At 43.2% G+C, this 72089-nt stretch overlaps 1 protein-coding gene across 1 annotated transcript; it reads left to right on the top strand.

The window, feature by feature from the left end:
* Positions 1–16245: 16245 nt before the first annotated feature.
* ZIC3 (Zic family member 3) lies at positions 16246–22171 on the top strand. The gene is given in 4 exon segments (XM_033201614.1): positions 16246–17382; positions 17384–17858; positions 18980–19143; positions 19962–22171. Coding segments are annotated over 4 exon segments (1401 nt in total). The 5' UTR covers positions 16246–16800; the 3' UTR covers positions 20142–22171.
* The last annotated feature ends 49918 nt before the right edge of the window (positions 22172–72089 follow it).

Raw genomic sequence — 72089 nt, 5'->3', positions numbered from 1 at the left:
AAACACAGGGAAGATCAAAAAAAGGAGAGAGAGAAATAAAATGTGTTGCAAACACAATGTTTTAATTAGTTTATTCTACGCGTTGCTTTTATCTGTCGTATACATTGCGGGTTTTCCTTTAATTAAACAGTCCCTCTCGAGCGGTGGCAGGCGAAGAAGGCGAGGCGCTGCGCCCTTTCGTTCCCTTTTGGAAAAACAAGAAGGTTGGCTGGCCCCAGAGCCCAGCTTGCAGGCTCCTGTGCCCTCGCGGCCAGGATAGGCAGACTGAGGCGTTGGGGCTTCGGAAAGCGGCGGGACCTGAGCGCCCCACCGAGGCGGAGGAGGGGACGAGGAAGAAAGGAAGGGGAGGAGGTTCTCCCCCGGGGAAACGAATGGGACCAAGGCAGTGCGAGTAGCTCGGGCATGGCGCCAACCTCAAATCCCCTCCCCTCGAGCTCCAGCCAGCAGCCGGTGTCCCCCCCTGCCCCCGCCCCATCCAACCTGCACCACCTTCCCAAGCCCTCGCTGGTCGCCAGGGTGGTGGGGAGCGATAGGCACCAGGATGAGCCCTGCGGTTCTTGCCGTCTCCTCGGCTTTCGGGGTCCGATTTCCAGCTACTTAGCCCTCCTTGGATCCCAAAGTAGCGGATTCTCTGATTCCTGACCAACAGGAAGAAGAGACTACGCAAGCATCCGCTCGCTGAAAGCGCGGGCGCCGCAGGCGCTGTCAAAAGTGGCGCCTCAAGAAAGACGAGAGTTAAGCTAATGGTGGAATGTGTTGTGGACCTAAGCCTGTTCTTACGCACACACACACCCCCCACATTCTCACTCGTACTCACGACACGATTACTTCATGGAAACCTCTGCAGATTTCGGTTCTACCAATAACCACCCTCTCTGCTCCACACACCCCAGAGACCCGGCTTCATTCAGCCTTAACCCAGCGCTTGAGCCTGGCATAGAGTCAGCGCATGCAGTACTCTCTCAACAGTATTTACTGCTCAGGCCAGTAGATAGTGATGGTAGGCAGGCTGTGGCCTGAAAATCAGAGGGCATTGTTTTGTTAATTCTGCTGGTGAGATCTGAAGATAATATAAACCTACAGAGTCTGGTGAGAAGGTGGAGTGGAGGTGTAGATAAGAGATGCAGATGTGGCCTCCTAAATGAACCACAGAACACAACCCAGTAAATTCATGGACTGGACATAAGCCTTTCTCTCCTGTTCAAATGTATTTCTTCTACTAAAACTGGGAATGGAAGAGACTGAGTCAAGGTTTTTTGCTTAGTGTGTTTGGGGGGCGGCGGTGGGGGAGTAGGGAGGGAGATGAGGCAACCACCATGTGACTGGGGTGCCTCCTTTCCACCTTTTGCTCAGAGGAAAATTTTCTCCAGACGTCTTTCCTTTCAAGGCAATGACACAGAAAGCAGGTTGAGCCGTGGGCTGCCTCTATGGCCTGTTTGAATACCCGAAGAGGTCTGCAATGTTGCTTCTCCCACCAAATATTTTTTAACATTTTTGTTTAAACATTGAGATTTGTAGGCTGGGCGCGGTGGCTCACGCCTGTAATCCCAGCACTTTGGGAGGTTGAGGCAGGTGGATCACGAGGTCAAGAGATCGAGACCATCCTGGCTAACACGGTGAAACCTCGTCTCTACTAAAAATACAAAAAAAATTAGCCGGGCGTGGTGGCGGGCCCCTGTAGTCCCAGCTATTCGGGAGGCTGAGGCAGGAGAATGGTGTGAACCCGGGAGGCAGAGCTGGTAGTGAGCCAAGATCTGGCCACTGCACTGTAGCCTGGGCCACAGAATGAGACTTCACCTCAAAAAAAAAAAAAAAAAAGACATTGAGATTTGTGTAAATGTTTGAAATTTTGAAATTATGCTCCTCAGGGTAATGGTCTCGATTTTATTTATTTATTATTTATTTATTTATTTATTTATTTAATGTTTTAGAGACAGGGACTCACTCTGTTGCCCAGGCTGGAGTGCAATGGCGATATCTCAGCTCACTGCAACCTCTGCCTCCCAGGTTCAAGCAATTCTTCTGTGTCAGCCACCAAAGTAGCTGGGATTACAAGTGTGCGCCACCACATCTGGCTAATTTTTGGATTTTTAGTAGAGATGGAGTTTCATCATTTTGGCCAGGCTGGTCTTGAACTCCTGACCCCAAGTGAACAGACTCCATTTTATTTTATTTTTTATTTTTATTTTTGAGACGGAGACTCACTCTGTCACCCAGGCTGGAGTGCAGTGGCATGATTTCAGCTCACTGCAACCTCTGTCTACTGGTTTCAAGCGATTCTCCTGCCTCAGCCTCCTGAGTAGCTGGGATTTCAGGAGCACACCACCATACCCAGCTAATTTTTTATGTATTTTTGGTAGAGGCAGGGTTTCACCATGTTGGCCAGGCTTGTCTTGCACTCCTGACCGCAAGTGATCTGCATGCCTCGGCCTTCCGAACTGCTGGGATTACAGGCGTGAGCCACCATGCCCAGCCAGACTCCATTTTAAATCATATACACCCTCCCCATGTAATAGCAATAGCACACATAAGCAGCATATGATTATAACTGGATGGACCTTTAAAACAACTGCAAAGATCACTTGATAATAATCAAAATAAATCATTTAATATGTGGTTTCTATGAATCACAAAAGTCAATATACAGGGCATATGCACAATATAGGCTCTCCATTGTATTATCCTTGGAGGGACCTTTTTCTTTAAATTATTTGTGATGTATATATATTATAAAAGCAAACAAAAATTAAGTGACATGTGTGATGGCAAAGTAGTGCCAAGCCAACTCCCAGAGCAGTTTGCTTCCCAATTCATTTGAACATTACATTCAAAATAATGACTTAAACCCACCATGGCCACAGAATGAAACCATAGTTCAAGAAGTAAAGCTCGTGTATGGCACTGAGCTATAGAGTTCTTTTCCATAGCTAGCCTTCTCTCTCTCTCTCTCTCTCTCTGTGTGTGTGTGTGTTTGTGTGTGTTGTGGAGGAGTTATGGAATTGTGAAGTTAAAAATAATAATGAGCCTCAAATTTTTACCACATAATTTAAAAGTCTGTTTTAATGAGAAATATAAGGAATATTAAATGGACTTTCTGATCTTAAAGACTATACGTTGCAGCAGGAAAGGACACAAATAAAATATAAAAGAAGGCACTTCCCAAGATAATGAATTCAATTTATTTCTTTTTTCCTCATGAAAACATGGACTCTTTTGTTGTTGTTGTTGCCCTGGCTGGAGTACAGTGGCACAATCTTGGTTCACTGCAACCTTCACCTCCTGGGTTCAAGCGATTCTTATGCCTCAGCCTCCTGAGTAGCTGGGATTACAGGCATGTGCCACCACACCCGACTAATTTTGTTTTGTTTTGTTTTGCTTTGTTGTGTTTTTTTGAGATGGAGTTTTGCTCTTATTGCCCAGGCTGGAGTGCAATAGAGTGATCTTCGCTCACTGCAACATCCACCTCCTGGGTTCAAGCGATTCTCCTACCTCAGCCTCCCAAGTAGCATGTGCCACCACGCCCAGCTAATTTTGTATTTTTAGTAGAGATGGGGTTTCACTATGTTGGTCAGGCTACTCTCAAACTCCTGACCTCAGGTGATCCACCCACCTCGGCCTCCCAAAGTGCTGAGATTACAGGCATGAGCCACCACACCCGGGCTAACTTTTGTATTTTTTTTTTCTTTTTTTAGTAGAGATGGGGTTTCACCATGTTGGCCATGGTCTTGAACTCCTGTCCTAAAGTGATCCACCCGCCTCAGCCTCTCAAAGTGCTGGGATTATAGGCATGAGCCACTACACCCAACGGACTCTTTTTATAATAGTTCCATTTAGGTATTTGTCCCAGCAACACATCTGAGTAGGAAAAGGCATAACCAAGAGAGGCATGTTTGAATAAAAATAAAGAAGCTCTATGGCCAGGCACAGTGGCTCACACTTGTAATCCTAGCATTTTGGGAGGCTGAGGTGGGTGGATCGCTTGAGCCCAGGAGTTTGAGACCAACCTGGACAATATGGCAAAACTCTGTCTCTACAAAAAATACAAAAATTAGCCGGGCATGGTGGTGTGCGCCTGTAGTCTCCAGCTACTTGGAGGCTGAGGCAGGAAGATCTCCTGAGCCCAGAAGGTCGAGGCTGCAGTGTGCCATGATTGCACCACTACATTCCAAATGAGTGACGAGTGAGACCCTCCCTCAAAATAGAAAGAAGAAAGAAAGAAAAGAAAAGAAAGAACAAAAGAAGAAAGAAGAAAGAAAAGAAAAGAAAGAAAGAAAGAAGAAAGAAAGAAAGAAAGAAAGAAAGAAAGGGAGAGAAAGAGAAAAAGAGAAAGAAAAAGGCTGGGCGCAGTGGCTCACGCCTGTAATCCCAGCACTTTGGAAGGCCCAGGAGGGTGGATCACGAGGTCAGGAGATCGAGATCATCCTGGCTAACACGGTGAAATCCTGTCTCTACCTAACAATACAAAAAATTAGCCGGGCGTGGTGGCATGTGCCTGTAGTCTCAGCTACTTGGGAGGCTGAAGCAGGAGAATTGCTTGATCAGGGAGGCAGAGGTTGCAGTGAGCCGAAATGGCACCACTGCCTGGGCAACAGAGCAAGACTCTGTCGAAAACGAAGGAAGGAAGGAAGGAAGGAAGGAAGGAAGGAAGGAAGGAAGGAAGGAAGGAAGGAAGGAAGGAGGAAGGAGGAAGGAAGGAAAGAAAAGGAGGGAGGGGGAATGAAAAAGAAGAAGAGAGAGTGAGAAAGAGAAAAAAGAAAGAAAAAAGAAGAAAGAAAGAAAGAAAAAGAGAAAGAAAGAAAGAAAGAAAAAGAGAAAGAAAAAAGAAAGGAAAGAAAAAAGAAAGAAAAAAGGAAGGAAGGAAGGAAGGAAGGAAGGAAGGAAGGAAGGAAGGGAAAAGAAAAGAAAAGAAAAGAAAAGAAAAGAGAAAAGAGAAAAGAAAAGAAAAGAAAACCTCTGACAGTTACTCTAAAGTTTCAGGTAATCAGTATAGGATTATGAAACATTCATTCTAAAACTGCTATGATGTTTTGCTAGCCCAGGTGCAAGACAGAATCTTGATATCATTTACTCGTATCTTCCCCCACAGTACCCCCAGGATATCTTACATGTAGCAGGCAAGCTATAAACATTTTGAAGGGGAAGGCATGGTGGCTTGTACCTACAATTCTAGCACTTAGAGAGGTCAAGGTGGGGATCGCTAGAGCCCAGGAGTTCAGGACCAGCCTGGGCAACATAGGGAGATACTGTCTCCATAAAAAATTAAAAAAAAAAAAAAAAAGCCAGGCATAGTGGCATGCACCTGTGATCCCAGCTACTTGGGTGGCAGGAGGCAGGAGGATTGCTGGAGCCTGGTAGGTCAAGGCTGCAGTGAGATGTGATAATGCCACTGCACTCCAGCCTGGGACACAGAATGAGAACCCTGTCTCTAAAGATAAAATAAAATAATTTGAAGAGTGAAGCAGCTAATGTATTGCTTGTGTGAATAAAAAGTTTTTCCAAGGGAGAAAAAAGGGTTCAGTTTCAAGTCACTCTGCAACTTGCTTGCTCCCATCTCTCCCCACCTTCCACAACTTCTGGGAGCTGTCCTCAAAGCCTGAACCAAACTGCATGATACCTGGACAGTTCTGGTTTTTGCAATCATCTAGAAATTGAAAGGCATAAGGTTACCCTCACCAGTTCTTGGGATTCCATCTAGAGTAAGGGGAGAAACAGCAAAGGAAATATCACTGGGGAACAATTCTTAATGAGATGGCATGCTCTCCATACCCACCCCCCTTCTTTCTTCTAGAAGGAGGTCAGGAGTGGATCTGCTGAAATCGGGGAGAAGTAGAATTAGTACTTTTCATTAAGTAGCTTCATCCCTCACTGTCTTACAGGGGAAATTTCATTCTGCAACAGCAAAAGTATAGCCCTTTAGTTGAAATAAAATAAATGGTTCCAGGTCCACGAGCATATCATTTCTTTTTTTTTTTTTTTTTTTTTGAGGCGGAGTCTCGCTCGGTCGCCGGGCTGGAGTGCTGTGGCCGGATCTCAGCTCACTGCAAGCTCCGCCTCCCGGGTTCAGCCATTCTCCTGCCTCAGCCTCCCGAGTAGTGGGAGTACAGGCGCCTGCCACCTCGCCCGGCTAGTTTTTTTTTTGTATTTTTTAGTAGAGACGGGGTTTCACCGTGTTCGCCAGGATGGTCTCGATCTCCTGACCTCGTGATCCTCCCGTCTCGGCCTCCCAAAGTGCTGGGATTACAGGCTTGAGCCACCGCGCCCGGCCAAGCATATCATTTCTTTACCAGACCTTTATTTCTTCCACCTCATATCAGGACAAGGGTCATTTCTAAAAAGCAGGATGAATAACGTAGAAGTTGAAGGTGGGATCTTTCTTCATGGAAACATCTGATAGGCAAAAGAAACAGATAGAGATAGCAGTCTGGAGTGGGAACCCCAAGTTTATTCTTAGAGCACTTCTAGTTGAAGCATTTTTCAGACCTTAGTGGTATTGCCAGGGCCAAGAATGTAAGCCTGGGAAGGCTGCAGGGTAGGAGCAAAGAGGCTCTAGATATTAACTAACTTTAACACAGTGGCTCCCTCATTAGAATCACCTGGGGAGCTTCAAAAATAGGGCCATGGCACCCTTCCCCAGACCAAATAAGTCAGAAGCTCTGGGGTTGGTCTGGCCATCTGAATATTTCAAAGATTCCCAGGAAACTCCAATGTGGAGCTAGAGTTTCTGGTTCTACTCAATTGCTTCTGGAACAGGGGGAAGGCAACTTCTCCCCCCTCTCAAATCAAGGGAGGGGATGTGAAATTTAATAGCAGAAACTAAATATTGCAATATAACTCTCTAATTAAGAATCACAAAAACAAGATATCATGTGGTAGCTAGAGCTTTTAAGTGTGTGCATTAAGAAAATGGGTCCCCTTCTGCCAGGTGCCGTGGCTCACGCCTGTAATCCCAGCACGTTGGGAGGCCAAGGAAGGCAGATCACCTGAGGTCAGGAGTTTGAGACCAGCCTGGCAAACATGGTGAAACCCTGTCTCTACTAAAAATACAAAAAAAAAAAAAGCCAGAAGTGGTGGCGGACACCAGTAATCCCAGCTACTCTGGAGGCTGAGGCAGGAGAATCCTTTGAATCTGGGAGGCAGAGGTTGCAGTGAGTTGAGATTGCACCAAAGCACTGTAGCCTGGATGATGAGAGCAAAACTCCATCAAAACACACACACACAAACAAAACAAACAAACAAACAAAATAGAAAGAAAAGAAAATGGGCTCCCTTCCATATCCAGGGGCATATTAGAAACTCAGGAGAAGCTGGGAGTGGTGGCTCACACCTGTAATCCCAGCACTTTGGGAGGCTGAGGTGAGTGGATCACCTGAGGCTAGGAGTTCGAGACCAACCTGGCCAACATGGTGAAACCTCGTCTCTACTACAAATACAAAAATTAGCTGGGTGTGGTGGTGGGCGCCTATATTCCAAGCTACTTGGGAGGCTGAGGCAGGAGAATCGCTTCAACCCAAGAGGTGGAGGTTGCAGTGAGCCAAGATCGTGCCATTGCCATCCAGCCTGGGTGACAAGAGCAAAACTCTGTCAAAAAAAGAAAAGGAGAGGCAGGGGAAGGAATGAAAGGAAGGAAGGAAGGAAGGAAGGAAGGAAGGAAGGAAGGAAAACAGGCAAGTGTGTACAGATGTGCACTACGACTAGTGGTTATGGGCTACCAAAACTACCAAAAACTTCAGTTTGCATAAGTAGGCAGTGGAAGCTCCCTTGGCTCCAAACAAACTTAGAGCCTAAAACCACCTTAAAAAGGAGAAAGAGTTAAGAGGTAAGAACTAATGAGATTTTCTAAAGTGGGACAGGATTATTTAAGTGTGGGGAGAGGCGTCTCCTGGAATGATTTTGGGGCCACTGAGCTGCTGACAGGTTCAGCTCTTGGAACTTGTACTGATAGGAGTGAGGAAAAGGGCACTCTAGGCCATGTGTTTTCCTCTTTCATTTAATGGGTAGATAGATAAGAGCTTCCATGGAGGAATGTGTGATGAGGGTGGGGAACAGGGGAAGAGGAGAACCGGATGTCTGCTGATAAAACCTGCTAAACTCTGTCCTTGGTCCTCAGGAAAACTTGACCTTTAGCCCTAGATGGCTCGAGAGGGGTCTCTGCACAGCCCAGTGTGGACTGAAGTTTGTGCATGGAGGTTGGGAGGGCAGGGCTAAGCAGAGGGACCACAGGCTCTGGCTCTGAGGATTCCACCTGTTTATAGCCCTCAAGGGCCCATAGGAGCATTCTTGCTGAAATCAAGCTCTTCTGTCCTTGAAGACATCCCCATTAAAGTGAGAGAAAGAAGGACCAAGGGGCGGCAAGGCGAGGAGGATTTTTCAGGCTTGGTGAAACTTCAACCCTAGGGAGCAAAGGGAAGGGGGCCTCAGGCTCACACAATCTGAGCAAATAGAGGAAAGAATATGCAAGGCAAACACCCGTCTCAGGTCTTGCAGGGGTGGCAGGAGGATCAGGTCAATGAATGGAACTTTGAGGCCTGTAGTGTGTGGGATCTTAAGGTCCCTAGCACGCTAGTACTCAATGTCTGCAGTGTACCAGACCTCATGGTGAGTAGCGCAAGGGGCTTTCCTTCAGGGGATAGGACAGAAGCAGGCACAATTAGTCACTGTTTGGGACAGCACCCTGCTGCCAGTCCTGTGGTAACAATCTAGCCAGGGTAGCTCCTGGGCCTCTTGATGAGAAAGGACAGGCCCACTGAGCCAGAAAAGAAATTTCACCAGGGGCCTTTCTTGGGCCTTCAGGGCCACCCTGTCCCCAAGTTGATTTTCCCACAAATGGAGGCTTTGGAAAACCCTAGGTGGAGAAAGGAAAACTCTTGGCAAATGGCACAAGCTCAGGCTACACTTTGGTGAGAGCTCCATTGGGTATGACAATTTAGCCTGTCTAGACCATACTCCTGAAAGTAGGATTGCCAGATACAATACATGATGTCCTATAAAATCTGAATTGCCAATAAAGAATATTTTAGTATAAGTATCTCCCAGGCAATAACTGGGACATACTTAAACTAAGAAAAAATTGTTTATTTGAAATTCAAATGTAACTGAGTGTCATGAGTTTTTGATGTGCTAAATTTGGCAACATTACTTGTGTGAGTGGCTATTTGGGTCTGAAAGAATTGTTTGCCAGTCTGGACCAGGTTCAAAAAGTGAAATATAATCTACCAAAGCTGAGTCTGAGGGCAAGGGTTGAGAATTATGCAGCCTTAAAGAGAAATTTCTAATAGGGCTGGGGTGGGAGGAAGAAAAGGAAAGGGGAGACATACCTAAGGGGACGAGCTAAGATAGTAGCTAGTAAGCTGGGTTGTTGGGAGCACCCTGTAATCCCTTTCTTGTTTTGTTTTGTTTTGTTTTTTTAGAGGGAGTCTTGCTCTGTCGCCCCGGCTGGAGTGTAGTGGCACGATCTCAGCTCACTGCAACCTCTGTCTCCTGGGTTCAAGTGATTCTCCTGCCTCAGCCTCCCGAGTAGCTGGGATTACAGGTGCCTGCCACCATGCCCAGTTAATTTTTGTATTTTAGTAGAGATGGGGTTTCATCATGTTGGCCAGGCTGGTCTCGATCTCCTGACCTCAAGTGATCTACTCACCTCGGACTCCCAATGTGCTGGGATTACAGGCATGAGCCACCGTGCCTGGCCTACCCTGGAATCTTTATAATAACATATCTTTATAGTTTAAAGGGGAAGAGTGCAGAGAAGAGCATAAATGTTTTGCCCAAGCCTACAGGCTGATGGCATTATCCTGGGAAGAAAGGGAGGGAGTGTTTCTGGGTGAGAAGAGGAGCTGGGTGAACTCTAGGCCCTCACTGAGGAGGGGCAGTTGAGTTGGGAGGGAGTTGATCTCTCTGTTCCTCCAACCCCCTCAGGCCTAGGGAATTGGGGTCACTTCCCTCAGGCTTCCTGGCTTCACATGTGGCTGGTTTGGAGCTGTCGTTGCCCCTGAGGGCTCAGTCCGCAGAAAGGGTCAATAAACTATGTATCTCTAGCCAAAGAAGAAAGACAATAAAACCACCCTCAGGGTCAGAGGTCACCTAGTCACTGATTGAGATATTCACAACTCTTTTTCCTCTCTTCTCATCCACTCTTTCTCCTGATGACTCCTCCTCCCTTGACTACTTTTTCCCTTTCTCCAAAGTCAAAATTATCCCCCAAAATAACTGAGGTGTGGGGCTGGGGGAAAAAAAAAATCAAGCCATATGCAAAATGAAGCTGGAAATCTAGGAGGGTGATGGTGGATAAAATCTACTGATCAAGAATACCTAGCCTCTGCTGACACTACAGTCCAACCCCTAGTCAAGGGGTCAGTAATTTTTTTCTGTAAAGGGTCAGATATAAAATATTTCAGGCTTTTCAAACAACATTTAGTATTTGTAGCATAATTTCCTCTCCCACCTTCTTTTTTGTCTTTCTTCTTTTTCTACTTCTGCTCTCTAACCCTTTAAAGATGTTTTAAAAATAAAATAAAATAAAACCATTCTTGGCTCCTGGGGCCATACAAATACAACAGGCTCTGGGCCAGATTTGGCCTCCAGTTTGCAGACCATAGTCTGCCATTCACGTCCAAACCAGCATTTAGTCTAATTTACTCTATCTTGTTGGTGGGGAAAGAAAAAAGGGAGGAAACAGAGGCCCTATGCTTTGTTTTAATGTCAAAGCCCTTTCCTCCCATTCCCTCACTAGGAAAGGACTAGATGAATAACCACAAACCAAGTGCAAATTGTAACAGGCAATGATTTTACAAAATGCAATTCCTGAACTACACAAAGTTCTTTGGGAGTGGAGACAGCATTTTTCCTAGGGATCAGGAATTCTTCCTCTCAGCTTGGGCAAAAGAAAAGATAACTTAGGTAATGCGGCCTCTGCCCCTCAGCGAGGAAGGGAGAAAGAAGATGAAATGGTAGAATAGGTCTGGACTAAGGAAATGTAGCTTGGGGACAAATGGTTGGTGGGGACTCCAGATCTAGGCACTAAGGATGAGAGTTGCTGCCAGAAGCCATAATGTAGTCCAGAGAATATCTTCCTATCACGTTTGCAGAAGGATTCTTTCTCAAAGCAAAGAAATGAATGAACAAATATCTCAGAATAGTCTAAGGCTTCTCTCCACTTGCCTTGAAGCTAATTTACATTTTAGAACTAGTACAGCATTTTGCAGCTACAAGGAACTTGGGGGTCCTGGGTAAATGTGTGCTCCAAAATGTCAGGCAAACTTGGCTCTCCAAATTGATTCTCCTTCCCCCATCTCTTCAGATGTCTGGGGAAAGACCTGTAAACATAAATCAAATGTGTCATTGTGTATCTCGGCCTCTGCCTGCATCTCTCTCTCCTCTTGCCAGGGCACTCCCCACCTACAAGGTGTTCTGATTTAGAAGGAAGGAAGAAGTCTCTTTCAATGTGTCTTGCTCTCCTGGCACCTGGAGCCACTGCTAGTGCAGATGGGGACTAACACCTGCTCACCCCCAGAGCGATAAAGGTATTCCATGACAGCAGGACCCAGCAGGCCACAGCTCATCATAAGCCTTTCACTCAGATTTGCCTGAGGACCACTGCCTACCACCTGGGTGGGGCGGTTCACTGCATTTTCTATATTTCAGGGACTCCCTTTATAATTCCAAACTGGGTTCTGATAGTTCTAGTTCAACTCCCTGCCTGTCTTCTTCAAGTTCAGCCCTATTCACTTCAGCCTATGTCTCTGAAGTTCAAGTATATATATGTATATATATCTGTCTGCATAGCCCTGATTGACAAGTACAATGAAAATGTCTCATTCCTGTCTGGTTTGCATTTCATTACATTGGGCAACAATATGCCTTGGATTTCAGAGGACAAAGGCAAAAAAATGAAAAGGGGGGGGTTCATTAACAATATCTATTGTTTTATCAATTGAATTTTAAAGGTATTTAGGGCTTATAAAATATGTGTCAAATGATAGGACCATAGTGAAAATTCTGACGTGGCCAATAAAATCTGGAGCTGTGTGATTTTTTACACTCGCCAACCTGCGGACACACTCTGTTGGCGAGTGTGTCAGCAGGTCCTGGAAATCGATAGTTCAGCTTGGCCCCTGATGCCAATTAAGGGCTTTATCTTAGCATAAAAATAAAGAGAAGTTAAAAATGCATTCTTTTCCAGCTTTCTTTTCCTTCATTTTTTATTGCCACTTGCAGTTTCTTTTTAAAAAGATCTGGGACTCTGAAGAGAGGGTGGGGATTTATGTAAAGAAAGTGTCATTTACCAGGAAAAAAGGCGAATAATGGTGAGTTTCAAGGACATGTTGCAATGAGAAACACTTTGTGCTCCACTAGGGAGAGACAGGGGCACCAAATTCAGCGTCTTGGAATAATTCCCTTCCTGGATTCAAAGATTCATTTATTGAAATAAATCAGGAAGCCTTGGCAGAACGGAAATCCGCTTGCTGGGTTTAAAGGGTCTTTAAAATGTTGCGAGTGTAGATTGCAAGTCTTTTCTAAATACAAAACAGAAGAAAAGACCGCAGGGTTTCCCTTGGACTTAAGGAAATTACTAGTCACCGAATCAGGATAATTTCATGTCCACCACATAAAATGTGTTTAGAAAGAAATGCTTCATGATAAAACAATGTGTGTATATGTTCTGTTTTTTCGGAGGCTCGACGGAAGAGAAAAGTGCTGTGGAGCTGGGCTCTGGGTTGTACGAAGAACCCGGTACTACCCTACTGCCCCTCAGGACGTTCTGTTTCCCTACTGCTTCTTCAAGATGGATCCTAAAAATCGAGCTCAAAAGCTTTGCTGGTTTAGAAGTGATCAGTTTCTCTGATTTTATTTCCTACTTTAGATTTGGGCATAAAAATGAATCTTTTTCCTATTACCGTTTGAACGCAGTGTGAGGGAAAGGATCCCATTATATTTCCTATCCATGCAAACATGTGAATATTTAGACCGGACCACATACAACTGGGGGACACATAAAAGAGATTTATTGGTTAATTTACATTGCCTACTACACATGTAAACCCTAGTAAGCCAAAGCTGCTGAGGGAGCCTCAGTTATAGAACCACGACGCCTGAGTTAGAGTTGTCCTCCCTGACTAGAGCTGTGACTCCTGTCTCCACCTGAAAAACGAGAACACGAGAGTTGTCTCCATCTCCTCACCTCTGCCTGTGTGTTAGGAAAAACTTTCCTCCTCTTAGCTTTCCCTCTTCAGCCACCACTCTGTTCTCAGACTCAGCTCCCCAAAGCGCCCTGTTCCCCGAAGTTGTTCCCAGAGTCTCCTCTTGAAAATCAAGTTTGGGGAGGAGAGAAGCTCTAAGTTATAAGAAAAACTTCGCGCTCCCCCCTTGCCCCCAACAGCAGTGATTTGCTTTGTTGGGGGTGGGGGCTTCGTTTTCATGTGCAGTAACTAGCTTTATCTGGAGGGATTTTGCTTTCTACTCTCTTTAAGGGTCAGGGGTCCTCCTCCCCAAATAAGGAAACTCCCACTCAAACCAACTGAAACGAATTAGAAATGGCCTACCTCTGCCCTGCTGTTCACAAAGCCCCCAGCCTCGTCCTTCTGCGCGCATCTGGGACTCCTGCGTCCACACAGCCCGACACCCCCTCAGAACCGCATTCTCGGGATGGGCCCCGGCTGTCCCGGAAGGGCTCCATTGCCGGGATTTTGGCTGGCTGAATCGCCTCAGGTCTGCCCCTTAACAAGCATCCAACCCCCCGCCCCTACCTCCCCACTTCTCGGTTGATGATCTAATTGAATTATGCCTTTTGTTCCAGAGACTACAGAGCACGTGCTGGAGGCAATTAATTCGGAATGTGGCCGTATCAAAACGGACACTGGGCACCGGGTAGGTCAGCGGCAGCAACTTCCCCCTGCCCTGAGCTCGAGACCCCTTCCCAAATAGGGGCATGATGAGCTCCCTCGTCTGCCCACCTTCTGAGCCTTTCACCCAGTTGCAATCGCGCAAGGCCCTCGATTCTCGGGGTACCTGGCCGCACTCCCCGGAAACTCTCGCATCAGCGCTGGCTCGGCCAGAGCTCGACAGCCGCCCCTTCCCGGTCCCCCAGTCTCGAGAACCGCTGTCCGCGGGACTAGCTCAGTGAGGAAATCCAAACTTTTCCAAACCAACTACTTGGCCAAGGGCTGTTGGGGTTAGTGGGAGGTGGAGAGAGGTAGAGGGAAGAGAGGAAATAAAGGAGAAAGTGAAAAGAAAGGGAGGGGGGAAGAAAGGCAATCCTCCTTTTTTTGTAAACCTGACTCCAGGGGATTCATTTGCATGATTTCAGCATATTTGTTCTCTGAACACACCAGCGCCCCCCTACCCCCCAAAGAAACCCTCTGCTGAGAGGCACTGAAACCATTCTTGGAGAGCCTATGTTAGGCAGACGCAATAATTTAAGTCAGCAGTGAACTCACCTTCCAACCTGGGGAGAGAGCTCTGGATGTGGAGAGAGAATTGGGGCGAGTTTGATGGGAGGGGGTGAATACGGTAAGATGTGCTACCGGTAGGGTTTTCTCCCAGCAAACTGGCTAAGAAAGAAGGTGAAGTGTTGGCTGGGCCAGGCAGATTGGGGAGAAGGTAGTGAAAGGCTGCAGTTATAAAGCGCTGCTTGAGGCGGTCTCTCCTGGCGCCTCTGAACTTGATCAGATGTTCTGTTTCCTACAGAGAGATGGCGGCCAGGCTGTGAGACTGCCTCTAGGCGCAGACTTTGGGGCTTGGCCCGGCTAGGGATGTGACAATCACAGCCATCTTTCTCTCTGCCTTTTATTTCCACTCTCACTCTCCTGCATTCTTTGCAAATGCCTTGCAGGAAAAATGAGTGAATTTATAGCCTTGCCTGAACCTGGTCATTATGTCTAGAAAGACCTCGCACCAGACAGAAGGCGGGAGGACTTTCACACACACCCCTGGAAGTAAATCCTTAAGGGGTAAGCAGTCCCTGAGGTCACTACATGCTTTACCTTCTCCGGGTAGGAGTAGAAGAGAGTAAAGCCTTGGCTGTTCAGAGGAAAGAGAATTCCATGTCACAGTCCCCATTCAGCATCAGCACCCCCCAACACGACTTTTGCATTTGAAAATGTTGAGAATTCAAAGCTGATTAGCCTAGCGATTTGGAAACCACCCTGATACTGTGTGTCTAGTGTATTACGTGTTTAGTGCGTTGTGTGCATGCTTTGTGTACACAGGCTAAAAGTGCTCTTGGCATGTTTTGTATTTGTGGGTATGCTTGCTGTTATGTGTATTTGCTCTATTGTGTTTAGTTGTGTGCCTGTGTTTACTGTGTCGTGCGTAGTTTGTTACTGTGTTGTATGTGTTTACTTTCTTGTGTTGTGTGAGTATTTCATGTGTTGTGTTTGTTTCCTGTGGTGCGCTTGTGTTTACGGTGTTGTGTGCTTGTTTCTTGCTGTGTGCTTGTGTTTACTGCGTTGTATATGTTTGCTGTGTCGTGCCCGCTGTGTAATTCGGGAAGTGGGCAGCGGAAAGTACAGCCGCTGCTCACAAACTAAAGGGTCAACGTTTGGCGCAGACGGAAGTACGGGAGATCAGCTCTAATTGTAATTTCTTCTCCTTTGGGTCTCGGACAGTTGTCCACAGGTTGGGGGCACAAACGGCGAACTATCTGGGCCTGGGTCCGGGGTCTCGAGGCCATTAGAACTCGCAGTGATTGGGGGTGGACGCAGCGGCTGGGCGGGGAGAGCGAAAATGCTGGGTTCTCCCCAGGATCTGCGCCCTGAAGCTACAGAGGGGACATGTTCTCAAGGTGGTGAGGCAGCGGGGACCCAAGCGGGACTGGACGTTGGGCACCGCGTCTCCTCCGACGGCGCAACAGTGGGACCGATCCTGGCGGGGCAAAGAGTTTCTTTGGCCAAAGCGGGTAACGAGCGCGAGAGGTGGGGGGAGGCCCGCGAGAGGCCCGGCGGCGTCCCGCCGTTTGCCGGCTGGAGCCGGCCCCAGTTCCCCGCAGCCGCTCAAGCCCGGTGGAGCCCACTTGCGGCGGCCCGTCAGCCGCCGCCTCACCTGCCAGGCACCCGGCGGCTGCCCAATCAGCGGGGGTCGCTCGGCCACGGCTGCCATGTTCTCCGCTCCGCGCTGCCAATCAGCCTCGCGGCGGCCAATGGGCGGTCCGGCCGGGGGTCAGGTGACCGCGGGCCAGCTGGCTCCCCATTGGCGCGCGCCGCGCGGCCTCCCGCTCGGTTTATGTGCGAGGAGTGAGTGATTGACTTTATCAGTCCAAGGACATTACTCTGGAGGCGAAGAGGTTGGGACTTGCGCGGCGAGCGGCAAGCGGCGAGTACCGAGCCTGCCTACTGCCCGCTGCCCGCCAGCCGGCCGCTAGCCGGTTCCGCCACTAGGCGCAGCCCAGCCCAGAGGCCGGTACCCAGGGAGCCTCCTGGCCCTGCGGTTCTGTGCACTCGGGGAGAGGAGGGGTGCCCGGGACAGGATTGGCAAACTCCGCCCTCCACTTACTATTTTGCTTATTTTTCTTTGTGCGCGCCTGTTAGTTTGTTAAACCAGATCTAGTCCCAGAGTCTTTTCTCCTCCCTTCTCCTCCCTCCTCCCCCCCAACACCCCCTCCCTGCTCTTTCTTCCCCTCCTCCCTCCTACCCCTCTGCAGGAGACTCTCGCAGTGACGGAAAGTTGCAGCCCCTGGTAGCGCCTTGGGGGTCTCCCGGCAGTGTCCAACCGCCGCCACCCCTTTCCGACTACGGCACTTCGGAGATCTCCTCCTTCGTCGATACCCTCTCTCACTTCGGCCGGATCGCCTGTGCGCAGAACGTCCCACCCATGACGATGCTCCTGGACGGAGGCCCGCAGTTCCCTGGGCTGGGAGTGGGCAGCTTCGGCGCGCCGCGCCACCACGAGATGCCCAACCGTGAGCCGGCAGGCATGGGGCTGAATCCCTTCGGGGACACAACCCACGCCGCCGCCGCAGCCGCCGCCGCTGCCTTCAAGCTGAGCCCTGCCGCGGCGCACGATCTATCTTCAGGCCAGAGCTCGGCTTTCACGCCGCAGGGTTCGGGCTACGCCAACGCCCTGGGCCACCATCACCACCACCACCACCATCATCACCACGCCAGCCAGGTGCCCAGCTACGGCGGCGCTGCCTCTGCCGCCTTCAACTCAACGCGCGACTTTCTGTTCCGCCAGCGCAGCTCCGGGCTCAGTGAGGCGGCCTCGGGTGGCGGGCAGCACGGGCTCTTCGCCGGCTCGGCTAGCAGCCTGCATGCTCCACCTGGCATCCCCGAGCCCCCTGGTTACTTGCTTTTTCCCGGGCTGCATGAGCAGGGCGCTGGGCACCCGTCGCCCACAGGGCACGTGGACAACAACCAGGTCCACCTGGGGCTGCGTGGGGAGCTGTTCGGCCGTTGCTGACCCATACCGCCCAGTGGCCAGCCCGCGCACGGACCCCTACACGGCCGGAGCGCAGTTTCCTAACTACAGCCCCATGAACATGAACATGGGCGTGAACGTGGCGGCCCACCACGGGCCCGGCGCCTTCTTCCGTTATATGCGGCAGCCCATCAAGCAGGAGCTGTCGTGCAAGTGGATCGACGAGGCTCAGCTGAGCCGGCCCAAGAAAAGCTGCGACCGGACCTTCAGCACCATGCATGAGCTGGTGACACATGTCACCATGGAGCATGTGGGGGGCCCGGAGCAGAACAACCACGTCTGCTACTGGGAAGAGTGCCCCCGGGAGGGCAAGTCTTTCAAGGCGAAGTACAAACTGGTCAACCACATCCGAGTGCACACGGGCGAGAAGCCCTTCCCATGCCCCTTCCCGGGCTGCGGGAAGATCTTTGCCCGTTCTGAAAACCTCAAGATCCACAAGAGAACCCACACAGGTAAGGGAAAAAGCAGGCGGGCGTGGGTTCCACTGGCGATACCCCGTCACGCAGCGGACTTAACAGCGCGAGGGAGAGAGGTAGCGGCCAGGGAAAGGGGCGACGCCCCGCAACGGCCGCTCGAAAAAGAAGCGCTGTCAGTGACCCTCCACCCCTAGCCCTCCCTATCCCGTGGCGCCTTTGCCGAGTTCTAACTTCCCGGGCAGACTGCTCTGCGGTCTCAGGAACTAATTGGGACCTTCTCGCGCCCAGGAACAAACTGGCGCCGCCTCTTTTTGTCTCCCTTTCTGGGTTACGGTGAAGGGACTCCGAATGTGTTGAGAGCATATTGCTTACAAGCGACTTAGCTCTCGGCACACATTCGTGGAAGGCAACCATAGAAATGCTAATGAAAACTAACTTTCGGTTACTTCCGCTCCTTTTTACACTTGATTGGCACATCTCCTAATTAAATGACTGATACTTTTGTCAAACTATTTTTATTTGGAGTTCCAGGTTCAATTCAGTCCTCCGGGAGGAAAGCTAAAGCAGTTCCGTGGGTTGTTCATAACATCTTGTAAAACTGTCTGGAGCCCCCTGGATTTATATATATATATTTATATATATATATATTCCCCCCCCAAACATTAAGTACGACTACCCAGGCTTTTTAATACCGGGCTTAGCCAAACCGCTGCATTTGAAAGAGGCAAATTAAAAGGTACAAAGAGGCTGAACGGGATTGTCCTGTCCGGGGCCCATTGTCCCGCCGGGCTCGGTTACATCGCCGAGGTGGTGGCGGAACGTGGCCGCGCATTGGGAGCCCTGGGTCGGGTGGGGTGGAAACACAACTTAGGGGAAACTTCGGAGGAGCCAGGGGCTTTCCCTCCTTGCAAGAACAAAGACGTGGTGAGGTTCTGGGCCGGCCCTGCCCCACCCCCGCCCCGACCACCACTCCCAAACCTAGCGGGCTCAACCTACGCTCTTCGTTTCTCTCCAGGGAAAATAGATTCTCAACAGCAGCCCCCAGTCGGCGCTCCCTCTCCGGGAAGACCGCCGGGAGCTCAGTCTCCTGCTGCTTGCCTCTGGGAAACTCCGGCGCTGACCGTATTTTACCCTCTTTGGGTTTTTGCCTTTTGCAGGTGAGAAACCTTTCAAATGTGAATTTGAAGGCTGTGACAGACGCTTTGCCAACAGCAGCGACCGTAAGAAGCACATGCATGTGCATACCTCGGACAAGCCCTATATCTGCAAAGTGTGCGACAAGTCCTACACGCACCCGAGCTCCCTGCGCAAACACATGAAGGTAATTACCTCTTTATTAGCGGTCGGCGGTTTGTAAACACTCGGCCCGACGCCGGGCCGCGGAACGGAAGCGCCCGCGCTGCCCACCCTCTGTCCTCCACGTTAAATCCGATTTGCTCCAGCAGTGACACCTTGAACCCATTTTGGGGACCGGGCGGGGTGGGGGCGGGAGTGAACAAAGTTGGGAGGGGGAGGAAGCGGAGGGAACAATCGGTTGTTTACTGGGAAGCTCTAGCCGAGCTCGCCTAGGCTTGCGGGACTGCCGTGGCCGCCTCTTCCCGACTCTGCCCGCGGTGGGAACCGAGAGTAGCCGCGCCGAACCCGGGGGTGGGTGGTTCATTCGCTCTTTGGCTTCGGATAAAACAATAGGGCCGAGGAGCGCGATCTGATTCCCACACATTTGTCTGCGACTTCGCAGCGCTCAGGGCCCCTGTGCCACCTTCTCTGTACCTGCTTTCCCAAGCCGAAACGGGCTTGATGAAACCTGGGCCCGGATTTAGTATTTTATAGGACCTCACAGTGTAACTGCTTACCCCACTCCATCCGTGGAGAAAGCATTTTTGAAGTGGCATGACCAAAACGGAGTGCTTTATTCCTTTTCCATAATACCAGTCTTCGGAGCAAAACTGGTTTTTAGCGAACATCTCCGGGTTTTCTAGACATCGGTAATATGGATTTTTTGTTTTTTAAGCAGCATTTTTCTTTTAAGTGGGTCACTGGGCGGTCTTGTTGTTACAGTGCTCGAATTCTGCTCTTGTTTTTGCTTGCACATTGCCAGTTGGAATTATATTCATTATAATATATACATGTTAATTTTAGGTTCATGAATCTCAAGGGTCAGATTCCTCCCCTGCTGCCAGTTCAGGCTATGAATCTTCCACTCCACCCGCTATAGCTTCTGCAAACAGTAAAGATACCACTAAAACCCCTTCTGCAGTTCAAACTAGCACCAGCCACAACCCTGGACTTCCTCCTAATTTTAACGAATGGTACGTCTGAGGACAAACACAAACCCTGTTAACTATAGAATGGACCAAATGCATTTTTAAAAGAAAACTGAGACCAATCAGATGGAAATGGAGTTTTAAGGCAAGAGGCCATATATAGGGCTACATCTTGTTAATTGCAATTGTCCAGGAAGGTTTTGGGCAAGATCCAAAAGTAGCCATGCCCTTTTCTCAGGATTAGAAAATATGTTTTGGCATTTGAAGCATTTTTTACAAAATCTTTACACTGCTTTTTCTTCCCCTTCCTCTTGCTGTCTGCACACCCCATTCTTAAACTCCTGCAATTCATTTTAACACTTGTCCTGTTTCTCGAGAGGAAGTTATAGAAGGCTTGTTGGTGGTGGTGATGTTAAACTGATGGAAATTCTTTTTCGCCTTAGTGGTGATTGTTTAAACTCTCACAGTCTTAAACCATGCCAAAGTCCTGTTATGTCTTGAACTTTTCCTCAAAGCATTACACTTGTGAATGTATTTTTGTCTAATAGGGTCGAAACTGTTGTTCAGTATTTTTTTCAGGCTGAGGATGTGATGTTACTCTACACAGATTGTGACGTTTAGTATACAGTTGCCTTTTGTAATAACTTTTTTTTTGTAAATACATATCCATTGATGCCATATTTATCGTTTGTAATTTAATTATTGCTACAAGTGCCGGGAACTGAACAATATTTATGGATAAATGTTTTCTAACAAGTTCTGTACAGGTTTTGATTATAACTGCTTTAGCATTAAAATTTTATTGTTTTGAAAGAAGAACACAATTTACAATTTTGGAACCACTGACTCCTTTCTCTTGTTTTGTAACAGCCTTCTTCTACAAAGAGAAGATGTGAGCAAATTAAATCTTGTTTGTTGGTATTTATAACTCACTCAGATCCCTTTTTTAATTGTTAAATTATTTTTCTATTACAGTATAAATTCCTTACAGTGTCAGTTTCCATCTGGGAAGACTCTCCTTTCTTTATCTCTATCTCAGATGGTTGTTTAACTGCGAGTTTAAATGTGTTTGTCCTGGATTTTCGGCATGCAAATCAAATATTACTGATCAATTCAGTTAGTGGCCATGACATCTCAATCTTGTACTTCAAAGACTGAGAAGCTGGATTTAATCATCCCTGCCCTACATATATAAACATAAGGTAACCTAATGAATTTTATGTCCCTTAGTTCTTTATTACCTTACATAAAAATGAAAATTGTGGCAGGATGCATGTCTGTGTTTTCTATCTAGAGATCACCCATATACCTATATATGTTTGTATCTATGACTTATCTAATCTGCCTATCAACCTATCTAGTAGCTATCTATATATTTTCAAAAGATAGCTTATGTCTGAAACAGTGGTGATGAGTAAGGCCAGTTGAGCATTGCTTACTTATGGTTAAAGTGCTTCTTAAAAGAACCATAGTCCATCTACAATTTTGGAAGGCAAAGGCTGATTTGTTTGCTGTATATAGTTCATAATTATCACAATTATCCATAACATTTATATAGCGGTGTAATAACTGCAGCAGTTCTGAAATGATGCTATGGAAAAAAATTGCAAAATATGTATTTTTAAAGTTCATGATTTGTAGGCAAAGATGTTAAGAGCATTGTTTCCATTAAAATCAATAACAATGAAAAACGGTTGTTTGCTTTGTGATGAAATGTTAACAATCCATTTAATCTTCAGTGAAGCAACTCCTTTGGACAAACGGTTCTTTTACAATGGTTATATGGAAAAGAAATTGATTGCTATTTTGGGGGGCTGGAGTGGGTAGAGTATTAAGACCTTTTTTATTAGGGTGCTGTTTGTTATTGAGCCCAATCTCTGCATGAATAACAGAAAGGTGGAGATAAGGAATTGTAAAGTATTTAGAAATGTATTGAATAGCTTAAGTACCTCCTTTAAGGGGCAATGCTCTAGGTTTTTGGTGGCAGTCAATTTGGTATTATATATGATCATTTTCAATTCTAGAATTTTGTTTATTGTTCTTTTTGAAGAAATAAAGTCTTGGCACATCTTATTTATGTTATAACATTTTTGTATTTGGTGCCTGATTTTTTTTCATGTTCAAATAAATCAATCTGAAATTGAAATGTTTATAGAACTTCTGATGATTAAAAGAAACTTTGATTCTGTGAATTCACGCAGTTGAAGCAATCTATTTTAAGTTATCTACTGATCTTTGTCAACAGACAATTATTGACAGTTTCTAATTGCAATTGCTTTGGAGGCTATTTTTTGTTAGTGGAGAATAATGGGGTCTTTTGCATTTTCTTCCACCAATATCCAAGCCTGAATGCCATGAACGGAGATTGGGATGACTCCACATGTGACGAGCAGGTAACCTGGTCAGTCTATCACTCCCAACCCAGACATTCCGATCTTGACCTTGACATTGAGGGTGCTGGACCAGATTCCTATTTCAGGTTTTTTCCTTCACTTCAAACCAGAGACCATTTTAAATGCTCAGCAAGTTCTCAGAAAGTATATATTCATAAGACTGGCTCTAAGTGTGTTCCATTGTGAAGTCTAAATAGTATATTTTTCTTCTGAACTGTACAATGAACTTCCATAATTTACCACTTTCTCCATGAGTTCCCTCCCCCACCCTCAATCTAACCTAACTTTAAATGGAAGTAGAGCCCTGTGTTGGGTACAAGATTCCACCAAAAACTTGCCTCCCTTTCAATTAAATGTATTAAATATCTCCTTAAGCGAGAAAGAGCAGTTTGATCTTTTCTTAGTTACTTGAAATTATTCCACCATAAAATTTTACAGGAAAGTACTCTGAGTGTCCTAAAAGGGGACAATATCAATTAAATGAAAAACAATTATGATAACCAATATTAGGAGAATATAAAGTTTTGCCTGTGTAGATCATTACATCTAATTTGGGTGTAGCATCATATTTCTCAAAATCATGTCCTCCACCCTTGTCATTTGCGGTAAAGAAAACTCCTTATTTTGATAGAAAACTTTTCACAGATTTCCCCTCTATAATCTGGCTCTGGGAGTGCACATTTACATTCTTGAATATTTAATAAACAACCTTAGACAGTAAGTACCCCCCCCAAAAAAAAACTCATAAATGCTCAAGCCCGAGGCATGGGCCAGACTCTTAGTATAAATCAACTTGTTACTTTCCCTCTTGCACCTTGTAAGATCTTTGTTGAAAGTCCCTTTTTCAAAATGAGTGATTTTGCATAAGAAGATTCCCACTGTTAGGCAAAAGGGAGGTGGCTATTTCCATGCAAGACAGAAGTTTGGCCTTCATCCAGCTTCGGAAGGTTACAGATCAGGACAGGGTCCACACTAAGCAGGCCGGTCGATCTAAATTACTAAAGTTGGACATGAGTGAGCAGAGACCTCCGCTCACAAAGCCTCCCAGGAAAAGCTGGAGTGTTCAGGACTTCCTCGCTCCTCCCCCTTCTCCCTTCTCCCAGCCTGATGTCTCTGCCTCTTCGCCCTGGCTCTCTCTCCCCCTTCAAAAAAGCTCCCTAAAACAGAGGAGCAAAGTCGAAGGGCCTCTTAACATGTAAGTTTGTGGAAGAATCGCCAGCAGCGTGCCCATCGCCTGAAGAGATTTTCCTGGCACCTAGACTGGTTTCCTCTCACAGGTTTCTGTCCCTCGAGTCCCAAGCCTCCAGTGGATCCTTGGCCCGGGCCGGGGCAGAGGCGGCGAGGCCAGGCGTTTCGGAAGTCGGGGCTCCAGCTCAGCTGTCCTCGGGCCCCTCGCGGGGGCTCCCAGGGTCCCTGTCCACACACCAAGTTCTTGCAAGTCTCTGTCGAGGCTCGGGCGGGGGGAAGGGACCTCATTTCCTAGGGTCAATTCTCTCGCGGTCTCTGCCCGCTGACCCTTTGACCTCCACCTACAGGGCCCTTGGCGGCCGTAAGCCGGCGGTCGCCCAGGCTCTGAGGACGCTTCGCGCCCCATCGCCTCCCGGCCTCATTAGGCCGGCGGGGCTGTAAAGCAGGAATCAGCCTCTGCCTAATCCGGACCTGGGGTCAATACGAGCCCAAACAATGGTGAGCTCCGAAGGCCACTGCGTAGCACTGGCCGCAAACTTTGTGTTCAATTCAATTTTCTAAAGCGGTGGGGGTTGGGGGCAGGGAGCTATTCGTCCACCCGAAGGCCGCTTGCGGCTCCCGGGGGTCATCAGCGAACGTCCTCTCTCGCTCGGCCCCTCCGGCCTCTTCGCAGCGCCTGGGACAGAGGGGACTGCGAGGCCCGGGGACTGGTGGTCGGCCCGCGCGGGTGCCCAGGGGCCGGCGCAAAAGGGGCCGCCCCCGTGCCGGGAACAGACTTTGAAGTGGGTTTTTAGCGCGCACGTGTGAGAGCCGGGCCAGGGCCGGAGCGGGGACCCGCTGAGAGGAAAGAGGAGTCTCCGGCCGGGACCCCTACCCCTCCCCCGCTTCCCCGTGGCTCCGGCCTTTTCAAGCCGCGGCCGGGGGCCCCGTAGGCCTCCCACACCCACCCCCACTCCCGCGCCCTCCCCGCGCCGCGCGCAGGCGCACATCTCGCAGCCGTCGAGTCGGATTTTGCTGCGAGGGGGTGGGGGGTTAGAGTTGAAAGCGGCTTTGCAGTGCCGCGGCCTCGGTTGAGCTGGAGGGAGGGGAGGAGAGGAGAGGGATGTGGGAAGGGGGGCTGGTTTTGGGGCGGCTTTCGAGTCGTGAACATGGCGGCCGGATGCGAACCCCCGCGGAGCGCAGCAAAGCGCAGACTACAGGCTGCCGAACTGTTATGTAGTTTAAACTCCGTTGTTATTCCTCAGCTCTGGGCGCCTCGCGGAGGAATGTAGGTCGTGGCGGTTGAGCACAAAATTGTTTAAAAAAAAAAAAACGGAAGCGAAGAAGTTCTTCCTGGGCATTCTCCTGGGAAGTTGGTGTATGCTTTTTGGTTTGGGGTTCCCATGGGACTTGGACAAAAAACCCGCCAGAGGCCTCCCCACCCACCTGGCCCGACTTAAAACGCCCCCTCCCGGAGCTCCCATGTTTAGGGGATGCCATTTCGAGTTATCAGGCCCCGGTTGGGATTCCACAGAACCTTTGAGTCCCTAAAAATGCCCCAAGAGTGGACAGTATGTTCTCTTTCAGGACAGTGGCGAAGCCTATGAGCACGTAGGCACCATTTTCCAAGAAAATGCCCCGGCTCCTCAACAGACAAGTGTGCCATTGCTAGTTCGACCCCTACACGTTGCCCAGGCTCCGTTTTCTGTATATCTCATTTAAACGTGAGCCTATGAAAATTGGCACTGTAGCTTTGGTGTCTGCCCTAACAGTTGGTGGTCTTACGTTAAGGGGAAAAAAGGCCAGAATTCCGAAAACTTTTAATTCAGCTTTTGCTTAACTGCCTTAATGCTGGCGTTGAAAGAATCCCTGGTAGCTCTGGGATCTCGAACTCGTGTTTTCTCCGTAGAAAAATGCTGCAGATTCACTTTCAGATGTGTCTTTTGTGAGGGAAAAGAAAATGTAAGATTTTAAAAAGTGTAGTAATTGAACCTCAGCTCCTCTAGGAAAATAAACGGCTCGAACTCTTCCAGGTTGCGTCTTCGTGGAGACCAACGGCCAAACGGAAAAGTCAGCCCTCTTGGGGTTGTCCAGTGTCACGCATTTGGGCTCCTGAAGGTGTGGGGCAGTTCCCGTGGGCCACCTTGGGAAGGGCCCCAGGTGGGTGGGCAGGTCATTAGCAAGGCTGGCCCAGATCTGGGGGGAAATCTGCAAAACAGTGCCTTTATCTGCAGAGAACAATTGATGGGGTTGTCTTTCCTCCTTTTCAGTGCACAAAGAAGACGGCTTTGGAGCAAGAATTTGGAATATGCATTTAAGTTGTCGTGCTTTGCATTGGAAACCCATGGGCAATTAAAATAAGCATGCCCTGTAGTATTTTCTGTCCTTTTCTTATGTGTGATTCCTGCAAGTCAGAGGGGGCCGGAGCCTCTTCAGTAGTTTGGAAACTTGTTTTGAAATTGCCACCAAGCCGATGTATATTTTTTTTTTCCTGTGGGTGAAGTTTCCTTCCCCGGTTCACTCACTCCCCCTTTCCCCACCCCCTCACTGGAATTGTATTGACATCTTTGAGAGATCAAAGGAAGTAAATGGTGCTTGCTGTATACTCTGTTTTTCCATACTGTAGTGTGAACCCTGAGGTTTGAGCTTTTTTTTTGGTTAAATCTCTTGGTACCAAAAGTGTGGAAAATAAAAAGTTCATTAACTTAAGAAAGCTTTAGCCAATGGTTAGACGGGGTTTGTCCCTTTAAGAGCTACAGAGCCCAGATTGTCTCTTAAATTGACTTTAAAGTCGAGCTAAGATGCATTGGTGGACTGTTTCCCCTGGATACCTGCGGTGTTCTTTGGGTCATTTGATATGGTAAAACTGGTTGATTTTCATAGGAGTTATGTGAATGGAATTTCTGCAAAACCGGGCAAGTGATAAATTGATAGAGCTCTTATATTTGTTTGGATGACGACTCCAAAGGGCACTGCTTTTTTTACCGAGGTTTGGTTCTATCATAACCATTGAAATTTACAGCTTGGAAAACACTAACTTTGCTGGAAGCATTTGAAGCGGGGAGTGTTCAGAGTACTTGGACTAATGGTAACTTAACAGAGGAACATAAATCCTTTGAATATTAGAGAAACTCGTTTCAAAAAATCTGTTGAAACTGAAGAAAATCTCTTTCATTAACATTTAACAAACCAAGCAGTTTTGTATATTTTTAATGTGATGACAGTTCAACCTATTTACAAATCTGATGAATGGAGAGAAATGTAAGCTTTATAGTAACTATAACAATAGCTTTCACCAGATGGCAAATTTATGTTTGATCTCTAATAGGGTGTGTGTCTTGTGTCATATGTTTTATTAAAATACAACCTGCGTCAATACCATTTGAATTTGAGGTGTTAAAAATAAAACATTCCATCGTGTTTTATTATAAACCAGAGTTTAAAACAACATATCCATGTAACGTTTTATGACATTTTTTCTAAGAGGAAATGTGGCCTGTTTTGACCTATCTGCAGTTCACTTTTTGTTTTTTTGCCAGTGTTGTCCTGCTTGGTATCCGGGACAGTCTCTAATTCCTGACGAAGAACTTGATACTGACGTTGGTATGCAGCAGCCAGCCCTCCATAACACTACCTATCCTAAATGCAGGGTTAATGCCGAACCTACTGTGCAAGAAATGATTTACTGATGAGGTTTCAAAGAAAACCACATCAATTTGGATGTCTGTTACCTTGAAGTGATCATTTTAAGAGTAGTAGCTTCTTCCCTAGGTATAAAAAGACTATTTTCTTCTTTTGGTGTATTTCATCCTGTGTTGAGCAATCATTTGTGAAATGAAAAAGCAAAAAAACTCCCCCCAATTTAGGATTTATAAATGGGAAGATGGAGGTGAAGTCTGGCCTAATTCATAACCCAGTATGCATTATCTCATACATTGTGTTGACCTTGTTGAAATCTTTTTCAAATATCAGCATTCTATATGTAGAACTAAAGTGTTTAAAACTAGAAACATGAATTATTGTTTTGTTAATTTCATGTTTGTGTTCAGAAAGCAATACCCAGGATCCCTTCAATTTTTGTTTGACTTAAATAAAACCATTTAAATTATTTTTGTGATTATTGTTTTATTAAAATGACAGTAGCCCCTAAATAACTTTGATTAATCTGTTGACTTGGGACAATTTATGTTCAATTCACATTTTTCACGATATAGCTGGGCTTTCACTAGGCAATAAATGGGGGTGGGGAGGAACCCGCCGAACAAACCACAAACAACTGTTTTGAACTCACAGTGTTTTCCCAGAGGGGTTCAAGGCCAGGTGCTGGGAAGACCAGGGGAAGAATTCAGAGTCAAGGATTGATTGGGGTGATTAGGAGGAATGAAAGGATGCAGGAGTTTGGAGGGAAAAAAAAGAGCATTTGAACACCAATATTTGGGTGAGAAAGAGAGGGAAAGATAAAGCTGAAGATAACCTGAAAGATGAAAAGAGTGCCTCTGTGGCATCCAGGGAGGAGACATTGCAACATTACATGTATATTATTCAGAAGCCCTGAAGTGGTTTTTGGGGCAGACAATTTGGCACAACCATTGATTAGAACACTTAGAGAATCATGGAATATAGGTGTTATTAAAACACAAGTTGTCATTAATTATCTGTAATGTTAGAGAAGATGAAGGCACTACAGAAAAATTATTGGAACTCTAGATACTTGATTTCTCATTTTAAATTTAACATCTATAATCTAGTGTAATCTGTGAATGACTATCATTCTATTTATTTGGCATGATTATGCGATGATGAAGTATTATAAAATTGCAGCCTGATAGAGTATATTACTATTATTCTTTAGATCCAGTTTCATTGAAATTTTTGGTAAGTAGACTGATGATAGTATAATTTTTTAGTAATAGGAAACATGCTCATCTCCCTGTGATTCCAATTGTTCATTTACATCAAGAATAATAGAAAAGGCCAGGACAAGGAAGCCTATGATTCTTGGACTCTCAGCTTCCTAACACCTGACATTTTCTATGCCCCATAACAATGTTGGTAAAATTTTTGTGTTTTGTTTTGTTTTTAAGAACAAGAACTGTGTTCTTTCAGGCAGGCAGTGGAGTATAATAATGGGATTGCTGAAAAAGCCCTACGAAAGGTAAGCTACAGAGTTGTTCATGAGCCAGCTGCACTGTGATAATACCTCTTAGGGTTGTTCTATGGACTAAACAAGAAAATGTCCATAAAGAGCCTGTCACGGAGTAGTCCCTGAACAAATGATGCCTTCTTTTCCCCTTGCAGGTAGTTATTGTTTTGTTGCTTTGGGGTAGTTTCCTATTTTTACTATTATAGAATATTTTACTAAAAACATATAGTGGTTTGTACTGCATTGCAAATTTAATAGTTTTCAGAAAGTAGATGGAGATTTGTGGCATGTAAGAAATACTGCATTTCATAAGCATAATCACTAGATCAGGCATGTGGGTTTATGAACATAGCTATGAATATTTAAACACATAAAATTAAAATGTTATTAAATGCCTGTTGTTCATTATCTTCCAGTGAAAACACTTATTCTTAGATAAAAATAAGTTGTGTACTTAAAATCTGTAAACATGGTAATTTAATGGTTTGGTTTTAATTGAATAAAATTTTTACTTTAGTCAACATCTTGATTCTTATATTAAAATTCAGTGACAATTTTACAATGTGAAAGTTGATATTCACATATAACAAAAAGATTAAATCTATGTCTTAAATTATTCAGTTTCCCCTTAACAAATTTATGATCATATTATGTAGTTGTGACTATAGAGTAATGAGACTGATTTTCTTTGGAGCTTGGAAGCTAGCCCTGAACACAGTTCCCAGTGAGGAGTCCTGAAATGTTTTGACCAATGTCAGCATCCTTCAAATAAGTTTATGGATTCCATGGGTGATGGATTCACTTAAGATAACAACAACAACAAAACAGACAACAACCACTAGTCTTACTACTTTACAGCCATACTTTTGGTTTTATTATGTTGTAAAGGTTACTCTGATTTTATATTATGTTAATAAACTGAGGCTTGACTGAAAGACAGCGTAGAAATGCTCTACTACAGCATTATAGAATTTTGTTTTCAATTATAAGTCTATACAGAAAAACAAAACAAAACCACCAACACACAGCTCTTCCTGAATGAGCTGTCTGAGTGGCAAGTGTTTCTTTCCTTCCCAGTGATTTTGGAAACTTGGGGCTTCCCAGAGAAGCTGTACTGCTAAATAACATGAGCTGTTTTACGGAGGCCTGGGAGGCTTTTTTTCACTGGTTTATCAGCTTTGTCTAACTCTTTCTTCCTGACTCTCTCATATTTACCCTGCCCAATTAAACATGAAGGTCAGCCTTGTAAAATTTATTTTGAGGCTGAGTGTGGTGACTCACACCTGTAATCCCAGCACTTTGGGAGGCCGAGGCGGGTGGATCACCTGAGGTCAGGAATTCGAGACCAGCCTGGGCAACATGGTGAAACCCTGTCTGTATGAAAAATGCAAAAAATTAGCCGGGTGTGGTGGTGCGTACCTTTAATCCCAGCTATTCAGGAGGCTGAGGCAGGAGAATGGATTGAACCCAGGAAGTGGAGGTTGCAGTGAGCCAAGATCGCACCACTGCAGTCCAGCATGGCGATAGAGCGAGACTCTGTCTTTAAAAAAAAAAAAAAAAAAAAAAGGCCCTTTTTAGATTTTTATTCATTTATTTTTATTTTTTGAGATGGAGTTTCGCTCTTGTTCCTCAGGCTGGGGTGCAATAGGGCGATTTCGGCTCACCGCAACCTCTTCCTCCCAAGTTCAAGCAATTCTCCTGCCTCAGCCTCCTGAGTAGCTGGGATTACAGGCATGCGCCACCATGGCTGGCTAATTTTGTATTTTTAGTAGAGACAGGGTTTCTCCATGTTGGTCCGGCTGGTCTCAAACTCCCAACCTCAGGTGATCTGCCCGCCTCAGCCTCCCAAAGTGCTGGGATTACAGGCATGAGCCACCACTCCCAGGCAAAAGTCCTTAAAAAAAAAAAACTAGGTCATCAGAAACTTCATTGGTGAGACCCGGCGCAGTGGCCCACATCTGTAATCCCAGCACTTTGGGAGACCATGGTGGGCGGATCACGAGGTCAGGAGATCGAGACCATCCTGGCTAACACAGTGAAACCCCATCTCTACTAAACATACCAAAAAAAAAAAAATTAGCCAGGCGTGGTGGCAGGTGCCTGTAGTCCCAGCTACTCAGGAGGCTGAAGCAGGAGAATGGCATGAACCCAGGAGGTGGAGCTTGCAGTGAGCCGAGATCATGCCACTGCACTCCAGCCTGGGCGACAGAGCAAGACTCTGTCTCAGAAAAAAAAAAAAAAAAGAAACTTCATTGGTGAAATAAGCAAAATGAGTATGCTAACAATTCCCTCTGTAATGTCCCAGAGTCAACCATAGAAGGCTATTTGTGGTACAAATAAATCAATGCATTGATATAAATCCAGTATAAATGAATTGTTTACAAATGATTCACTAATGTTACCCAGCCAGAACTTACACAGAAAAACTACACTCATATCTTTTTTGCGAAGCACCAAGAGAGTATGTAATTGGTTGGCCAGCTGATATTTCTTTGGAGACCTCACTATGCTTTACAAAAAATATTTAGCTACTCTGAGATGTGACGTCTTATTGGCCATGATGATAACCAAAAACAGAAGGTGTTTCATTAACTTCTGGCCAATGACATATTAAATGAAGATGCTCAGTTGAGCAGCATCAGTGATTTCAATTGACTCATCAATCGCTAGTATCTAGCTGCCATCATGTTTCACTTTGCTAACAAGCTGATATCCCACATCTGATGCCAACAACTCAGGTCCTTCAAACAAATGACATGTTTGATAAAGAAATCTTTTCAAAATCATTATGCACTTCAGCATTTGTCTTTTCTTCTAGCATAGCATCTGTGCATCTGTTCCATCAGGCGTCTATTCCTTGATCATTTCTGAGCCTTCCATGATTTTTGAGCCTGATTTGCTGGTATCTCAGGAATGAGAAATGAAGCTTCTTCCATTGAATATTATGTTATTGAACACTGAAACACAATCTTTATGTCCAAGGTTTTAGATTTAATCTTGTGGATGAGACTGCAGGGAAGCATTATCACAGCCTTTCTGATAAGACAATGTTGTGAAAAAATTGAGTTGGGGGGAGAACAAAGTCCTAATTTAGGAATAACATTAAGGACATATTTTGTTTGGTTGGTTTTGGTATGGGTTCTTGAAACTTCACACCGCTTTCAGCGCTGTAAAGCTTCCGAGTTTTAAAGCATCTCTGAAACATTGAAATGAAAAGTCACATGATCCAACTGGTAAAAATGGATGCAATTCATTCTTTAGTGAGCCCTGTTAACTATATAATTTGCTCATATTCATTAAATATAGGAAGTCTTCATCTCTAGTTTGCATATATCTGGATTGCATGCAACTGTCTCCACTAGATTCCTTGTAATTGCATACTGACTAATGGTGTGATACAGCTATTTTAACACTGAATTTAAGCCCAAATACTGCTATTAACAGTGTAATCACTTTGATTAAGTGAATAATTGAAATATAATACTTCAAAATCAGAATGCAGGACAATAACTATTTCCCTATTTTATTTTTATTTATTTTTAATTTTTTTTAAAGATATGAGCTCTTGCTCTGTTGCTCAGGCTGGAATGCAGCAACCTGATCATAGCTCACTGCAGCTTCAAACTCCTGGGTTCAAATGATCCTTCTACCTCAGCCTCCCAAGCAGCTGGGACTATAGGCGTGTACCACTATGCCCAGCTACATTTCTAATTTTTTGTAGAGAATGGGATCTTGCTGTATTGCCCAGGCTGATCTCAAACTCCTGGTCTCAAGCTCTCCTCTTGCCTTGGCCTCCCAAAATGCTGGGATTCAAGGCGTGAGCCACTGCATCCGGCCCTCACTTCTCAATTTTTTTTTTTTTTTTAAGAAAAGTCTAGGCATACCTTTGAATTCATAAATAAACCAGTATAGTTTTATATTGGGGAAACACTAAATCAAAAAATAAAATAAATTGTAATTGGTAAATTCCAAATCTTGATACCCAATAAATATTTTATCAAATCTATACTTCCTTCTTTAACACTTCTTTTAAGTGTTATAAATTTAGCATCCATATATAGTATAAATAGGTTAATTAAAATCAAATCACTGGCTAGGTGCAGTGGCTCACGCCTGTAATCACAGCACTTTGGGAGGCTGAGGCGGGCAGATCACAAAGTCAGGAGATCAAGACCATCTTGGCTAACACGGTGAAACCCCATCTCTACTAAAAATACAAACAATTAGCCGGGTGTGGTGGCGGGCGCCTGTAGTCCCAGCTACTCAGGAGGCTGAAGCAGGAGAATGACATGAACCCGGGAGGCAGAGCTTGCAGTGAGCCGAGATTGTGCCACTGCATTCCAGCCTGAGTGACAGAGAAGACTCCATCTCAAACAATAAAATAAATAAAATAAAATCACGTTGGAAAGGTAATTGTGCAGTTTTTGTTTTGTTTTGTTTTTGAGTTGGAGTCTCACTCTATTGCCCAGGCTGTAGTACAGTAGCACAATCTCAACTCACTGCAACCTCCGCTTCCTGGGTTCACGCAATTCTCCTACCTCAGCCTCCCAAGTAGCTGGGATTACAGGCATGCACCACCATGCCAGACTAATTTTTGTATTTTTTAGTAGAGACAGGGTTTCACCATGTTGGCCAGGCTGGTCTCGAACCCCTGACCTTAGGTGATCCACCCTCCTTGGCCTCCCAAAGTGCTAGCATTACAGGCATGAGCCACCGAGCCCAGCTGTGTGTAGCTGTTTTTAATTTGCATTCATTTCTTTCAATGTATGGCCTCTGGCATTTTTTTGTTGGGATTGGGAGAGAGTTGATTCTGTAGCTTGCACTAATTGAAACTTATTTGGTGCATATATAGTGTTCGATAAAGGACCTGCGGCTATGTGTGCACAGATATACGTTAGTTTAGATTAAAAGTACATGTTAGGCAGGGCATGGTGGCTCATGCCTGTAATTCCAGCACTTTGGGAGGCCAAGATGGGTGGATCACCTGAGGTCAGGAGTTGGAGATCAGCCTGACCAACATAGTGAAACCCTGTCTCTACTAAAAAGTACAAAATAAGCTGGGTGTGGTGGTGCATGCCTGTAATCCCAGCTACTCGAGAGGCTGAGACAGGAGAATCGCTTGAACCTGGTAGGCAGAGGTTGCAGTGAGCTGAGACTGTGCCACTGCACTCCAGCCTGGGCAACAGAGTGAAACTCCGTTCCCCCCCCCGCCACCGCCCACCCCCAAAAAAGTACATGTTAACCGCAGTCTGGCATTCAAAACTGGAGTCTCTGGTAGAATCAGGAGAGAGGATTCCTGAGCTAAAGCAGACAATAAAACCCATTTCTTCAGTGCTAGAAAAATATTACAATTGCCATGCTAAGTGTATGTTGAGTGACTCCAATATTTATGTCTGATCTAAAAATGTGTTGTCTAGAATGAAAGAAGCAGAGATCCTCATTGATCCTCAAGTTGAACTTTAGCCTCAAGCTTGCATGGTGTGTAGGCCTATTTTTCTTTTCTGATGTCATGGACTTTCCCTGTCTCTTTTTTTTTTTTTTTTTTTTTTTTGAGACGGAGTCTGGCTCTGTCGCCCAGCTGGAGTGCGGTGGCCGGATCTCAGCTCACTGCAAGCTCCACCTTCCAGGTTTACGCCATTCTCCTGCCTCCGCCTCCCAAGTAGCTGGGACTACAGGCGCCCGCCTCGTTGCCCGGCTAGTTTTTTGTATTCTTTAGTAGAGACAGGGTTTCACCATATTAGCCAGGGTGGTCTCGATCTCCTGACCTTGTGATCTGCCCGTCTCGGCCTCCCAAAGTGCTGGGATTACAGGCTTGAGCCACCGCGCCCGGCCTCCCTGTCTCTTAAATGATTAAATTCATGGCACAACCTGAAAACTATTCCAGGAACTTCTTTAGTTTAAGCTTTGAAGAATATTCTCAGGCAAGGTTTTCACTGCATTCCTCTTTGACTTCATTAGGCATTCTAAAACTCAGAGGGTAGCTATATCTAATTGAATCCAAAACTTCAGTCATTTCAGAAAACATTGAATATTAATCATGAAGTTGTTGTGTATATTTCAACTAGTTAATTCATTCAATCGACTGGTTGTTCTGGTATTGTGTAGAGACAACTGTATTTCTATGGGCAAAACAAAGTAGAGAGTCAGGGAACTATTCAGATAGTTCGGTGTTAAAAAAAAAAGTATGAATTTCACACCAACTCTGTGCCTGGTTTGTCATAATGTCCACCAATAAATGAGTGTTGAATAAATGCATAAATAACTCAGAGTTAGTTTTCATTCAATATACTATGTATCTTAATTGCCATTTTATTTTTGCTTATTTAGATATTTCCTCAGAATTATGATGATTACAGTTTAGCTTGATGTATGGGCAGTGACTTGTAGCAAAATTTCTTAGACCCGGCTCAGTAGCAGGGCATGAGGATCTTCCTTTTATTAATTTATTTTTGTTTTTGAGATGGGGCCTTGCTATGTTGCCCAGGCTGGACTTTTTTTTTTGAGGTGGAGTCTCACTCTTTCACCCAGGCTGGAGTACAGTGGTACTATCTCTGCTCACTGCAATCTCCATCCACTCCCTGGGGTTCAAGCAATTCTCCTGCCTCAGCCTCCCAAGTAGCTTGAATTACAGGTGCCCACCACTACGCTTGGCTAATTTTTGTATTTTTAGTGGAGACAGGGTTTCACCATCTTGGCCAGGCTGGTCTCGAACTACTGACCTCGGGTGATCCGACCCCCCAGGCCTCCCAAAGTGCTGGGATTACAGGTGTGAGCCATCGCACCCGGCTCCTAGGTTGGACTTTAACTCCTCCTCTCGAGCGATCCTCCTGCCTCAGCCTGCCAGGTAGCTGGGATTACAGGCATGTGCCACTGTGCCCAGCAGGATCTTCCTTTTCGATAATAGTTCTAGGTGAATCTGATATATATATATATATGTTTTAGAATTGTTTTTTAGAGAATGACAAAAATAAAAACTCTTGATACTCTTTCCTACCAATTTATGTACTTGTTCATCCATGGTCTTTTAAGACTCAGTATATAAAAATAGCCCGCTTAGTTAAAAAAAACCCAAATCACTTTTGTCTAAGGCAAAGTTGTTTTGTTTTGTTTTGTTTTCCACTGTGGACATCTCAAGTCTCTTTACTTAATTTTGCCAATATAGAGCTGCCAACAATTCAGAGACACATAGATGTAGATCTGAGGATAAATTCATATCTACAAAGCAGGGGGTAGATTCCTCAGCATGTGTGTGTTTGATTTAACATTTAACTTAAATGCAAAACCCAAGCCTTTTTGTATTTCTGGTATTTCCCATTCATTATGCCAAAAGTCCTCCTTCAGGTTTCCACAGCTTTCTGTGTCGATGATCATGACATATTAAAAACGGTAACATTATACATACTGTGCTGTCTTAAGAATTTCTAGCACTTCCTGAATCAGAAAATAATACCCTTGCTTTTTGTATAATGAGTGAGAACAATAATTCTTTCACCTTCCCTATACTTCTATTAGACAGATATTACAACAGCATAAGTTGGAAGGAAAAACCAATTCTTACATTAAAGAAAATACCTGCTTGAATGCAGCGGGTAGAGATTCTTAGTTCATCTGCATTTTGTAAGCAATAGAGTGCTTTCTGCTGAGTCTTTTCAATACAGGCAGTTGCAACTAATAATGAATTATGTTCCAAAATTTCCTTTTTAAATTTTAGCTTATTGTAAACTCACCATTTATTTTTCCATAGAATCAGTGACAGTCAGGACTCCTGGATGACCTCACAGAAAGTTTATTTTATTCTTCTCTATTTTGACTTTAATTCACAAGGTAGTCAGATGATGGTATCACAATAAAGTGTTTGGTGAGTCAACTACAGATGCCAAGGTACACCTTGGCTCTCTCCTTCCCCAGATGCCCAGACGAAATGGGGACAGTAATGGTGGAGGTAGCAAAAGGGACCACCTCCTCTTCTTCTGTCTCTCCTTCTTTCTTAATATCCTTGGGGTTTGGATAAAACTGGGGAGAGTGGCCGGGCGCGGTGGCTCAAGCCTGTAATCCCAGCACTTTGGGAGGCCGAGACAGGCGGATCACGAGGTAAGCAGATCGAGGCCATCCTGGCTAACACAGTGAAACCCCGTCTCTACTAAAAAATACAAAAAACTAGCCGGGCGAGGTGGCGGGCGCCTGTAGTCCCAGCTACTCGGGAGGCTGAGGCAGGAGAATGGCGTGAACCCGGGAGGCAGAGCTTGCAGTGAGCCGAGATCGCGCGGCTGCACTCCAGCCTGGGCGACAGAGCCAGACTCCGTCTCAAAAAAAAAAAAACTGGGGAGAGCCCTAAAGTAATTGTAGCATGCCTTGAACTGGGTTGTAACATAGAGTCCGGTTTGTAACTGCAGGCAGGGAGTGAAGAAAGGGAATCAATTGGCATATCTGTTGGTATTTGTAAGGCAATGCCTTTGTAAGGCAGCATCTTCTCTTTTCCGAACCATCCCCTCCCTGCTCTTTTTCTATTTTGCTTTGAAAAGCTCTCTTATCTCAGTTTAAAGCTTTGGTCTCCAAGTCAGATGCAAAGTAAACCAACCAAACCTACCTAGTTACATAATAACGAAAGAGTGAGGGGAAAGTATTTCAGCAGCAATCAATTATTTTTCACTCCCAAAAAGGAAATGTACCCTTGACTTCGTTTTTATACTTTTAACACTAACCAATTATTTTTTTACTACCCAAACCAACAACTGTACCCTCAACTTTGTGTTTGTATTTTTGTCCCATGTGCTCTCAAAACATGCACATTTCCTGCAAACAGCGCGTTAATTTATATCAAGCCTTTTCGATCTTGAGGACAAAGTACAATAATGTTTATATAAATAATGTTTGCAAAAAAGAATTGTATAAAATCAGAAAGAAAACCCTATTTTTGTCTCGGCTTCTGGCTTTTTTAGATCTTAAAAAAAGAGTTACCATTTCCTGAGAACTTTTTGAGTGCATTATTTACTTAAATGTCAAGTTTGCTAAATCCAGCTCATCTAATAAATGAAGATCAGCCTGTAACATTTTTAGTTGTGTGGTTCTTAATTTTAGGCTAATTCTGTAAATCTTCCAATTTGTTATACCCTTTTTAGTACTGAGTTTTGTGTTTTCCGAAATCAGATTTTCTACTACAGGTGTCAGAACAATTTCAATGAAGCAAATAATGAAATAAATATAATAAATTTGCAACAAATTGCAGTAAATGTCATTTAACACCAACCTGATGATAGAACACAGGTATGACAAACCAAGGCCTTTCTAATAGCTTTGGAACACATCTTTAAATTCTTACAGATCAAGAATGCAGTTGAAAAGCCACTTTCCAGTCTGCTGTTATGAAATCTGGTCGCTTGGATTCTGGAGAGGATTAGGGAGGTAGCTGATTGCTAATATTGTAAACTGGCCCCCTTCTTAGTGGCACTGCCTCCATGTAGTTTTCATTGGCAGTTTGTGAACTTCCCTGGATTTTTAAAGACTCTCCTTATTGTTCCATAAAATGCAGTTTCCTTTGTCTTTTCAGTTCCTTTTCTGCTGTTTTCAGAATAGGGCTTAAAAGTAAGATAAAAGGCCTGATACTTTCCATCATAAAAAGTTGTAATGACAGGTCTCACTAATTAAAGTGTAACAATGGGAAGATTAGCCTTTCAGTTAGCTTTGTGTTGAATCTATACAGTATTTTCAAAAGCCCTAACTCGGAACATATTGGAGTATAGCATCTTTAAAATATAAACATTCACACATGGATTTGATTATAATACACACACCAAATAGAGGCACGGTACCGGTAGGGCTTCCAGAATGAAGGAAACTTCCCATTTTACTTTTTGTGGTGCTAACCATTCTACTACAGAAATAGGAAAGACCATAGGGAGAATTGGAGGGGCATATTGTGGAACCAGGCCTCTTGCTAATTATGAATGGTGGGGCTTTCTTTGGATTCCTTAGTACAGAGAATTTAAGTTGAATATATGTGCTTTTAAATGCCGGTGTTTTTTTCCCTTAATGGAGAAGCATGTCTTCAACCGTGTGTTAATAAAGTAATATTGCTTTCTGGTGGTGTCAGTACCACCACAATGTGCTTAATACATTATTGGATTGTTAATAATCTCAAAGGACCAAATATTTGAAGCTGTTAAAAGACATTTGATGTGTAAAACATGGTGTATAGTGAGCCTTCGTTATTGGGGGGTCATGATACAACATTGTCTGAATAGCATCTAACCATGCATTTTTCTGGAGATATAAATATAAAAGTAATCAAGAGAACTCTAGAAACATCCAGCTGGAGGATAGCTGAAGGGAAAGGTCAGAAAGTGAGTAGGAGAAAAATATTCTTATGTTTGCATCAGATTGCAAAAAAAGTTTAATTTCGGTGTGTAGATAGTTTTAAATTAGTGATTAGTGCTTTGTTAAGAAAAAAACCATGCAATTATTTTCTTTTTGTTTACACTTCCAGGTTTGGTCCAAATTCCTGACTTGAATATAAATTAAATATCTTATTTTCTATAGCACACTGCTTGAAAAAGAGGTTTTTGGTTCACACTTAGTCATCTTTAATTTCAATATTTCGGTTTTAGGCATTTATTCATGCTGAAGTGTGTGGCAGAAACAGTGGGCATGTTTTACTATATTTCAGCTCTGAAGACATGATATTGTGGCTCTGCTCCAAGTTGGAATAATCACAATTCTAACTTTTAAATGTTTGTGTTCTTTAGGAAAAAACATGTAACAGAAGAGTCCCATCTAAGATGATTGTAGCTCAGTCACAAGGGGAGAAAGGAGGCAAGAACTAGAAGAGAGAAGAGAAAAGGAGAAAAGGGATGCAAGTCAAAGTGTGTTCATTTTGTGTAACATTAAGAGATTATCCTTTTCTTTACTTCTCTGGCTCCAGAAATTTATGTGGAAGGATTGTGTTGACATTTCTTCTCAATATTTTTATAATCAGTCCCCTTCTCTCTTTTAGGTTCACCCCCTTCCTTCAAGTTCTAGCTACTGTTTTATCTGGACTATTGAAGGATTTCCCCCTTCAGGTACTCTCCATTCTCCTTACACCCTGCTGTCAGATTAATCTTCCTAACACCAACACTGATCCTGTCATTTCTGTGCCCAAGAGCCTTCAAATGGCACCCCGTTACTTACCAAATTAAGTACAAATTTCATAGCTTGATATGTAAGGCCCTCCTCACTTAAACTGGACCTTATTTTTGCCATATATCTTTTTTTTTTTTTTTGAGACGGAGTTTTGCTCTTGTTGCCTAGGCTGGAGTGCAATGGCCTGATCTCAGCTCACTGAAACCTCCACCTCCCAGGTTCAAGTGATTCTTCTGCCTCAGCCTCCCAAGTAGCTGGGATAGCAGGCGTGCGCCACCATTCCTGGCTATTTTTTGTATTTCTAGTAGAGACGGGGTTTCACCATGTTGGCCAGGCTGGTCTTGAACTCCCAATCTCAGGTGATCCACCGTCCTCGGCCTCCCAAAGTGCTGGGATTACAGGCGTAGTGCTGGGATTACAGGCGTGAGCCACGGCGCCCGACTAACCACATATCTTTTCACTCATCTTAGGCTCTAGTGAAAATAAACTCCTTGGACTTGGGAAGTAGGTTTTTTTGACTTTTTTTGTTGTTGTTGTTGTTGAGACAGAGTCTCGCTCTGTCGCCCAGGCTGGAGTGCAGTGGCCGGATCTCAGCTCACTGCAAGCTCCGCCTCCCGGGTTTACGCCATTCTCCTGCCTCAGCCTCCCAAGTAGCTGGGACTACAGGCGCCCGCCACCTTGCCCGGCTAGTTTTTTGTATTTTTTAGTAGAGACGGGGTTTCATCGTGTTAGCCAGGATGGTCTCGATCTCCTGACCTCGTGATCGGCCTCCCAAAGTGCTGGGATTACAGGCTTGAGCCACCGCGCCAGGCCAGGAAGTAGGTTTTGTTGTTGTTGTTGTTGTTGTTTGTTTGCTTGTTTGTTTGTTTTTGAGACAGAGTTTCGCTCTTGTTGCCCAGGCTGGAGTGCAACGACGCGATCTCAGCTCACAGCAACCTCCGCCTCCCGGGTTCAAGCGATTCTCCTGCCTCAGCCTTCTAAGTAGCTGGGATTACAGGTGTGGGCCACCACACCCAGCTAATTTTTTTTAGTAGAGATGGGGTTTCTCCATGTTGGTCAGACTGGTCTTGAACTGCCTACCTCAGGTGATCTACCCACCTCAGCCTCCCAAAGGGCTGGGATTACAGGCGTGAGCCATCGCGCCGGCCTCGCCTCGGGAAGTAGTTCAAAATAACAGTTAAGAGAACATTCTTTGGAGTCAAACAGAATTGCATCTGTATGATCCAGCTCTGTGGCCTCAGAGACTCTGTTAAACCTTTCTGAATTGCTGTTTCCTCATCGATGTAAAGAAGATAATGCCGGCCGGGCGCGGTGGCTCAAGCCTGTAATCCCAGCACTTTGGGAGGCCGAGACGGGCGGATCACGAGGTCAGGAGATCGAGACTATCCTGGCTAACACTGTGAAACCCCGTCTCTACTAAAAAATACAAAAAACTAGCCGGGCGAGGTGGCGGGCGCCTGTAGTCCCAGCTACTCGGGAGGCTGAGGCAGGAGAATGGCATAAACCCGGGAGGTGAGCTGAGATCTGGCCACTGCACTCCAGCCTGGGCGACAGAGCGAGACTCTGTCTCAAAAAAAAAAAAAAAAGATAATGCCAATGCCTTCCACCATAGGGATGTTGTGAGGATGGAACAAATGTTATAAAATTCACAAACATTTTTGCGAGCAGCAAGACATTTTAGATGATTTCTATCAATCACTCAGTGGTTTCTTGTGTGACAAGCACAGATAGAGCTAGTCCTGAGGGGAATACAGAACTGGCTCAGAGATGATCTAAGGAAGCCTCCTAAGAGATGCTCTCGTTCACACTCCTTAAGTAGATCATGATGAAATGATGGTGGTGACACATATTTATTCCCAAAGTTAAATGATAAAAGAACTGAAAGTTCAGGGCAATAATATGAAAATTGTCTCAAGGCCAGGTATGAGCAATTGCCAGGTGAACAAGATAGATACTATCTGTTGAGATTCATTGGAAGGAGACATCCTGGTGGTCTGAGATGATTGGCAAAGGCTTCCAGGAAGAAGAGGAATTTGAGCTGGATAGGTTTTAGATAGGAGGATAAGTGTGAAGGGGGCTGAAAGGGACACACTTCAAGGGTAGCAAGTCCTGGCTTTATTTTGGGGGGACTCCACCTCAGTAAGCTCCTTTTGTCATAAAAGCCCTCAGTCTTTTTTCAAGAGGAAACTTGCTTCAGAGGAAGATGCTAATCAATCTGTTTGGTGATGTAAATTGGGTTTAAACAAACTATTCTCCTGTAGAATTAGATAATTTTCCTTTTTCTAAAGATGGCTTAAGCTTGGATTTGTTTTGGGGAGATGGGTGTGCCTTTTTGCCTAGGAATTTTCTTCCAATAGACATAAATGCAATGGATCTGTGGCAAGAGAGGTGTGCCTTAAGTTGCAGGAAAGGCTGTGATAAGAAACTGAGCTGCACCTGGCTTAGTGCTGGCTAGATAGATGAAGGGTGGCCTCAGTTGGTATCATTTGAGATTAAATAAGTCAGCCTTTGGGAAATGGACTGTGCACTCTGGTGATTATGTGTCTAGGTCATGGTATCTGGAGATTAGGAATGGGATTTCCCACAGAAGGAAATGGAGAATTTCAGCGTCAATCTCTCTCGAGTAGGAAAGCAGGCCAACTAACTTTAGATGGGCAGGAAGGGAGGAGTTTCTCTTTTTGCCTGGAGCCAAGGTAAGCTGGACATGGAATCGCAGGCATGGGAATTCCTGAATATTCCTGTTAGTGTGAATTTTGAGCTGACACCTGTTATGAGAATACTGCCAGGTGGTGGGCTAGAAATTGAACATAGATTGTAAAGTACAAGGGTAGTTTTAATATGATCCAGTAGTCTTCAGAAATGAAGACAAAGCTGGGCACGGTGGCTCATACCTGAATCCCAGCACTTTTGGAGGTCAAGAGAGGCAGATTGCTTGAGCCCAGGAGTTCAAGACTACCCTGGGCAATGTGGCAAAACCCCATCTCTACAAAATAATACTAAAATTAGCTAGGCATAGTAGTGTATGCCTGTAGTCTTAGCTACTCAGGGGCTGAGGCGGGAGGATCGCTTGAGTCCAGGAGGTTGAGGCTGCAGTGAGCTGAGATCATGCCACTGCACTCCAGCCTGGGTGGCAGAGACCCTGTCTGAAAAAAAAGGGATGGACAGTCGTGGGGATATGACTTAATGGTAGTAACCTGGGAGAACTTGGGAAGGCCTGTCTGTTCAGATTCTTCTTGGCTTCCCTGTGTAACATTCCTTTTCTTCTCTTTCTGGCAGGACAACTGTCACATGAGGATCTTCAAAAGATAAGGTCAGAGAGAACTTTCTGCTTCTGTGGTTTTCTCAATTTTCTTTAGCTTACAATACTCAGTATGTCAAGGTGCTATATTTTGGGGTGTCACATTCTGAGACTTAGCATTTATTCCCAGATATTCTGATTAAGTAGGTCGATTGTGGGTCCTGGAATCTATTTTTAGCATACTCAGGTAATTCTGAGACACAGTCAGATCTGGGGTACACCTTTCTAGGCTGAAAATATTACTACCTTCCCTTACTGGGTTTTTAAAAAGTGAAATGTTAAAATACTTTTAACTTAATGGAGAGAAGTTGTGAAAATTATATGTTGAGTAAAGAGAGACTTCCATGTTAGACTTTAGATCATGTTGATGTTTTACAACAAGCATATGCTCATGGTGTATTGAAAACAGCAACAACAACAACAGCAACAACAACAAGAAGATAAAATAGTATAAAGTAGAGGTGGAGAAATCTGTCCTGGTCACAGTGCTGCCATCACCAACTGAGAGGTAGATGGGAAGGGGTCAAGGCTTAAGCAGCACAATCTGTCACACAAATCTCAAGTGCTCTTGAAAGTTAAGCATTACTTTTATAATGCAAAAAGAATCCGTGGATGTGGGACTTAAAAAAATAAAAACAAGCAGGGCATGGTAGCTCACGCCTGTAATCCCAATACTTCGAGAGGCCGAGGTAGGAGGATCACTTGAGCCAGGAGTTCAAGACCATCCTGGGCAACGTGGTGAGACCCTGTCTCTAAAAAAAATTTTGAAAGTAGCCAAGCATGGTGGCACATGCTCGTAGTCACAGCTACTTGGGAGGCTGAGGTGGGGGAATCACTTTAGCCTAGGAGGTCGAGGCTGCAGTGAGTTGTGGTTACACCACTGCACTCCAGCCTGGGTGACAGAGTGAGACCCTGTCTCAAAAAATAACATGAAATTAAAAACATAAAAAGAAAAGTGATGAGAAAATACACTTGTGTAAGTTGAATCTCATATTACATGCTGTACAGGGGATGAAAATCCTTTTGTTAGGCAAATAATCACTCTTTATTTCTCTTTTGTGTAGACACAATTATTTATGGTATTTTTCTTGGGTGACACCCCTGTGATAGAACATATCCTAGAAATTCCAAAAATGTTTATATGAAAGTAGAGTTTGAGAAAATTTGACACCTACTACCTTTTAGAAACTTTTAATGTTATGTCCATTACTAAAGTGTCATGCATTTCAGCTCATCAGCTTTTTTTCTTACATGTCACATCTTATCAATGACTAGCATAGGGGCCAAGATGTCACAGGAAGTTGTTAACCTAATTTGTATGGTCTGAAAGTACTTCTTTTACTAAGACTATTGAAGAATATGCAGAGTTACTTTTTGCCTTCTATAAGGATAGAGTATTTCCATATTCTTTCAGGTATTTTGAAAGAAACCCCAGATAGATTTCCTACCATTTGAACCTCTATTGTGAGCCTTTCACACCAACAGGTTTACTTGACCTTGGGTCTAGTGGATTGAAACCCCAAGTGTGAACACTTTTCTTTCCCAGGAGCTGTTAACTTCAAAGCCTCTGAGAACCATTTGAATGATAATATTGTTCAGCACTAGGCCTAAGAAACAAACACTCATAAAGTGTCTTCTGACTATCTTTCCTCCAGACTTTTGCTTTAAGTGCATTTGTTCATTCATTCCTAACTGCATTTCCCTGTGCCACTCATTACAGGGAAAGCATTTCTTTGATTGTTTTACGTCCCCAATTCTCCCCTTGTGAGAATTGCATAAGGAAACTCTCTCTTTGGCTTAGCAGATGGACACAAAGCAACTTTGTTTGAGGTGTGACTTGAACTTTCCTGAAATTCGATATCAACTCCTACTTGGATTTGAACTTTGAAGACCCAAAGATAGGAAGTTTCCGTATAAGGATCAAAACATGTCAGAGCAAGACCCAGTAATTTGGGCTGGCAACCCTGGCAGGTAGGATTACTTTGCTCAACAGCTCAGGATGGTGTACCCTGTTCCCTGAAAAACCACTTCACAAATGTCTGTGTTGTCCCAAGGGTGACTGGAGAGAGCGTGAGGATAAATCAGTGCAACCTATCTCCACCACTGGAAAAGCAAATCAAAGCATGTCCTGGTGAATATCATCCTTCATTCAACAGCTAATGCCTGTGAGAGACTGTTAGGTTCACAGCAGTGTGGCAAGCACAAAGAAATATAATTGTAGTGGTGTCTGCAGGAGGCTGGTGCCTAGTGAACACGGTGGTATACAGTGGAAACAGCCATGGTGCCCAGTGGGGGACATTGGTGCCTGGCAGGGGACAAGACCAGGAAATGAAGAAAGAAATGGTATATGCCACATGGTAGCAGAGCTGGACAGCTGACAGGGGCTTATTCATGACCACTGGTGAGATGCTGCTTGGAGACTCTCAGCAAAACTTGAGAGGTACTTTGCAGGAGGGCAGCGTTTCACAGGAGAAGATGAGAGATGAAGACAAATGTCATGGAGGTACAGATTCTGTGGCCCTGTTGTACCCATAGGCTGAAAAATCCTGAGGAAATTAGGGTTACAGAATCAATTGCTGTAAGAGACACGACTCCCACCCTTGGGGGCTTTCATACACATCTTAGGGACTTACTCACATGGCAATAAAAGAAGGATTATAAAAAGCATACATGAGGAGTTGGAGGAGTTTCATGAGGAAGGCATTGCTGGAAGAGTAAGTGGGTCCTCATAGGGGTGCAGATGGGTATTCAGGAATGAGTAGTGGTCTCAGAGCTGGAAAGGCAAAAAGGGCCTTCCAAGTGGGGATCCTCATGACCAGAGAAGGTCAGCCTCTCACCATGTGGGGTCCTGGAACTGCAGACTGGGCCAGGCTGTCGGAGGGGTGTCTGACTGCCCAACTTTCCTCTGAAGGAGCTGAGAGGTGTGTCACAGAACATTAAGCCCTGAAGGCTTTCTGTGACAGAACTGCTGGGGATTAAGAGGACCCTCCTGGTATCCTGTCTAGGACAGAGGGAGAGTTTGTGGGCTGGGAAGAGAAACTCCAGGCAGGGAGATCCACTTAAAGGCAACTGCAATAACTGTCAGGTGCGGGTGAGGAGTGATAAAGGTCTGGACTGCCAGATACAGAAAGTGGAAATAAAAATAAAGGAAGAGAAAACCAAGAGAGATGGGGAGACAGAAATTATAGGACCGGCTGACAGATTGGGACGGGCTCCCAACTGGCTACCAAGAAAGAGGTCAGTCAGAATGAAGAGTTTGAGCTTAACCAAGTGGAAGACAGACTGACAGAAAAACAGAGGAGTCCTTGGTATTGGAATTACATTTTTAGTAAGACTTGACAACACATTTTGTTTGTCAAAACCTCTAAATAGCCAGGTGTGGTGGTGCATGCCTATAAGCAGGATGACTGCTTGAGCCCAGGAATTCTGGGCTGTAGTGCAGCATGCCAATGGGGAGTCTGCACTGAGTTCAGCATCAATATGGTGGCCTCTTGAGAGCGGGGAACCACCAGGTTGCCTGAAAAAAAGGTGAAAAGACTCAGATCAGAAATGTAGTCAGTCAAAACTCCCATGCTGATCAATGATGGGATCACAACTGTGAATAGCTACTGTCCTCCAGCCTGGGCAATGTAGTGAGACCCTATCTCAAAAGAAAAAAGAGAGAGAGAGAGAGAGAGAGAGGAAAAAAAAAAGGAAAGAAGGAAAGAAAGAAAAAGAAAACTACTAAATAGAGTTCAGTCTTCCCTCCTACCTTTCTTTTTTCTCCTCTTCCCCTGCAACACTACAAATCTGGTCCTTGTTAAATTTCCACAATTTATAAACACACGTTGGTATTTCAGTTTTTACCACAAATGAGAGCATGATATACATACCGTCTTGCAACTTACTTTGATTAACAATATATCATGGATATCTTTCAGTATCATTTCATATAGATCTTCCTCATTTTTTAAAAAGAGCTATATAGTAGCCCATTGTACGGCTGTACCATCCTTTATTTTACCAGTACTCCATCGGTACACATTTATTTTGTTTCTAAATATATCTTTTTATAACCAATGATCCCATTAACACCATATTCATACACTTGGGCAACTATTATAGGATAAATTCTTAGAAAAGCAATTGCTGGGTCAAAAGACATGCACAATTTAATATCATTTGATACATATTGCAAAACTGCTCTCTGGAATGTTTATCTGATTTAATTCTTCCACTAACAGCTTAATCAAGACCTCTTCGTGCATGTCTGTGGCAATTTGTCAACTTGCTCTTTCTACAACTGCAATAAATACTAGTTTGCCACATTGGAAGAGCTTATATTAGTCAACAGATCCTAATGAATGAAGGGTTTCTTAATTAAAATAACCAGAAAGTCATTACTTGTAAATATATAAACAAGTTGATTATAGCAAGAGGCTGAATACTTCTAATAAGCATGTGTGGATATTAAATTAACCATGGTTCACAAACCATCCATGGATGCATTGGATGCATGGTTGATTGGAAATAACCACTTCACAGTGGTTACCCTATTCCTGTCTGCCAACTGCCAAATGGCATTCCTGTTTGTAAGATTGTTATGGTTTGACATAACTCATGATATTTCCTAACACATGTATGTGTCAAGTAAAATCATTTTTTCCTCTCGTGGGTATGTAAGAAATTAAAATACTTAATGGAGGATTAGGAAACTATCTCTTCTTTTCTTTTTGATTCAGCAGATATTTCTTGAACATGTACAATATACTAGGAAGTTACCTTGTTAATTGCTTCAGATAATACATGGAGGAGTAAAACCTGATTTTTGCCCTCAGGGTGCTCATAGGGGACAGACAAGAATATAGGATGAGTATGAAAATAAATATAAAAATGGCTATAAAACTGAGGCAGAAGGAGAACGGTGCTTAAAGATGAGCACAAAGAAACAATGATGAAGATTCAAAACAGAGAAAACGCATCTGGTTAATGGAAAAATAAGGAAAGGCTTCATTGAGGGAGATGCAAGTAAGAAGGGATTCCAAGAACGGGTAGGAATTGTTCACTTAAGCTCTTTCTTTTGGAATGTTCAAGGCCAAGCTGTGGGAAGGTGAGGCTACAAAGAGAGTCCACATGTAGATGCTTCTGTCAATGGCCCAGCAGAGCAGATCTTGCTAGTTAACCCAGCCCAGGTGGCAAATATGAGTGAAATTTCCGGCAGGGCAATTTCCAATGAGTGAAGATACCTCTGGATATTTCCAGCTTCCAGTCATTGAATCACCCCAGCCATTCAAGTCTTACCAGCTGAAGTCCCTGACACTGTAGAGCAGATATAAGTCATCCCTGCTACATGTCTGACTCACAAGATTCATGAGGATTAAAAAATTGTTGTTTTATCTTTAAAAATGGGTAGGATTCCACAGGTAAGCTGAAGATAGGGAGAACATTTCTAGCAAAAGAAATCACATAAGCTGAGGGGAAGCATGACTATGCCCACAGAACAAAAAACAATCCAGAACAGTCCAGGTGGGCTGGCATCAGGATTTGAGGAGGGGTAGAGTAAAAGATCAGACTAGATCTGAGAATAAAGAACATTACATGGCAAGTGAATATACTTTATGTGTGTGTGTGACGGAGTCTCACTCTGTCACTCAGGCTGGAGTGCAGTGGTACAATCTCTGCTCACTGCAACCTCTGCCTCTCGGGTTCATGAGCCTCAGCCTCCCTAGTAGCTGGAATTACAGGTGCTGGACACCATGCCCAGCTAACTTTTTTGTATTTTTAGTACAGGTGGAGTTTCACCACGTTGGCAAGGCTGGTCTCGAACTCCTGACCTCAAGTGATCCGCCCGCCTTAGCCTCCCAAAGTGCTGAGATTACAGGTGTGAGCCACCATTCCTGGCGAATATACTCTTATTTGATAGGCAAGTGAAGTCTAGCCAAAGTTGGGCATCAGGCTGTTGTTTTTGAGGCAGGAAGAAAAACATATTGTTAGGGCTCAGAACATGATGCCCACAATATGGCACCTTGGCAATTGAGAAAAACAGAAGCAAGAAGGTCAGTCTGATCTTCTCCCACCTTTCTCCCCTAAAGCATTGTCATAAATTCTCTGACCTACCTTACTTGAAATTGGGTCATAAGACCCTTAATCCAGAGGGATCCTGCCCTGTAACTAAAAGCCAAGAAGAATCTGAACAAACAGGCCTTGCTAAGTTCCCCCCAGTGTATTCACATTAGATCATAACCTCCTTTTGTCCAGTCATACTCCTGCATGACTGTCCATTCTTCATAGAACCTAAGCATAAAAATACAGTTTTCCCACCGGGCGCAGTGGCTCACGCCTGTAATCACAGCACTTTGGGAGGCTGAGGCAAGTGGATCACCTGAGATCGGAAGTTCGAGACCAGCCTGACCAACATGGAGAAACCCTACTTCTACTAAAAATACAAAATTAGCTGGGTGTGGTGGCGCATGCCTGTAATCCCAGCTACTCAGGAGGCTGAGGCAGGAGAATCGCTTGAACCCCAGAGGCAGAGGCTGCAGTGAGCTACATCACCATGCCTCGCTTATTTTTAAATTTTGTGTAGAGACACTGTCTCATTATGTTGCCCAGGCTGGTCTTGAACTCCTGACCTCAAGCAATCCTCCTGCCTCAGCCTCCCAAAGTGCTGTGATTATAAGTGTGAGTCGCTGCACCCAGCCTCAGTCCATTTTTTTTTTTAATTTGAGATGGAGTCTTGCTCTGTCGCCAGGCTGCAGTGCAGTGGCGAGATCTCAGCTCACTGCAACCTCCGCCTCCCGGGTTCAAGGGATTCTCCTGCCTCAGCCTCCCAAGTAGCTGGGACTGCAGGCACATGCCACCACGCCCAGCTATTTTTTTGTATTTTTAGTAGAGACGAGGTTTCACCATGTTGGCCAGGATGGCCTAGATCTCTTGACCTCGTGGTCTGCCCGCCCTGGTCTCCCGTAGTGCTGGAATTACAGGCATGAGCCACTGCGCCCGGCACCTCAGTCCATTTATAAAAGTGTAGTTAGAGTTTTCACTATTGGGGTAAAATGTGCAATTTGACTACATTTCAAAAGAGGATATGTGAAGATGCTTTGGAAATTATAAAAGCACTGTTCAAATGCAAATTGTTATTATTACTGAGTTGTATTGCAGAGGCATAGAGTTCAACTTTGTATTGCTTATATTTCTTCTTTAAATCACTCTGGACTTCGAGCCTTGCTAAAAAGAATATTGCCTCAAAATAAAAAATAAACATTCCCAGGGCTAAATCTCAAAAAAGAATTAAACACATTCAGTATAATCATAATAAATATGCAATAATTACAAAAATAAATGTTGATCAGTAGGATTCATACTTTGAAATGTAGTGCATGCAAATAAAATAGAGACCTACTCTATTCAGACTCTATACATTTGATCTGACAAAATTCAAATTAATCAATTCAGTAAGATATGTGGGTGCTTGTGCATATATGTATATATTATGTGGCTGTGTAAAGCACTTTTAGAACTTTTGTGCTAAAATTCAAAAACACATAATACATAAAATAGCATACTTGCAAATAATGATATAATGAATTTGAAATTTGTCCCAGAATAGCAAATTTTCTCCTTAAGTTAAAAAGTTCCACTTCTGTTTATTAAGTATTTACTATTTCAATGTGCCAGGCACTGTGCTGAGTAATTTATATGCACTATCTAATTTGAAACTCACAGCAACCTCCGGAGGTAGGTTAGGTACTATTAACAGCAAAGTCCTTTGAGTAATCTGCCCAGGGTCATCCAACTAGTAAGTTGGATTCAAACAAAAACAGAGTCCCAAAAAGGCATCCTGAGCCTCAGGTACTGTGCTCCTTACCACTTTTAATTACTTAAAATCACAGCCTATCTTTGTGGGAAAGAACTTCAGAAGTATCTAATATAATTTAAACTAAAGAGACAGGTGTTAGTAAAATGACAGAAGGATGCTAAAGACAACTTTGTTTCTTAAAAATTCCTCTGCATTACTTGGTACCCTTTACCAAGCAATGCAGAGGAACTGTGTGGTCTCAAGAGTGTGGAGTGTATAAATATTACTATTTCTATCACTGCCCTACTTTTGATCCCATAAGTAGACAATGGGGAGTGTCACATCAGAACAGGAAAACAGATGCCACAGCCTTCTGGCCAGAGGACTGTGAAGGAGGGCCCCAGAGAGCCAGAAAATTGTCCAGGAGATCACCAAGAGGACGGAGCTCAAGGGAAAGATCCTGTAAAGGGGTTTGTGACTGGGCACATCTCTGAGTTGCAAATCAAAGAAAGACTTTAAGAGCTAAACTATGGGCTAGACCATTGCTTAGTCACACACAGACTGGCGATTAGTAGTGTATATGCAGGACAGACCCAAATAACACATGAACACTGAAAATTAAACTGACACTGGAACCACAACTCACAGATATTCGGTTGGAATTTGCAGCCTAAACCTAACCAGATCTCTTACCTTCTAAAGTAAACAACAACAACAACAAAACACAGAGGGAATGTGGGAGCAAAAGGGCTGAATAGAAGCCTATACCATTTGTCCTCCCCAAGGAAAATACGACATTTTGAGAACTAACTACACACAAAAAGCACCATTATAATAACCAAAAATTAGGTGACCAATCACAGTACCTAGTTTTAACTTCATATTGCTGAAAGACACATTGAAGAGAGCAGGAAAGACAGTCTTGAATTGCCAATGTCACCTCTCCCCTATCCTGCGGCAGCAGCCCTGTGGCATGGACATTCTGTGTACTTGGGAGAGGGAGAGCACAAAGATTGTGGGGCTTTGCGTTGAACTCAGTGGTGCACTGTCACAGCGGAAAGTAGAACCAAGCAGTATTAGTTCACATTTGCCCACAGAGGGAGAATTTGGACTGGCCCTAGACAGTGGGTAGTCACCCATCCCAGTGGTCAGAGCTTCAGTTTTGGCAAGCCTGAATGTGGTTTGGAGTGCTCTAGGACCCTAAGTGAATGTGAAGGGGCAGTCTAGTCTACAAAGATTCCAAGTCCTAGTGCTGAGCTGGGCTCAGAGCCAGTGGGCTGTGGGGGTGGGGACATGCAACCTACTGAGGCAGCTGGGGCAGCTAAGGGAGTGTTTGGGCCACTCCTCACTTGGCAGTGGCCATGTGGAAAAATCTCTGCTTGGGAGACTCCTCCTATCTATGATTACGTACCCACTGAGCAACATCTCCCCAACCTTCCCTCCTCCATAGCCATGCCAACCTCTAGTAACCACCAATTTACTCTCTACCTCTATGAAATCAACTTTTTTATATTCCACATTAATGGCGTGAACCTGGGAGGCGGAGCTTGCAGTGAGCCGAGATCGTGCCACTGCACTCCAGCCTGGGCGGCAGAGCGAGACTCCATCTCAAAAAAAAAAAAAAAAAAAAATCAATGAAATGAAAAGTTGTATTTTTTTGAAAAGGTAAATAAAATTGACAAACCTTTAGCCATACTAAGAAAAAAAAGAGATAATACCCAAATAAATAACATCAGAGATGAAAAACGTGACATTATGACTGATACTGCAGAATTCAAAGGATCATTAGTGGCTACTATGAGCAACTATATGCCAGCAAGCTGGAAAAGCTAGAGGAAATGGATAAATTCCCAGATACATACAACCTGCCACGACTGAACCATGAAGAAATCCAAAACCTGAACATAACAATAACAAGTAATGAGATCAAAGCCATAATAAAAATTATCTCAGTAAAGAAAAGCACAGGACTTGATGGCTTCACTGGTGCATTCTATCAAACATTTAAAGAAGAACTAATACCAATCCTACTTAAGCTATTCTGAAAAAATGCAAGAGAAGGGAATACTTCCAAACTCATTCTACAAGGCCAGTATTACCTTGATATTAAAACCAGACAAAGACTCATCAAAAAAAACAAAAAACAAAAAACAGAAAAGAAAACAAACTATAGGCCAATATCTCTGATGGATATTGATGCAAAAATCCTCAACAAAATACTAGCAAATCAAATTCAACAATACATTAAAAAGATCATTTATCATGACCAAGTGGGATTTATCTCAGTGATACAAGAATGGCTCAACATATGTAAATCAATCAATGTGATACATATTAACAGAATGAAGGACAAAATCTGTATGATCATTTCCACTGATGATAGAAAAGCATTTGATAAAATTAAACATCCCTTCATGATAAAAACCCTCAAAAACCTGGCTATATACTTGGTGGGAGGCTGAGACAGGAGAACTGCTTGAACCTAGGAGGTGGAGGTTGCAGTGAGCCGAGATCACGCCATTGCACTCCAGCCTGGGTGACAGAGTGAGACTCCATTTCAAATTAAAAACAAACAAAAAAACTGGATATATATGTCAACATAATAAAAACCATAAAAAACAGATCCACAGCTAGTATATCATACTGAATGGGGAAAAACTTTTTCTCTAAGATTTGGAGCACCACAAGGATGTCCACTTTCCCCGCTGTTATTCAACATAGTTTTGGTAGTCCTAGGTAGAGCAATCAGACAAGAGAAGGAAATGACATAAAATTTGGAAAGGTAAATGTCAAATTATGCTCGTTTGCAGATAATATATGATCTTATATTTGGAAAATCCTAAAGACTCCACCAAAAACCAGAAGTGATAAACAAATTCAGTAAAGTTGTGGGATAGGCCGGGTGCTGTGGCTCACACCTGTAATCCCAGCACTTTGGGGGGCTAAGGTGGGTGGATCACCTGAGGTCAAGAGTTTGAGACAAGCCTGGCCAACATGGTGAAACCCTGTCTCTACTAAAAATACACAAATTAGCTGGGCGTGGTGGTGCACGCATGTATTTCCAGCTACTCAGAAGGCTGAGGCAGGAGAATTGTTTGAACACAGGAGGTGGAGGTTGTAGTGAGCCGAGATAGTGCCATTGCACTCCAGCCTGGGTGACAAGAGTGAAACTCCATCTAAAAAAAACAACAACAAAAAAAGTTGTGGGATATACAATATCAACATACAAAAATCAGTAGAATTTCTATATGCCAACAGCAAGCAATCTGAAAAACAAAATTTTAAAAATCTCATTTACATAGCCACAAAATAAATACCTAGGAATTAGCTTAGCTAAAGAAGTGAAAGATTTCTTTTTTTTTTTTTTTTTTTTTTGAGACGGAGTCTTGTTCTGTCGCCCAGGCTGGAGTGCAGTGGCTGGATCTCAGCTCACTGCAAGCTCCGCCTCCCGGGTTTACGCCATTCTCCTGCCTCAGCCACCTGAGTAGCTGGGACTACAGGCACCCGCCACCTCGCCCGGCTAGTTTTTTGTATTTTATTAGAGACGGGGTTGCACCATGTTAGCCAGGATGGTCTCGATCTCCTGACCTCGTGATCCGCCCATCTCAGCCTCCCAAAGTGCTGGGATTAAGCCACCGCTTAATGGTGGCTTGAGACACCACGCCCGGCTAGAAGTGAAAGATTTCTACAATGAAAACTATAAAACATTGATGAAAGAAATTGAAGAGGACACAAAAAATTGAAAGATGCTCCATGTTCATAAATTGGAAGAATCAATATTGTTAAAATGTCCATACTACCCAAAGTAATCTACAAGTTCAATGCAATCCTTATCAAAATACCAATGACATTCTTCACAGAAATAAAAGAGACAATCTTAAAATTATATGGAACAACAAACGACCCAGAATAGCCAAAGATATTCTAAGCAAAAAGAACAAAACTGGAAGAATCACATTACCTGTCTTCAAATTAGACTATAGAACTATTGTGACCAAGAAAGCATGGTACTGGAATAAAAACAGACACGTAGACTAATGGAACAGAACAGAGAACCTAGAAACAAATCCACACAACTACAGTGAACTCATTTTCAACAAAAGTGCCAAGAACATACACTGGAGAAAGGATAGTCTTCAATAAATGATGTTCGAAACTGAATATCCAGTTTGATATCCAGATGAACCTTGACCCCATCTCTTGCCATATACAAAAATCAAATGAAAATGAATTAAACACTTACATTTATGACCTTTAACTTAAAATGCTACAATAAAACATTGGGGAAAGTCTCTAGGACATTGGTTTGTGCAAAAATTTATTGAGTAATACCCCCAGGAGTGCAGGTAACCAAAGCAAAAATGGACAAATGGGATCACATCAAGTTAAAAAGCTTCTGCACAGCAATGGAAACAATCAACAAAGTGAGGAGACTACCTGCAAATGTGAGAAAAAATATTTGCAAAGTACCCATCCAAGAAGACATTGATAACCAGAACATATAAGGAGCTCAAACAAGTCTATAGGAAAAAATCCAATAATACAATTAAGAAATGGGCAAAATATTTGAATAGACATTTCTGAAAACAAGACACATAAATTCCAAATAGGCATAGGAAAGGTTGCTTAACATAACTGGTCATCAGAGAAATGCAAATCAAAGCTACCGTGAGATATCATCGCACCCCAGTTAAAACGGCTTTTTTTTTTTTTGGCTTTTAGGCTGGGTGTGGTGGCTGATGCCTATAATCTCAGCACTTTGGGAGGCCGAGGCGGGCGGATCGCCTGAGGTCAGGAGTTCAAGACCATCCTGGCTAACACGGTGAAACCTCATCTCTACAAAAAAAAAATACAAAAAACTAGCCGGGCGAGGTGGCGGTTGCCTGTAATCCCAGCTGCTCGGGAGACTGAGGCAGGAGAATCGGTTGAAACCAGGAGGCAGAGGTTGTGGTGAGCTGAGATCATGCCATTGTACTCCAGCCTGGGCAACAAGAGCAAAGCTCCGTCTCAAAAATAAAATAAAATAAAATAAATAAGTAAATAAATAGGCGGCTTTTATCTAAAAGACAGTCAATAACAAGTACTGGAGAGAATGTGAAGAAAAGGGAACCCTGTACACTGTTCGTAGGAATGTAAATGAGTACAGCCACTATGGAGAACAGTTTGGAGGATACTCAAAAACTAAAAATGGAGGCCGGGCACGGTGGCTTAAGCCTGTAATCCCAGCACTTTGGGAGGCCGAGGCGGGCGGATCACGAGGTCAGGAGATCGACACCATCCTGGCTAACAGGTGAAACCCCGTCTCTACTAAAAAAAAAACAAAAAACTAGCTGGGCGAGGTGGCGGGCGCCTGTAGTCCCAGCTACTCTGGAGGCTGAGGCAGGAGAATGGCGTGAACCCGGGAGGCGGAGCTTGCAGTGAGCTGAGATCCGGCCACTGCACTCCAGCCTGGGCGACAGAGCAAGACTCCGTCTCAAAAAAACAAAAAACAGAAAACAAAAAAAAAAAAAACTAAAAATAGAGCTACTGTAAGATCCAGCAATCCCAGCCCTAGCTATATACCCCAAAGAAAGGAAATCAGAATATTGAAGAAATACCTCCACTCCTATGTTCGTTGCAGAACTATTCACAATAGCCAAGGTTTGGAAGCAAACTAAGTGTCCATCAACAGATGATTAGATAAAGAAAATGTGTACATATACACAATGGCATACTATACAGCCATAAAAACGTGTGATCCTGTCATTTGCAACAACATGTGGGAATTCGAGGTCATTATGTTAAGTAAAATAAGGCAGAGAAAGGCAAGCTTCTCATGTTGTCAATTATCTATGGGATTCAAAAATCAAAACGGTTGAAATCATGGAGATAAAGAGTAGAAGGGGCGAGCGCGGTGGCTCAAGCCTGTAATCCTGGCACTTGGGAGGCCGAGACGGGCGGATCACGAGGTCGGGAGATGAGACCATCCTGGCTAACATGGTGAAACCCCGTCTCTACTAAAAAATACAAAAAACTAGCTGGGCGAGGTGGCGGGCGCCTGTAGTCCCAGCTACTCTGGAGGCTGAGGCAGGAGAATGGCGTGAACCCGGGAGGCGGAGCTTGCAGTGAGCTGAGATCCGGCCACTGCACTCCAGCCTGGGCGACAGAGCAAGACTCCGTCTCAAAAAAACAAAAAACAGAAAACAAAAAAAAAAAAAACTAAAAATAGAGCTACTGTAAGATCCAGCAATCCCAGCCCTAGCTATATACCCCAAAGAAAGGAAATCAGAATATTGAAGAAATACCTCCACTCCTATGTTCGTTGCAGAACTATTCACAATAGCCAAGGTTTGGAAGCAAACTAAGTGTCCATCAACAGATGATTAGATAAAGAAAATGTGGTACATATACACAATGGCATACTATACAGCCATAAAAACGTGTGATCCTGTCATTTGCAACAACATGTGTGGAATTCGAGGTCATTATGTTAAGTAAAATAAGGCAGAGAAAGGCAAGCTTCTCATGTTGTCAATTATCTATGGATTCAAAAATCAAAACGGTTGAAATCATGGAGATAAGAGTAGAAGGGGCCGAGCGCGGTGGCTCAAGCCTGTAATCCTGGCACTTTGGGAGGCCGAGACGGGCGGATCACGAGGTCGGGAGATGAGACCATCCTGGCTAACATGGTGAAACCCCGTCTCTACTAAAAAATACAAAAAACTAGCTGGGCACGGTGGCGGGCGCCTGTAGTCCCAGCTACTCAGGAGGCTGAGGCAGGAGAATGGCATAAACCCAGGAGGCGGAGCTTGCAGTGAGCTGAGATCCAGTCACTCCACTCCTGCCTGGGCGACAGAGTGAGACTCCATCTCAAAAAAAAAAGAAAAAAAAAAAAAAAAAGAGTAGAAGGATGTTTGCCAAGAGGCTAGGAAGGTTAGTGGGGGCTGGGGGAGGTGGAAGGGAAGTGGAGATTGTTAATGGGTACAAAAATATAGTTAGAAGAATGAATAAAAGCTAGTATTTGATAGCACAACAGGAAGACCATACTCAATAATACTTTAATTGTACATTTAAAAATAAGCAGAAGAATTTAATTGGATTATTTGTAACACAAAGGATAAATGCCTGAGGGGATGGATATCCCATTTTCCATGATGTGATTATTGCCCATTTCATGCCTGTATCAAAACAGCTCACACCATAAATATATGCACCTACTATCTACCTGCAAATATTTAAAAATAATAATAATTTAAAAAATAAAATAACTTGTTAATATGGAGGTAAAGAAACAACAACAACAAAAACAAAGCAGAAACACACACATACACACATGCACACAAATACAACAGTTTCCTTAGAAATCAAAGGAGATCTAGAGTCTCATAATATATTTAGAATGTACAGGATGCAATTCAATATGACTTAGCATGTCAAAAATTAAGAATTTCAATTTGCAAGTAAAAAAAGCAAAATAATTATCAGATTTCAATCCCAAGGTGACACAGATTTTAGAATTATGACAAATACTTTGATGCATCTGTTAGAACCATTGTCTAATAAATAAAAGCAAATACACTGTCTTCTCTTTTTCTGCCTTTTCTGGTTTTAATTATGCAGTTTATATGATTCCATTAGCTTCCCTCTCTTAGCATATCAATTATGTATATTTTTTACTTTTTACATTTGTTGTCCTACAGTTTGCAATATACATTTACAGCTAATCCAATTTCAAATAATACTCTACCGCTTCACAGGTGGTACTAGTATCTTATAGAGGAGTGTCTTAGTTTTCTGAGGCTGCTATAACTAAGTACCTTGGACTGGTTATTTATTTATTTGTTTATTTATTTATTGCGACAAATTCTCTGTTGCCCACACCACAGTGCAGTGGTGCAATCACAACTCACTGCAGCCTCAACCTCCGAGGCTCAAGCAATTCACCTGTCTCAGCCTTCTGAGTAGCTGTGACCACAGGCACATGCCACCATGCCTGGCTAATTTTCTTTTTATTGTAGAGATGTGGTCTCGCTATGTTGCCCAGATTGGTCTAGAATTCCTGGCCTCAAGCAATTCTCCTGCCTTGGCATCCCAAAGTGTTGGCAATACAGATGTGAGCCATCCCACCTGGCCAGACTGGTAATTTATAAACAAAGAAAATTTACCTCTCACAGTTATGGAGACTGGGAAGTGCAACATCAAGATGCCAGCATATTCAATGACTGGTGAGAGCTCATTTCTCAGAGATGGCACCTTCTGGTTGTGTCATATAGCACAAAGGCAAAAGGGGTTCCTCAAGCCTTTTTTGTTTTTTAGACAGTGTTGGACTCTGTCACCCAGGCGCCGAGTGCAGTGGTATGATCCCGGCTTACTGCACCTCTGTCTCCTGGGTTCAAGCGATACTTGTGCCTTAGCCTTCCAAGTACCTGGGACTACAGGCACACGCCACCACGCCTGGCTGATTTTTGTATTTTTAGTAGAGACAGAGCTTTGCCATGTTGGCCTGGTTGCTCTCAAACTCCTGGTCTCAATTGATCCACCAGCCTCAGCCTCCCAAAGTTCTGGGATTATAGGAGTGAGCCACCGTGCCAGGCCTCAAGCCTATTTTATAAGGACATTAATGGTATTGATGAAGGCAGGGCCCTTATGACCTAATCATCTCCCAAATGACTTGCCTCTTAATACTATTACATTGCATGTTGTGTTTCAACATATGAATTTTGGAGGGATGCATTCAGACTATAGCATAGAGTATTCCCAATTCCTCCTTCCTGTCCCTTATAACATTGCTGCCATTCATTTCACTTATTGATAAGCCATAATCACCAAATACATTGCTGAAATTATTAGTTAGCTAACAGTTACATCAATTAAGAACAAGAAAAATAAAATATTTTCGTTTACCTTCATTTATCACTTCTCTAATGTTCTTCTTTTATATAGATCTGAGTTTCTGATGCATACTATTTTCCTTTTCTCTGAATAACTTCTTTTAAAATTTATTGCAAGATAAGTCTACTGATGATAAATTAACCTCAGTTTTTCTGTCTGAAAAAGTAAAATACTCTTTAAAAAAGTGGAAAGAAAGAAAGCTTCAGCAGAGAAATAGAAAATAAAAAGAACTAAATAAATAGTTCAGAACTGAAAAATACAGTAATCAAAGTAAAACATTTACTGGATGTGATCAATAGCAGAATGGAGTTTTAAGAGGAAAAGCTCAGTGTACTTGAACACAGATTAATACAAATTGTTTAAAATGAACAAAATATAGAAAAATGTTTGAAAAAGTAATAGAGACTCAGGGACCTATGAGACAATATCAAAAGGTCTATCATTTTCTTCATCATAATTCCAGAAAGAGAGGAGAACAAGTGTAGCACAGAAAGAATACTTGAAGAAATAATGGATGAAAACTTTCCAAATCCAGCAAAGGACACGAAGTGACATGTACAAGAATCTCAGTCAATCCCACCCAGATCAACTCAAAAATTCACATACAGACACATTATAATTAAGCTGCTTAAAATTAGGTACTAAGAAAAAATATTAAAAGTAGCCAGAGGAAAACACTACATTGCATACAGTGGAACAATGAGAGTAAATTTCTTTTTTTTTTTTTTTTTTTTGAGACGGAGTCTTGCTCTGTCACCCAGGCTGGAGTGCAGTGGCGCGATCTCGGCTCACTGCAAGCTCCGCCTCCTGGGTTTACACCATTCTCCTGCTCAGCCTCCCGAGTAGCTGGGACTACAGGCGCCCGCCACCTCGCCCAGCTAGTTTTTTGTATTTTTAGTAGAGACGGGGTTTCACCATGTTAGCCAGGATGGTCTCAATCTCCTGACCTCGTGATCTGCCCACCTCGGCCTCCCAAAGTGCTGAGATTACAGGCTTGAGCCACCACGCCCGGCCGAGAGTAAATTTCTTATCATAAACCATGGAGGCAAGAAAGAAATGTCATTACATTTTATTTTATTTATTTATTTATTTATTATTATTATTTTTTTGAGATGGAGTCTCGCTCTGTCGCCCAGGCTGGAGTGCAGTGGCGAGATCTCAGCTCACTGCAAGCTCCACCTCCTGGGTTTATGCCATTCTCCTGCCTCAGCCTCCCGAGTAGCTGGGACTACAAGCGCCCGCCATCTCACCCGGCTAGTTTTTTATATTTTTTAGTAGAGACGGGGTTTCACCGTATTAGCCAGGATGGTCTCAATCTCCTGACCTCGTGATCTGCCCGTCTCGGCCTCCCAAAGTGCTGGGATTACAGGCTTGAGCCACCGCGCCCGGCCTGTCATTACATTTTAAAAGTGCTCATGGGAATAAACTGTTAATCCAGAATTCTACAAGCAATGAAAATATCCTTCTAGAATGTAGGTTGAATAAAGACATTCTCAAAGAAAAGGAAACTAAGAGAAATAACCACCAGAACAACTGTTCTAAAAGAAATGCTAAAGGAAATTCTTCAGATGGAAGGGAAACAATACCAGAGGTAAACTTGGAATAACAGAGATAGAGGAAGAGCAACAAAATGGTAAATATTTGGGTAAATATAGTAAACTATCTCATATGGTTTCGCTCTGTGTCCCCACTCAAATCTCATCTCCAATTGTAATCCCCACCTGTTGAGGGAGGGACCCGTAATCCCCATGTGTCAAGGGAAGAAGGTGATGGGATCATAGGGGTGGTTTTCCCCGTGCTGTTCTTATAATAGTGAGTGAGTTCTCATGAGATCTGATGGTTTTATAAGTATTTGGAAGTGACTCCTTCTTTCACTATCTCTCTTGCCAGCCACCATGTAAGACATGCCCGCTTCCCCTTCCACTGTGATTGTAAGTTTCCTAAGGCCTCCCCAGCCATGTGGAATTGTGAATCAATTAAACCTCTTTTCTTTGTAAATTACCCATTTTTGGGTAGTATCTTTATAGCAGTGTGAGAATGGACTAATACACTGTCCTCTTAGTTTTTACAAACATATTGTGAAGGTTGAAAACAAAAATTATAACATTGGCTGATGGGGTTTTCGATGTATGTAGGTGAAATGTGTAAGACAAGTACAGCATAAAGTGGGGAGGGTAAAGGGACCTATATGGTGATAAAGCTTCTACGCTGCACTTGAAGTAAAAAATATTGATTTGGAGTAGACAGTGCCAAGTTAAGTACGTATATGGTAATTCCTAGAGTAACCACTTAAATAGATATACAAGAGATAGAGTTAAAAAAACCTCAGTGGATAAATTAAAAGGGAATACTAACAATATTAAACTAATCCAAAAGAAGGCAGTAAGGGAAAAATAGGAAATAAAGAGAAAAGACAAGTAATAAAATATTAGAGCTAATAGAAACATGTCAATAAATGTATTAGTGAAATTGGTCTAAAAACGCCAGTTAAAAAACATGGATTTTTAGAATGGATTTTTTTTTTTTTTTTTTTTTGAGACGGAGTCTCACTCTGTCACCCAGGCTGGAGTGCTGTGGCCAGATCTCAGCTCACTGCAAGCTCCGCCTCCCGGGTTCACGCCATTCTCCTGCCTCACCTCCCGGGTAGCTGGGACTACAGGCGCTGCCACCTCGCCCAGCTAGTTTTTGTAGTTTTTAGTAGAGACGGGGTTTCACCGTATTAGCCAGGATGGTCTCAATCTCCTGACCTCGTGATCTGCCCGTCTCGGCCTCCCAAAGTGCTGGGATTACAGGCTTGAGCCACCGCGCCCGGCCTGTCATTACATTTTAAAAGTGCTCATGGGAATAAACTGTTAATCCAGAATTCTACAAGCAATGAAAATATCCTTCTAGAATGTAGGTTGAATAAAGACATTCTCAAAGAAAAGGAAACTAAGAGAAATAACCACCAGAACAACTGTTCTAAAAGAAATGCTAAAGGAAATTCTTCAGATGGAAGGGAAACAATACCAGAGGTAAACTTGGAATAACAGAGATAGAGGAAGAGCAACAAAATGGTAAATATTTGGGTAAATATAGTAAACTATCTCATATGGTTTCGCTCTGTGTCCCCACTCAAATCTCATCTCCAATTGTAATCCCCACCTGTTGAGGGAGGGACCCGTAATCCCCATGTGTCAAGGGAAGAAGGTGATGGGATCATAGGGGTGGTTTTCCCCGTGCTGTTCTTATAATAGTGAGTGAGTTCTCATGAGATCTGATGGTTTTATAAGTATTTGGAAGTGACTCCTTCTTTCACTATCTCTCTTGCCAGCCACCATGTAAGACATGCCGCTTCCCCTTCCACTGTGATTGTAAGTTTCCTAAGGCCTCCCCAGCCATGTGGAATTGTGAATCAATTAAACCTCTTTTCTTTGTAAATTACCCATTTTTGGGTAGTATCTTTATAGCAGTGTGAGAATGGACTAATACACTGTCCTCTTAGTTTTTACAAACATATTGTGAAGGTTGAAAACAAAAATTATAACATTGGCTGATGGGTTTCGATGTATGTAGGTGAAATGTGTAAGACAAGTACAGCATAAAGTGGGGAGGGTAAAGGGACCTATATGGTGATAAAGCTTCTACGCTGCACTTGAAGTAAAAAATATTGATTTGGAGTAGACAGTGCCAAGTTAAGTACGTATATGGTAATTCCTAGAGTAACCACTTAAATAGATATACAAAGAGATAGAGTTAAAAAAACCTCAGTGGATAAATTAAAAGGGAATACTAAACAATATTAAACTAATCCAAAAGAAGGCAGTAAGGGAAAAATAGGAAATAAAGAGAAAAGACAAGTAATAAAATATTAGAGCTAATAGAAACATGTCAATAAATGTATTAGTGAAATTGGTCTAAAAACGCCAGTTAAAAAACATGGATTTTTAGAATGGATTTTTTTTTTTTTTTTTTTTTGAGACGGAGTCTCACTCTGTCACCCAGGCTGGAGTGCTGTGGCCAGATCTCAGCTCACTGCAAGCTCCGCCTCCCGGGTTCACGCCATTCTCCTGCCTCAGCCTCCCGGGTAGCTGGGACTACAGGCGCTGCCACCTCGCCCAGCTAGTTTTTGTAGTTTTTAGTAGAGACGGGGTTTCACCATGTTAGCCAGGATGGTCTTGATCTCCTGACCTTGTGATCCGCCCGTCTCGGCCTCCCAAAGTGCTGGGATTACAGGCTTGAGCCACTGCGCCCGGCTTAGAATGGATTTTTCAAAAGATTCAGTGGTATGCTGTCTACAAGAAAGCCTCCTAGAGTGTAAACAAATAGTCAATGTAAAATAAAAGAATGGGAAAATATATGTATCGTGCAATCACTAACCAAAATAAACCTGTAGTGGCAATACTAATATCAGCCAAAATAGACTTAAGGGCAAGGAAAATTACCAAGGATCAAGAGTGACATTACATAATTATAAAAGAGTCAAATTACCAAGAAAGCATAATGTGGGCTGGGCACAATGGCTCACTCCTGTCATCCCACACTTTAGGAGGCTGAGGTGAGCAGGTTGCTTAAACTCGGGAGTTTGAGACCAGTCTAGGCAACAGGGTGAAACCCCATCTCTACAAAAACTACAAAAATTAGGTGTGTGTGGTGGTGCATATCTGTGGTCCCAGCTACTCAGGAAGTTGAGGTGGGAGGATCACTTGAGCCCAGAAGGTGAAGGCTGCAGTGAGCTGTGATCACACCACTGTACTCCAGCCTGGGTGACAGTGGAAGACTCTATCTCAAAAAAAAAAAAAAAAGGAAAAAGGAAAAAAGAAAAAAAAAAAGAAGCCTAAAAAAAAATCCTAAATGTGTATGCAACTAACAACAGAATTTAAAAATATATGAAGCCAAAAATAATAAAACTGAAATGATAAATGGGCAAATCCACAATAATATTTAAAGTTTTAAACTCTTCTGTCTCAATAATAGATAAGACAAGTAGACATATTATCAGCAAGGACATAGGAGAACTGAGCAACATCATTAGCCAGTAGCCAATAGTACCTAATTGACATTTATAGAACACTCTATCAAATGACAGCAGAATACACATTCTTTTCCACTGAAAATGCAAGATTCACCAAGATAGAACAAATTAGTAAAACAGAAAACAGAAAAACAATACAGAAATATGATGAAACCAAAAGCTCTTTTTATGCAAAGATAAATAAAATGGGCAAATGTCCACCCAACATAGGAAAAAGGGGGGGGGTGACACAAATATCATGAATAAAAGGAACTATCGCTATACACATCACTAACATGAAATAGATAGTAAGGGAATACCATCAATGACTATAGGCATAAATTTGATTACTTAGATGAGATGGATTAATCTGTAAAAATCTATAAACTATTAAAACTTATCCAAAATGAAATAGATAACCCAAATATTACTATCATTATTAAATAAATTGAGTTCATAGTCAAATATCTTCCAAAAAAGAAATCTCCAGACCCAGGTAATTTCACTGGTAAATTCCATCAAACATTTCTTTTCTTTTCTTTTGAAACCAGGTCTTGCTCTGTTACCCAGGCTGGCTGGAGTGCAGTGGTGTGAACACAACTCACTGTAGCCTTGACTCCCTGGGATCAAATTATCCTTCCACCTCAGCCTCCCAAGTAGCTGGGACCACAGGTGCATGCCACCACACCTGGTTAATTTTTTAATATTTTGTCGAGATGGGGTCTCACCATCTTGCCCAAGCTGATCTCAATTTCCTGGGCTCAAGCAGTCCTCTCACCTCAGCCTCCCAAAGTCCTGAGATTACAGGAATGAGCCACCAATGCCTGACCTTTCATCAAACATTTGAAGAAGAAATAAAACTAACTCTACATGATCTTCTGGAAAATAGAAGAGGAGAGAACACTTTCAAACTCGTTTTATCAGGCCAGCATTCTCCTGTAGTCAAATCCAAAGATAGTACAAGCAAATAAAAGTTTAGACCAAGATTTATAATAAAAGGGCAACATCTTCGACAAAATAACAAATTGAATATTGCAATATATGATAAAAATAATGTGTCACAAATAAGTGAGGTTTATCCTGGGAATGCAAGGCGAATTCAATATTTGAAAGTCAATCCATGTATTCCACCATATTAACAGACTATAGAAGGAAAAAACTCACATGATCATAGCAATTGATAGAGAAAACATTTGACAACATTCAACATCCGTTCGTGGTAATAATTCTCGATGTATTAGGAATAGAAGAGAATTTCACTAACCTGATGAAAGGCAGCCACACAAAAAAACCCACAACCAACATTATTCATAATGTGGAAGACAATAATATTCTTCCCAAGATTAGGAACAAGTCAAGCATGCCCACTGTTACCACTCCCATTCAAAGTGATACTGACCGTCCTATTGAGGGTAATGAGGCAACAAACAGAATAAAAATCATATAGATTAGAAAAGAAGAAATAAAATTGTTCCTATTCACAAAGGACATGATGGTCTCCATAAAAGTCTTGAAGAATGCTTTAAAAAAGCTTCTAGAACTACATGAAATTCTCAAGTTCACAGCTTTTTAATGGAAAAACAAACCTCAACCTAAACCTCTTACCTTACGTAGAGTAACTCCAAATGTATTGCAGATCAGAGGTGATATTCATAAATGTTAATTTTTGATATTGTATAATGGAATATGTTAATACTTGTAAGATTTGCATAGCTTGGTCAACCAATATTTTCCAAAGGTTAATACTCAAGTTTGAGAAATTGTCATGGCCAACAGGAACCTAAAGAGGCATGACAACTAAATAAAATGTGGTATGCTGGGTGGGATCTCAGTATAAAAAAAGACATTGCAGCCGGGCATGGTGGCTCATGCCTGTAATTCCAACACTTTGGGAGGCCAAGGTGGGTGGATAACCTGAGGTCAGGAGTTTGAGACCAGCCTGGCCAACATAGCAGAACCCTGTCTCTACTAAAAATACAAAAATTAGCCAGGTGTAGTGGCTCATACCTGTAATCCCAGCTACTCGAGAGCTGAGGCAGGAGAATCGCTTAAATCCCAGCTACTCGAGAGGCTGAGGCAGGAGAATCGCTTAAATCCCAGCTACTCGAGAGGCTGAGGCAGGAGATGGCAGTGAGCTAAAGGTTGCAGTGAGCAGAGATCACGCCATTGCACTCCAACCTGGGCAACAGATCAAGACTCTGTCTCAAAAAGAAAAAAAAAAAAAAAGTCATTGCATAAAAACTAAGGAAATCTGAGTAAAGTTAGTCTTTAGTTAATAATAATCTATAAATATTTGATCATTAATCATAATAAATGTACCTACTAATGTAAGATATTAATTGGAGAAACTTGGGTGTGGGATATATAAGAACTCTCTCTAGCTTTGTAATTTTTCTGTAAATCTAAAATGATTTCAAAAAGTTATTAAAATATGAAAACTGAAAATGAAAATCAGTAATATTTTATATAGATATTTATTAAAATATCTATAAAATAATGTGTCAAGTAGTCAACTATTAATACAACTCAGCTTATATAATACACTAATGCTATGGGTGCATTTTACTGACTACAGTTATTTTAATATATTTGCTATAATATGAGTTAGGACCTTTGAGATAGAGCACTAGGACCAAAGAAGATTTAAAACGTGCTAAAATGTAGATGCTCTCCATCTACATTGTAGATGTAGGTGTTCTCCACAGATGCTTTTTTAAGGAATAAGTATAGGCGGGTGCGGTGGCTCAAGCCTGTAATCCCAGCACGTTGGGAGGCCGAGACGGTGGATCACGAGGTCAGGAGATAAGACCATCCTGGCTTACACGGTGAAAACCCGTCTCTACTAAAAAATACAAAAAACTAGCCGGGCAAGGTTGCGGGCCCCTGTAGTCCCAGCTACTCGGGAGGCTGAGGCAGGAGAATGGCGTAAACCCGGGAGCGGAGCTGCAGTGAGCTGAGATCCGGCCAGTGCACTCCAGCCTGGACGACAGAGCGAGACTCCGCCTCAAAAAAAAAAAAAAAAAAAAAAAAAAAAAAAAAAAGGAAATAAGTATATAAGAGAAGAACTGATGATTGAGAATTGGCAAGAGAAAGAGGAGGAAGACAGAGTGAATGAAGCAGATGATCATTTAGATGTATGCCTCATTTGTAGCAGAAGATCATTTAGAGGTAGGCCTCATCTGTAATAACATGGTAACAACTTTCAGAAGAATGAGTTCCCCTAATATTACCAATATTTAACATGGCACTGGATTGAGGTCTAGAGAAACTAGAACAGACTGAAGATCAAAGATTTGGCAATAACAAGGTGATGCCTAATCTTTGAAAGAGTACTTTTCATATGAAGTTGGAGCTGAAAGTCATTCTTGGAAGCGTGGGAGAGTATAAAAAAAATAGTAATAGCAGGCAGAATAACTTAAAGAAATATGGTAGTAGAGAGAAGAGGGGGGAGGTGAGGGATGTAAATTGGACAAGTTGTAGATTGGAAAAGATCTATTGTTAATTAAAGGCAAAGGGAAAATAATATAAAGGAAGGAAGAGGGAGTTGTAGAGAAAAAAGGCTCATTGGAGAGAGTAAGATGTGTGCTTAATATGCCTCCCGTTCATAAGTCAGGTTTGCACCAACTGCATGGCAAGGCAGTGATTAAGTACTTTCTTCTTCTTTGAAACTTTAGCAATAGAACAGCAAGCCACCTCCCTTCCTATTTTTCATATATCCATCATAGGAATATGGCATCCATCATAGGAAGCAGCTTGGGGCAATGCAGCTAGTCTCAAACTTCTGGTCTCAGGACCACTTTACACTTTAAAAATTGTCAAAACCCAGGAGAACTTTGGTTCTCGTGGGTAATCAATTGATATTTCTGATATTGGAAATTAAAACTGAGAAAATTTTGAAGTATTGATAACTGTAATATTAAATATAATATGTATATTATAATTAATAATTATAATATGCATAATATATATATATTATATCATGGTAGTTATTTATTATAAATATAATAGTTATTAATATAATATAATATAATATATTATAATTAATATTATAATATGCATAATTAGTATAATATATTAGTATCATGGTAGTTATGTATTATAAATATAATTATAAGCTGATTACATGTTAACAAATTACATATTTTAATAAAAATAAGTTTTCTAAAGCAAAAATAATTTAGTGAGCCCAGTGGCATTGTTTTATATCTTTGCGGATCTCTTTAATGTCTGGTTTAATACAAGGCAGCCGTATTCTCATAACTGCTTCTGCATTCAATCTATTGCAATAAGTGGTTTGGTTGATGTATAGGAAGATAATATAGCCTAACACAGATATGAAGTTGGAATGGAGGAGTGTTTTATTAGCATTTCAGGTAATGATGAATATTTTCTTTGCTGCTACACCAAAACTTGCAAGGGTTAGTTTCTTAAAAGTAAGCTGCAATGTGGAATCCGAGATCATATAAACAAAATTTGTGTGCTCTGTCACATTAAAATCTATTGTATTTAGAGTATAATTTAATGTATCTATCACATTAAAATACCCACCATTTTATTATTCATTTATTTATTTATTTTTGCTATGGAGTTTCGCCCTTGTTGCCCAGGCTGGAGTGCAATGGTGTGATCTCGGCTCACAGAAACCTCCGCCTCCTGGGTTCAAGTGATTCTCCTGCCTCAGCCTCTTGAGTAGCTGGAACTACAGGCATGTGCCACCAGACCCAGCTGTTTTTTGTATTTTTAGTAGAGATGGGGTTTCATCATGTTGGCCAGACCGGTCTTGAGCTGACCTCGAGTGATCTGCCCTCCTCAGCCTCCCAAAGTGCTGGGATTATAGGCATGATTATAGGCATAAGCCACCACGCCCAGCTGATAGTGGGGTTTTTTGAGCACTTCCTTACTTTTTGTCACTACAAGCTGCTCTGGGCTTATCTGGTATATTCTTTGTTTCAGCCCTAGAATTGGCCATTTCTCTAAGGAGTTTGTTTTATTGGAGAATGGTAGATCTGGAGTCTAGGTATGCTCATTGCTATAGAGGTGTCATTGCTTCTATATTGTCTCGGCTAAACAGCATGGAAATGTATGTGTATACTAACCCACATATTTATTAGTATTTTTTTTTTTTTTGAGACAGAGTCTCGCTCTTGTCACCCAGGTTAAAGTGCAGTGGCACAATCTTGGCTCACTGCAACCTCTACCTCCTGGATTCAAGCAATTCTCCCGAGTAGCTGGGATTGCAGGAGTGTGCCACCACACCTGGCTTATTTTGTATTTTTAGTAGAGATGGGGTTTCACCATGTTGGCCAGGCTCTTCTTGAACTCCTGACCTCAGGTTATCTGCCCACCTCAGTCTCCCAAAATGCTGGGATTACAGGCGTGAGCCACCGCACCCGGCCACTTATTAATATTTATCTATGGGTATCTATACTAAGCTAAACATGAATTTAGTCTGATGGCTCCAACTCTAGCCCATTATTACATGGATCATTTTAGCCACCCATTCTTGCTTATCTGTAATTTCCTTCATGGATAGTGAGAAACCTGACTCCCAGCATGTACTGTCCATTAATGCATGTTTGTGTGTGGGTGTTAGGGATTTGTCTCAAAGAAGAGAGCCTCTGATTTTATAATATGAGCCTTTTCTCTGTTTGTTGTGCCTCCCCCATCAAGTGATCCTGATTCTCAGGAAACCTTTCTCTACTTCTACCCTAGGAATTGCTCTTGTCTCTGGGTTTTAAACAACCCATGAAGTTGAGGTGGAAAAGAATGCTTATTTGCCTATAGCTGTGGTTATCTGCTTCTGATGACAGCTGGGCTTGAGTGCTGCCCAGATATTACCCTGCATCTTCTGAATGGTTCTGTTCCTAATTGTTTTCTCCCCTGCAGTTGTGCCAGGATCAGGAAAGACCTTCCCAGAAGATGTTGGTGAGACTGAAAAGTCTAAGTGGAAAGTTTATTTCCAGTCATTCCTGACTCTGTGATGGGTAGTTTTAGACTCAACCCCACCTCCACCCTCAGCAATGGGATCCATCCACTTTCTGTGTCTCTAGGGATTCTCCACAGTTTTCTTGTTGCATTCTGGGATATCACAACTTCCTTTTCTCAACACATACACATTTCTAGATCTCCAGGGTTGAGTTCAGAAGGGGCCCACAACCCATGTAAGTTCTCCATCATGTCATGAACTGGAAGGTCAATTGCCAACTTTAATTTCATTGCTATGAGCGGTTATTGTAAAAGAAAAGAAACCTTAGAAATTGTTTATGAGAAACTCCTAAGTTACAAAGTCAGAACCAGTGACCTGCTTGTTTATTGTGTTTCACTGGCAAATACTTCAGGCTGTGCTATGGATGACTGACGAATGCTTACACCATGAGGCATACTCTAATAATGATATATTGTTCTTTATTATTCCTAAAAATATTGAATCTACAAATCTGTATTTTTTTTTTTTCTTGAGACGGAGTCTCACTCTGTTGCCCAGGCTGGAGTGCAGTGGTGCGATCTCGGCTCACTGCAAACTCTGCCTCCCGAGTTCAAGCCATTCTCCTGCCTTAGCCTCCCGAGTAGCTAGGACTATAGGCTCCTGCTACCACGCCTGGCTAATTTTTTGTACTTTTAGCAGAGACAGGGTTTCACCATGTTTGCCAGGATGGCCTCGATCTCCTGACCTCGTGATCCGCCCGCCTCGGCCTCCCAAAGTGCTGGGATTACAGGCCTGAGCCACTGTGCCTGGCCCAAATCTGTATTTTTTAAGAGATTGGGTCTCACCATATTGCCCAGGCCACAGTGCTGTGGCTATTCACAGGTGTGATCATAGTACTGTAGCCTCAAACTCATGGCCGCAAGCAATCCTTCTGTCTCAGCTCCTGAGTAGCCTGGACTACAGTCGCGTGCCTGGCTTCAAATCTGTAGTTGCAAGACATCATTTTTTAAAAAAATCCAATTTCATATTTCAAATTTTTCTAAAGACTAAAATTGCTGCTAAGCAAAAGTTTCCGAGTTTATATTATGAGGTAATGATAAATAAAAATAAAATCAATAAACATTAATGGAAAAATGACTAAGCACAAGACTATCAACATACAAGATTTATTTTTTCTTCTCTTTTCTTTTCTTCTTCTTTTTTTCTTTTTTTCTTTTTGAGACAGATTCTTGCGCTGATGACCAGGCTGGAGTGCACTGGTGCAATCTCGGCTCACTACATCCTCCCCCATGGTTCAAGTGATTCTCCTGCCTCCGC

The sequence above is a fragment of the Trachypithecus francoisi genome, unplaced genomic scaffold (genome assembly GCF_009764315.1).
Source record: "Trachypithecus francoisi isolate TF-2019V2 unplaced genomic scaffold, Tfra_2.0 Lachesis_group6, whole genome shotgun sequence".
NCBI lineage: Eukaryota > Metazoa > Chordata > Mammalia > Primates > Cercopithecidae > Trachypithecus > Trachypithecus francoisi.
Note: the sequence above shows the minus strand (reverse complement) of the source record. Positions and strands in the feature narration are given on the sequence as shown.